Below are 72,089 nucleotides of genomic sequence, written 5' to 3' on the forward strand. Positions count from 1 at the left end.
TGAGCAGTTCTTATTACATTCTTTCTGTAATGTGGGCATCCTTCACATTATTATGTTAATTTGTTTTTCAGTCTTCTTCATCTGTTCCAATAATCTATTTTTTTCCCTAATTTTTATCTAGTACCAAGTAAAATAGTTTGAGACCTGGTAATTCTTAGTCTTTAACATTATTTTCCATAAAATTCTTGACCACTTTTATTTTTTGAAATGAATTTATTATTTTCCTAGCTCTACAAAATAAGTTTTAGAAGTTTGATTGATAAGACTCAAAATGTATACATAAGTTTAGGTAATAACATCACTTTTATTATGTCATTTTGATCCTCTTCGACACTGAAGCACAACAACCACAGTCCAACCATAATCATTGAATGTGTCTCCAGTTATTTTTCTGGATTTATAAAATACAAATTTAAAAAATAGTTACATGTAAATTACATGTAAAAATAGTTTTCAATATTTTTTTTTTTTTTTTTTTTTTTGGTAAGGCAATTGGAGGCAAGTGATCTGCCTAGGATCATACAGCTAGGAAGTTTTAAGTATCTGAGACTAAATTTGAACTCAAGTCCTCCTGACTTCAGGGTCAGTGTTCTATCCACTGAACCTTGTAGCTTCTTCTTGGAGATATATATATATATATATATATATATATATATATATATATATATATATATATATATATATATAGGAATAATTTTTGCATCTCTGCTATGTTTTTTTTTTTTTTGAAGCTATTAGTTATCTTGATTCATTTCTTCACTCATTTTCTGCCGTGTTTAAGCAAACCATCATAAAAGTCTGCAAATAATACTTTGGACACTTGTCACTTTTGTTATTTCTTACATTTATTTTTCTTATCACTATGATTTGTATTTCTGGTATTATGTTAAATAATAGTGATGAAAAGATTTTTATTACTCTTTAAATATTTAATTTAATCCATTTGTAAATCCATCTGCCCTTTACCTTTGGATTTCCTAGCTCCTTTATGAGAAGCAGTGTAGTAAAGTGAGTAAAGATCTGAATTCTAGTATACTATTGACACATCTAGACTGTGTAATCCTGGGCAAGTCAATTAGCCTTTTAATACACAAAGCAACTTTCTAAGACTATAAACTGCAGGTTTACCTTAGAGGAATTTTCTTCACTGATAATTCCTGATCCAATAAAAATCTTGTTCCCTCCCCCAATAATTAAATGATATCTTACTTCTCTTTCAAAAATCTGATTTTTAAATACAGATACACAAATGCACACATAAATTTCTTGTTATCTTAATCCATATTTTATTTTTGTAGTTAATTGTCCATGTAATTTAATCTGTCAGTTTTGCTGCAATGTAATGGAAATGTAAATGCTGCAATGTAAAGGAAAATGGGTTCAGATTCTGCACTGCTAATTCCTGTGTTCACAAATCACTTAAGTTTTTTTGGTCCTCACTTATAAAGTCTGGGGATTGGATTAGAAGTCTCTTCCAGCCTTACATTTATTATCTAAGGACTATATCATTTGCTCCTGATTCCTTTATTTATTGACATCTGTATCATTTGCTCCTGAATCTTTTAGTTATTGTCATTTTATGGTTTAATGGAAAAGTAAAGACTATTTGTCTTTTTACATTTTTTTACTACAAAAGTGATATTTTGCAAATGGATCAGATAATGCTGAGAAATATGCATGTTCTTGAATATTCCAATTTAGAAATGCCCAATTTTTCAAAATTATTGTAATGTTTGAAATCATGATGGCAAATTCTAATTTTTCTGGAATCCCTTAGAGCATAATACATTTTATGTCACCTCTTCAGTTTTATCCTTTGTCTTTGAGATGTGTATCTCATGCATATGCAGTAAATTATTGGGTTTTCTTTTCTTGTCCATTTTACCATTCTCTTTCACTTCATTTAGGAGTTTGATAGTTTCATATTTCATGTTGTAAAGTAGCAATATATCTAAATATATCATCAAAAATTCTTCATATAGATGCTTGTCTTTGTCTTGCTTATTTTGCATCTAGATTTATATAGCTTTGAAATTAAATTCCTTTATAATTATTATAATTATAATGATTCCTTTATAATATATTACTGTCAGATTTTTTTTTTTTTTTTGTATTTTTTTCTATTCAGTTTTCTTTTTCCTTTAAGAATTTAGGTACTACTTCTTGAGGGAGAAATGATAAACTCAGAATGCTGAATGAGAGAGCTATTTTTGAATATGGTAAACAGAGGAATTATTTTGTTTAATTATGCATATTTACTATGAGACTTGATTTTTTTTTCTTTTTCAATGTGAGGGGTAAGTAGGAAGTAATGAAAACATCTTTTTATCAATCAAAAAATAAATTAAAAAAGAAATTAGGAGCTATACTATTTGACACATACATATTTATGATTTCGCTTCATAGTTCACGGTGCCTTTAAACATGATTCTCTATGTCTGTCTGTCTGTCCAAGTCTTTCTCACCCTTTGTAGTGTTCTCTTCTTTTTCTATAATATGATCGTTCTCTCTGGAAGCAGGTTTCTTGGGGAAGTTTTCTGGAGGCAGACTTAGTTTTGGTTCCAAGTAATAATCACTTCAAATACAGCCAGGAGTTAAAATGCAATCTTTTATTGTCTCTTCCAAAATATCCCAGTTAATTTTCTTAGAGGCCTCTCTCCTTCCTTAGTTCCAAGAGCTCTTGCAGCTTGTCTTTTTGCTCTTCAAGCTTCTGCCTCTAGCTCAACTCCAACTCCTGACAGTCTTCTGAACTGACTCATTGACTCACTGACTGACTGATTGAAGCTCTTTTTATGCTCTTTTAGAGGTGTAAACTGAAAGGTTGACTCCTTCTCTGAGAGTGGGATTATGGGAGGTATGAATTCACAAAGTTACAAAGTTAACTTTGTGAATCTCCCGTACTTGTGAACCCCAATGTGTGAGCTCTAATGTGTAAACTCTCTTAAAGGTGTGAGCTCTAATATGTAACTTTTAATGTGTGTAAACTTTTGAAGGTGCAAACACAAGCATTGCTTCCATCAATTCCATTGAGTTATTACCTTGTATCAAATTCTGGCTCATAACAACCCTTGTTTGAAATCATGATGGCAAATTCTAATTTTTCTGGAATCCCTTAGAGCATAATACATTTTATGTCACCTCCTCAGTTTTATTCTTTGTCTTTGAGATGTGTATCTCATGCATATGCAATAAATTATTGGGTTTTCTTTTCTTGTCCATTTTACCATTCTCTTTCACTTCATTTAGGAGTTTGATAGATTCATATTTCATGTTGTAAATGCTAAGATTGTATTTTTCTCATTAAACTGTACCTTTCCCCCTCTCCTCTTTTAAAGTAGCACTTAATCCTTGCACTTTGTTTCTTTACTTTAATGTGGTCCTGGTCTCCCACAGGTTCTCCCTTGAAACAATCTATCCCATTCAGCTCCAGCTAATTCTATCCAATTCAAAATTTCTCATATTTACTTGTTATTCTTTTTTTATTATTCTTTTTTATTTTCTCAATCCAGATAAGAATGTGGTACAAAATCTTCCTTTACCTAATTTGATATAAGGAATCTCTTTAGAAGTCTAGTCCACTCATCTCATGATGTTTTGGGATCAAGATGATATATTCCTACCCATATAATTCTGTGTCTTGGTAGGCTTGGGCCATATTTCCCAAAAGTTTTTGAGGGCAAAGAGTGAGTTTGTAGGAAAATGATCTTGAATGAAATTTTCCAGGCCTGAGAAAGGTATACATGTACATGGGGCATGAAAACTAATGGCATATCTTTTTAGGCAGAAGTTTTAAAAAGAGGAAGTAAGACTAAACTGAAATAGAAAATGAAAGTGGGGAGAAAAAAGAATGGTTACTAGGCAGGGGTGCTCCATAAGTCACATCTATCTATAAAAGGCATTGGGCTTTTACTTATGGTTACTAAGAAAAGATTCTGTGTTTCAGGCAGAAATGTTGTGTGGGAGACCTAACCCTTTCTGTGGGCAAGGGGATTTGAGGCAGTACTGAAATCTGGCCATCTTCATGTCATGCTGCTGGGATACCCTCCACCTATAGGTCTGATTTCCATAGCTCCTCCTCTGGGGCTATCTCCTCCTCATTGAGAAAGTTTACTATATATCAGTGATCAGTATTGCTACACTGTATTCTAGTCATCTTTCTGCATTCTATCATGCATGTAACATTGTTCCTGACTTTCTTCTCCACCTCTTTCTTTCCATCTCTTGCTTTGGGAACAGTACTCATATAAATACTATTGTTCCTAGAAAGATCTTGACATTTGACAATCCCTCTGTGACTACACTCACCAGCCCTGTTACTTCCCAAAACAAAACTCTTGACCTTGCCTAGAATTCCACTACATGTATTGTCTTCCTCTATTAGAATCTAAGTTCCTCAAAGACAAGAAATGTTTTACTTTTTATATTTATATTCTCAAGATTTAAGCACAATGCCTAGGACAAGGTAACTGCTTAACACATTTTCATTCATTCATTCACTCACTTGGTGATTGAATTTGATATATTTTATGTTAGCATGTGATTTGGTGGGTTTTTAAAAATTATACATATATATATGTATATATATATATATATATAATATATATATATATATATATATATATATATATATACACATATATATGCCCCTATGTGTGTGTGTGTGTATATATATATATATCAGTGTATATCAGTGTATAGAAGCTCTGAAACATTACCAAGTAGTTTTGAATTTGGACCTGGGAAGATTCTCAGAGTAATAGTTTGATGAGATTCAGCACAGGGCATAGAGTTGTGGGAACCCCTTGGGGTCAGTGCAAGTCCTTCATAAAAGAATTTATGAACCCAAAAAAGTAGACTGGCAAAAAGAAGTTTAATTTTGGAACTGAGAAGTCAGCCTTTGCTAGGAATACTGACTTTGTCAGTGGCAAGGTAAAGTTCCTAGCTGAGAAATCCCGACAGAGGGGTAAAGAGGGATATAATCCTGTTAGGGAAATAGGTTAAAGAGATAAAGAGGGGTTAATCCAAAGAGAGTATCTTCTCAGCGGGCAGGGGGTCCTCGCAGGCAGCTATGCCAAGGGGAAAGAGGGGTTCCTTGGCAAGGCATTGTTCTGCTTTGGCCCTCTGCAAAGAAGTACCCCAAGTTGCCCCTTTTTATAAGGAATTTGAAACTTATAATATCTTTGCTAGGGGTTGGAGGCAGTTTGAATTCAAATCAGACTGAGATCTTCCAATTGAATAGAAGTTTCAATTGAATGAGATTACTGCTCCTAGTCCTAGATTTTCAGTAGAATAGGACAGCTTACTGGGAGTGGTTAAGCCAATTTTCAGCTCAATAGAGGTCAATAGAAATCTACATCTCCAGTCCAGCAAAGTTGAAGGGGTCTTGGACACAACTAGTGACACCAAGATAACAGAATGAAACCACTTTATCTTGATTCCCTGGAGCAGGTCTTTCTCAGAGGAGAGCTTCTCTGAGGGTTCAAGGAGAATTTCTCAAGCATTCCCCCCAAAGTCAGAGTGATAAGGTTTAGATTTAGGGAACAAAATGAGATTAGGGTTTCTGGTGGTCAGGGAGTTAAATGATAAAGTCTAGTGGCAGGTTTGGGGTTTAGGGAACCAAAATGGAGAGGTTTGGCTCCCCTACAACTCCTTGGAATTTGGCACAAGGGTAGGGAGTTTTGGGGACTCCCTTCTGGTGGCACAGAGGTTTTCTGTAAAGAAATTTACAGACCCGAAAATCTAGATTGATAAAAGGTTTATTATAGGAATTGGAAGTAAGGTTAGAAATCCTGATAGAGAGGCATAAAGTCGGGTTAGGAAATAAGTGAGGGTAAAGAGAGGATGGTACTGGAAGAATATTACAGTGGACAGAGGCTCTTGCATGCCATGCATAGGGCTGGCATATTTGGAACCTGTGCAAAGAGAGGGTTTTAGTTTGGCTCTTTTATATTGAATCTCTTAGTGGGGGCTGGGACAGCTCAAGTTGGCTACAAGCTGGGTTGCTCTTGATGGGGCTGGGTACAGCTTGAGTTGAATTGAATGGAAGATCTACATTTGAATAGGGTTGGAATTCTCTAGCTCAAGACTCAACCAGCCACACATAGGTAAACCACTTTATCTAATTCCCTGGAACCCTCTCTCACTGAGGCAGGGTTGAAGGAAATTTTCTCCTTCAAGGATTTTTAGAATTTCAGGGTCTCCTCTTCAAGAGGGCAGCTTCAGGGTCCCCCCCCCATCAAGTTTGGAACCCTAAATTCCCTTTATTTTTACATGTATTCATTTATAGTAGATATTTTGAGTTTAGATCAAGCCTAATCTAATTGCATAAAGTTTTACTAGAACCCAAGGAAGATTTTGTTATTTTTATTTTTCTCTCCAGGTTATAACTGAGAAAGGACATTTTGGGTTTTCTTTTTCCCATTCAGTCATCCTACCCATTATTTTTTGTAATAATGTCTATTTTTCATCTCTGTTGTTCTCTTTTTCAGAGAAGCCATTGTTTTGAAGAGATTGCTATTTCCTCAAAATTCTCCACTCTATTATTTTAAAAAAAATTTCTTAAGAGCCCTAATTTCTAACCTCATGTTTTTCATCTTTTCAATTTTTTTTGGCTTTTCTGCACCATTTGGGAAGTGTTTTTTTTTTTATTTTGTTTTGTTTTTACAATTCTGCTGTTATTATTTTTGAGAGTGTAAATGGTAATTTCTGTAGTATTTTTTCCTCAAGAAATTTTCCTCAATTTTCTTTTCTCATTGTTTTTGCTCATTTTTCTTATTGTCAGTTTGCTGAATTTTTGCTGAAGATTTTGTTGTTGTTACTCTTTTATTCTCATGCATTCTTATTTATTTATTTATTTTTTTAGATAATGGAGGAATAGTAGTCATGCTTTCTCATTCAGCCATAATGTTCAAATACCCTTCCTTTACCCTCTTATAATTATAATTAGTATTTTTTCCCTTTTAATTTTTTGGCTTGATTTTTAGCTTTGGAGGGATGACAGAGTCCATAAAAAATGTTGATCACTATGTTGTATGATATATATTTGTAATTAGCTGAAGCTCAAGTTGATGCACTGAGGTCCCAAGCACGTGAGGCTAAATAGCAATTGGACAACACACTATTAATATATGCTTGGAGAAAGAATGGCCCCGCCCACTCTCTGCAAGTTTTGATGTGTTGTATAGGAAATCATGTAAAGATGATTTTAGCGGGTGGAGTGAAAGAGGCAGAGAGAGAAGAGAAAGACTGCTGGTTAGCTTCCTGTGGCAACTGCTCTCACTTCCTATCATCATCCCCCTTCACCTCCATAAAGAATAAAGATTGAGGATTTTCCCTTAACCTGAATTCCTGACTCCTGCTGATTTTAAAATACATGGTCATCACATATATTTGTGATTCAGATTAAGTTAAAACTACCTAAGTTTTTGGTAGTGACAGAGCAGATAAATTTAAACAGAAGCTCTCACTCATTATTCTATTGGCTTTCTGCTCTAGATAGCATTAGTGTTAGTCCCTTTGATGAAGTGTAGCTCCTAAGGAGGATGTAGCAATAACCCTAAGGCAACTGGCCTTGGGAGTATCACAGTTTTGGCTGTCAGATAACCATCTTTTTGCTGGTAATAACAAAGTTTCTGAGAATTCAATAGGTACAACTCTACCTCTATACCATAGAATTCAATACTCCTCAATTCTATTTCTAAGCCATAGAATTTAGTAAAGGGTGCAATTCCACTTCTACCACTCCTCAATTTTATCTCTAAGTCATAAAATTAGCATATCAGTGACTTGAAGAAACTAATTTTTCTTTCTTTGTCCAATAAAATTATCTTCTTGCTCCTGATTCTTTGCTACATAGCCCACAGTCAGCATTGTAACAAATATTTGCACCTTAGTTTGGAGACAAACTGAATTTACAAATTCTTTTGCTATACCTGTGACACCAACCTGGGGGACCCTAATATTGTTGGGGTGTCTTCCACCTCAATACTTTCCCCCATATTATGTTGCCTATTTTCTCTTGTCAAGATCACTAGGACTGGGAAAATTCTCAACTCTTTCTTTTCTCAAAGTTGGGGAAAACTACCTGAATCACTGCTGAGAGGAGAATTGAGGTGTGTGGTAATGGTCACTACACCTTTTCAATTGATCAATCAGAAACTTGTCTTAGGAGAGGCAAAAAGGAATTTATTGTTTTTTTCATGAGAAAGGACATACCCAGTGCTGACCAAAGTGGCATCAGAAAGGAGGTACAAAAGTGAGCAGTTCTCAGCAAATTTATTTAGACTCTAACAACGGGTCCCCAATTCCCCCTGGTTCTTTCTCTCAGTGTCTGGGCTTCAGAGCTTTGGAGGGAACTTAAAGGTATTTGATCAACACCAAGGGATGGGGTCTAAAGAGGGAGCAAGGTCTGGTCAAACAGGATCTTTGTAGTTATGGCACCTCACCCTTCTATTATCTCATTTGTCATGGGAGTAATTATTTAGACAAGTGGTCACTAGAAATGTGAATGTTTTGCAAAAATGTTCTGCATGCTTCCTGACTTGATCACCATTTAGATGTTCCACTCAATCCCTCCTCTTATTTGTAATCCTTTAAAGACCCCCTCACATCATTCTTAATAAACTTCATTAATCAGACTCACATCCCCTTATAAAACAATATATTTCTCTCTACTCTTGTTGATTTCTCCTGATTTTCTTTCCTCCAAAACTCTGGAGTTCATTAACTTTTGAGACTGTCTTGTTGGAATAATCATTCTTATTTGAATCTGTTTTATTGTCCTTTGTATCAGTCTGATCAAACAGGGGAGTAAGTGGGATAACATAAGGAATCCTCCAGAAATGCAAATGATCACATAAATAACTTTGGATCACCAAGTACCATTAAACCATGAATTGAACCAATTTGAAAGTGTCCACCTCAGAATTTTTGTTAACTCTTATAATGATGATAATCCTTCCAGGGCTTTAGTCACTGATTCATCAGAAGCAGTTTTATTTGAAATGAAGATGCAACAAGCACTACCAATCAGTTACATTCCAGACTCAGGCACATGTCACTATAATTCCTATATTTGGGAATCTTTCACCTCTAATGCCAAAGAAACTGAGGCAAGATAGAGATTAGAGAGTTTTTAATATTTTATTTGAGAGGGAGAGATTGTGCTGGGGGCATGGAGCTGATGTCCAAAGCATCCAGCAGCTAATGTGTATTTCCCATGAAATATATATGCACATGGCTCCAAGCACAAGGTTCGGTAGACCAAGATGGGGCAAGTCAGAGCACTGAGAGTGGGAATGGATTATCAATCCAGTTCTGACAGGGTAGAGGAAGGCACCAGACATTCTGATAAGTAGGGAAGGTCTGGGGTCATGATGTCTAAGATAGAAGGTCTTTCTCCTTATCTGGATTAAACATTTATAGTTTATAATCTTAGTGTAACCAGCCCTAAATTATATCAGTTCTAATGATCAGGAGGGAAGGGTGGTATTGCAATCAGGGGGATTGAGACAGAACAATAAAAGGGAACTGTGACACAACCCAGCCATGAGAGACGAGCTGAATGATCTCCAGAGCTATGAAAAAGAGTTAGTATAACCTGGTTTATTCCCAGACAGAAAAGAATAGGTAGAATAAAGTACTGCAATTAACCTAATAGTATTTTGGGAATTCACTCTCATGTTTTTCCATACCCAAAGGGAGTAGTAATATCTGGGCATGGGGCAACCCATAACACAGACATAAAAATTGCTTTTTGTCCAGACTCTTTGCACTGTACTTCAGCAATTCTACTTAAGGAATCGATGTCTATTGCTTGCCTTAAGTCCTTAACTTGATTCCAAATCTTCCTAAGAGAGCTATACCTATTATATCTATTCCCAACTTAATCTTTGATTTGTGTTTTCTAAATATCCACCCATTGTAGCAAATCAAACATTATTCCAAAATAGGCAATTGTATAAAATTCTTTCTCTATCAGGACACAAATATTTATTTAAGCCTCTATAATTCTACAATTTGACAAGTATCAAACTGAATTGTTTGTGAGGTATCTTTCTCAGTAATATTAACCCAAATCTTAACCCAATGTCCCCATCCTAAATGTTAAACTAGGTCACCTATCCCTTTGGGAGGGGTTTAAGCTGATTGAAGATGTGGATTGAGAAAGATTCTTAAAGCTGGTCAATACAGCTATCTAGTGCTAGTCATTTGAAGATGAATTGTTTAAAGCCTAGAGGAAAACAAACTTAAGAGAACTAGAGAGAGCAAGAGAGCACTTAGAGAAGAACCATGCTTCTTGGTGATGTAATATACTTTCTAGGGGAGACAGCAATGATTTTGAAGTCCCCTGTCATTAAGGAGCTTCTGTTCTAACAATCTGTAAATGATTCTAAAGTTTTCTGGCTTTAGAATCTGTGATCCCAAAGTTCCCTCCCACCCCCAACCTTGGAGTGCTATAGTTCTGACAATCTGTCTGTCAATAATTGTAAAAGTCCTCTGGCCTAGGAATATAATAATATTTCTTTCCTTAGATTTTAGGGAAGATATATTAGTGATCCTGAGTCCCTCTGACCTAACAATGCTATTGTTCTAACAATCTGTCTGTCAATGATTTCAAAGTTTTCTGCCTTAGAATAGTCCTACAAACATTACTGTCAGACTTTCAGATAGTTAATCTGTTGGTCAGTGATAATGAAATTTATGAGACAGTAGTGAATAGACCATCCTTCAGATCTATTTGTAAGCCATAAAACTAGCAAATTAGTAAGGTGAAGCTCTGATCAATTTTGTTTTATAAATCTATCTCATTTCTCTTGGGTCCTTTGCTAATCCTTTCTGGAACCTAACCCACTGTTGTCAGCATGATAAATTTTTTAAAGCCCCTTAACTTGGAGATTGGGTCTGTGAATTCTTTCTCCATAACTGTGACACTGACCTGGGGACCCCCAAATGTTGTTGGGGTCATTTATCCCTCAACATTGGGAAGTGTGCTCATATCTTTCTTGAAGTTTCTGTAAATAGCTAATTAAGCCTAACTAGCTTATTTATTTTATTTTATCTTTTATTATAGCTTTTTATATACAAAACATATGCATGGGTAATTTTTCAACACTGCCCTTGCAAAAACTTCTGTCCAACTTTCCTTCTTTCCTCCCCCCCCACTCCCTCTCCTAGATGGCAAGTAGTCCCATACATGTTAAATAAGTTAAAGTATATGTTAAATACAATATATGTATACATATCCATACAGTTATCTTGTTGCACAGGAAAAATTGGATTAGAAAGAAGGTAAAAATAACCTGAGAAGGAAAAAAACAAAAATGCAAGCAAACATAACAGAAAGAGTGGAATTGTTATGTTGTGGTCCATACTTGTTTCCCAGTGTTCTTTCTCTGGGGTAGCTGATTCTGTTCATTACAGATCAATTGGAATTGATTTGGATCCTCTCATTGCTGAAGATGGCCATATCCATCAGAATTGATCCTCATATAGTATTGTTGTTGAAATGCATAATGATCTCCTGGTTCTGGCTCATTTCACTTAGCATCAGCTCATGTAAGTCTCTCCAAGCCTCTCTGTATTCATCCTGATGGTCATTTCTTATAGAACAATAATATTCCATAACATTCATATACCACAGTTTATTCAGCCATTCTTCAATTGATGAGCATACATAATTGTATACCATTTCAGAGTCCGATTCTTTTTATATAGCAAAATAACTGTTTGGACATATATACTTATTTTGTATTTAATTTATATTTTAACATATTTAACATGTATTGGTCAACCTGCCATCTGGGGGAGGGGGTGGGGGGAAGAAGGGGGAAAATTAGAACAAAAGGTTTGGCAATTGTCAATGCGTAAAAATACCCATGCATTGTAAATAAAAAGATATATATGTATGAAAGAAAATAGCAAGTTAGTACTTACTTGAATTGTGCTTATGGCTTTTACTGATCACTTACTCTGATAGTAGAAATTTACCATAAGAGGAAAAAGCAGGAGCATGAGTATAATAGCTAACAATCTCATTGTATAGACAACTCAGGAATCTGTTTGAATAACTTTATGGTATTTTCTCAGAAAAAATAATAGATGCAATTAATGTTTTTTTTTTATTTTAATAGTTGTTTTATTTACAAGTTATATGCATGTGTAATTTTACAGCATTAACAATTGCCAAACCTTTTGTTCCAATTTTTCCCCTCCTTCCCTCCACCCCTTCCCCTAGATGGCAGGTAGTCCCATACATGTTAAATATGTTAGAGCATAAATTAAATACAAAATAAGTATACATAACCAAACCATTATTTTGCTGTACAAAAAGAATTGGACTCTGAAATATTATATAGTTAGGCTGTGAAAGAAATCCAAAATGCAGGCAGGCAAAAATATAGGGATTGGGAATTCTATGTAATGGTTCTTAGTCATCTCCCAGAGTTCTTTTGCTGGGTGTAGCTGGTTCAGTTCATTACTGCTCCATTAGAACTGATTTGGTTCATCTTATTGCTGAAGATGGCCACGTCCATCAGAATTGATCATCATATAGTATTGTTGTTGAAGTATATAATGATCTCCTGGTTCTGCTCATTTCACTCAGCATCAGTTCATGTAAGTCTCTCCAGGCCTTTCTGAAATCATCCTGTTGGTTGTTTCTTACTCCCCTTACTTAGGGGGAACAGTTCAGAGACCACAGCCACACCCAGTGGAGAAGGGTGATCTGTGCCCTCACCTTCCCTAGCCAACAGATCTGAAAGAAAAAATATGAAATCATGCAAAAAACTAGTATAGTCTTCAATTGTTAACTACCAAAAATTCCAATCAAGGATTTTCAGAAATTTAAAGGTAAAGACAAGCTTTCTCCAAACTTGTCAAGTTTACAAATTAGGGGAAGGAATCCCACAGCAGGGGCTGAGTCTTGTTCCCCTACTTGTCTAACCCCACCTTTTTTACACTTAGAGCTGCTTAGAGCCACACAGAGTAATTATTAACTTTAGTTTTCAATATTATGACAATAACCCCAAATAACAATCTCACAATTTTCATAAGTGATAGCTAAACAGATATAACATAATCTGTCACAAAAATAGATAGGAATTTCATATAATTTATATTCAAGTTTCTGGTTTTAACACACACGCCAATTGAAAAAGTTATTTTAAAAATCAATACTTTAGTTTGTGAGATTCTAACTAGATATTCCATTCAAACTCAATTACCTCTTATTGTTTCCAAATTCACACAAGCCAGGAAAGGGTCAAGTGCCTGTTTCTACCTCAAGAATGCATGCAGGTCTCCAGCAAAGCCCCACAAACCTGATTCCTGGTAATACCAACAGGCGCTTCCAATTGCCCTTTTATTTTTATCAGTCTTTCTTGCCCCTTTAAAAAAAAACTACCCTTTTCTTTCTTTTTAAAATACTTTCTATAAATGTTATAAATTCTACTTTTTTTTTTCTTTTTCTTTTTCTTTTTTTAGTAACTTTTTATTGATAGAACCCACGCCAGGCTAATTTTTTACAACATTATCCCTTGCACTCACTTCTGTTCCGATTTTTCCCCTCCCTCCCTTCACCCCCTCCCCCATATGGCAAGCAGTCCTATACATGTTAAATAGGTTACAGTATATCCTAGATACAATATATGTGTGCAGAACCGAACAGTTCTCTTGTTGCACAGGGAGAATTGGATTCAGAAGGTATAAATAACCTGGGAAGAAAAACAAAAATGCAAGCAGTTTACATTCATTTCCCAGTGTTCTTCTTTTGGGTGTAGCTGCTTCTGTCCATCCTTGGTCAAGTGAAACTGAGTTAGATCTCTTTGTGGAAGAAATCCACTTCCATCAGAATACATCCTCATACAGTATCGTTGTTGAGGTATATAATGATCTCCTGGTTCTGCTCATTTCACTTAGCATCAGTTCATATAAGTCTCTCCAGGCCTTTCTGAAATCGTCCTGTTGGTCATTTCTTACAGAACAATAATATTCTATAACGTTCATATATCACAATTTACCCAACCATTCTCCAATTGATGGGTATCCATTCATTTTCCAGCTTCTAGCCACTACAAACAGGGCTGCCACAAACATTTTGGCACATACAGGTCCCTTTCCCTTCTTTAGTATCTCTTTGGGGTATAAGCCCAGTAAAAACACTGCTGGATCAAAGGGTATGCACAGTTTGATAACTTTTTGAGCATAGTTCCAAATTGCTCTCCAGAATGGCTGGATGTGTTCACAATTCCACCAACAATGCATCAGTGTCTCTGTTTTCCCACATCCCCTCCAACATTCCGCATTATCTTTCCCTGTCATTCTAGCCAATCTGACAGGTATGTAGTGGTATTTCAGAGTTGCCTTAATAGGCATTTCTCTGATTAATAATGATTTGGAGCATATTTTCATATGGCTAGAAATATAAACTCTACTCTAAATACATTTCTTTGTTAAATGGAAAAAGCAAACAAAACCTTAAGATTCAGAATATAGGTAATATCTAAATAATATCAGTGTTCTTCCTCTAATGAAACCAACTTTTGAAGATCAAATCCAGGCAATCTAGACAACAGGACTAAATGATGTTTCCAGAATGAGTTAGTTAATCATTTACTAGATATGAAGGGATTAACTGAGTCCATACCTTTGGTCCATAATCTTCATTATTAGCTAATACGAAAATCTGGATTTTATCTTAAACTTTGCTCTTATCAGCTGCTAAATGAAATTTGGGCTTCAAGGTGGTGGCATGGATAGACTACCAGATATGGAATCAGGAAGACCTGATCAAATCCAGCCTAAAATATTCATTTTCTATGGGTTACTCTGGGCAAGTCACTTAACTCCATTGGATTCAATTTCCTCATCTGTAAAATAAACTGACATGATTAAAACTTAATTAAGTTTCATTTTTAATGCCAAAACCCTATATTGATGTGATTAGAATTGACTTATTAAGTGCTAAGAATATGTAATTTACATTGCCAATGTGCAGTGATGGGGAAAGTGGGGAGTGAGAGACAAAAAAAAGAAACAAGTTTGTAGAAGAAAGTTTCTGGGAATAGGATGCCACTAGAGACTTGTTCCTTAGAGATCCGGGAAACTAAGTCAAGAATACAGTTCAACTTGAGCTAAGAGTTAAAACTAAGAATAGATAATAATAACAATAACAATAGCTAGCATTTATGTAGCATCTTAAAGTTTACAAAATGCCTTGCAAATATTAGCTCATTTGATTCTCACAACAATCCTGGGAGGTCAGGACTATTATTATCCCTATTTTATCAATGAGAAAACTGAAACAGACTGGTTAAGTGAATTACCCAGGGTCACTTAGCTAGTAAGGTTCTGAGGCTGTTTTCTGATTTCAAGTCCAGAGCTTTAGGGTTAGGAAATGAAATTGGAGCTACAACTTTGTCAGTGGCCAGGGGAACACAGGGAAAGATTTTCTTGGGTCAGAATTTGAAGTAAGATGGAATAGTCATTTTTTAAAAAAATAACTTTTTATTGACAGAATCCATGCCAGGGTAATTTTGGAATAGTCATTTTTCTACCCAACTAATCTCTCTGGCTCTCAATTCCTCCTTCCATCTTCAGTTAGTACATCATACCAATGATGTCTTTGTCCTTTGTTCTCCAAAGAGATACACAAAGATCATTATGTGTCATCCAATGAGATGACAAATGCTATCTTCCCTTGCAAGCAAATTGGATTTAAATGAGGCAGGGCTATGCAAAGTCATCAACCTTACTCTTTCTTCTAGTCATCTGGGTCCAGTTGCAAAATCTACATCAGGATGATTGAAGATGGTCTTCATACAAATGTGCTTCATATCTATACCCAATATGCATATTCCTAATGCATAAGATTTGTCTGGTTCCTTTCCTTCCTAAAAAAGCAAAGCACAACAAGGAAAAATACCCTTTCTTGGTTCTTCATTGTTTAACAAAGAAAATGTAGGTTCCTAAGTCTGATATTTAAGGACTTCCACAATTTAACTTCAACTTGCCTTTCCAAAAATCATTTCTTTAAGTGTGACTTTTAGCCATGCTCATCATTAGCCAAATGAATTGCATATTATTTCTCTAGTTCATCAGACCTCTGTGACTTTGTCTTCCCTATGTGTAGAACATAGAACTTATGTAGAATATAGTGTAGAAAGACGGGAGGTCTTTCTGTTGATATCTCTCTTCAAGATACCCTTCAAGTTCCACTCTTTCCATGAAAGTTGCCCAGATCCTGTCAATTACAAGCAATTCCTACTTTCATGAATCCTTCAGGCCACTCAGGTACTCTTTTTTTTTTTTTTTTTTCATTTTCATTTTCATTTTCTAATTCATTTTAGCTTTAATAGCTTACAGCATTCATTGAAAAGATGTGGCAAAACTTTAGACTTTTTTATTTGATTGCTATCAAGTACAGAGAAAAACAGGCAAATTGAAACTATATTCTAAGAAACAAATATACAGAGGAAATAATTTCAAAGTTGTGTAGTTGTAATAGATTACTATTATATTATAAGAAACGATGGGGAAAAAAAACCACAAGAAAGAAACAAACAAAAAAAGGTGAAAATACTATGCATCAACTCACATTCAGGCTCCATAGTTCTCTCTCTGGATGTGATTGGCATTTTCCATCCCAAGTTTATTGGAATTGCCTTGAATCACCATATTGCTGAGAAGAGTGAAGTCCATCACAGCTGATTATCACATAATCTTCTTGTTATTGTGTACAATGTTCTCCTGGTTTGCTCTTTTCATTTAGCAACAATTCATGTAGGTCTTTCCAGACTTTTTTGAAATCAGTCTATTCATTGTTTCTTATAAAACAATAATATTCCATTACCTTCATATACCCTGACCTACTCAGCCATTCTCCAAATGATGGACATGCAGTCAATTTCCAGTTCCTTGCCACTACAAAAAGAACTATTACAAACATATTTGCATATATGGGTCCTTTTCCCTTTTTTATGATCTTTTTTTGGGATACAGACTCAATAGTGAGACTGCTTGGATCAAAGAGTTTGCACAGTTTGATAGCCCTCTGGTCCCAGTTTCAGATTGCCCTCCAGAATGGTTGGATCAATTCACAACACCACCAATTATGCATTAGTGTTCCAGTTTTCCCACATCTCCTCTAACATTTACCATTATCTTTTCCTGTCATCTTAGTAAATTGGAGAGGTATTAGGTGGTACCTCAGAGTTGTCTTAATTCGATTTTTTTTTTTTTTTTAGCACTTACCTTTCATTGTTTTCAGGAAGATGATATAATGTATTTAAAGTGCTTGGAAAACTTTAAAGTGCTATGTAAGCTTATTTATTATGAGGATTATTTTATTGTTTTAGCTTTCATCTCTGAGCAGGTGTTTCTTTTGTACTGAAGCAGACAGCTCTTCATGGATTTCTATTGGATGAAAAAGTTCTTCATTTGGTCTGAACCTAGTTAAATTGATTCTTGGATAAGCAACATGGGGTAAGTCTCCTTTCTGTACTTTTCTGATCTTTTCAGTTTGGTAGGACCCTCCAGCAATTGTGCTTGGTTGACAGAACCTTTAAATACCCCAAATCACCTCCATGCAACAATGAGGTATCAGAAGAGTACTTTATTAAAACAACATAATAACAATGATAAAAGAGAGATAAAGTAATGGTATCTCTGATACAACTTATCTGTAAGACCATGAACAAGGCATTTGAATTCTTAAGTATTCTAAACAACTCTTAAGTTATAAATAAGCTACCAATCTGTACGGTTGGAGGAAGTTTCCATACTGAATTATCTAAATTGATAAAAAAAAACAGATTAAGGTATTCCCACAATCCCCAATCATTATCATTATAGACTAACAGACTGATTTTAGTATTGGCAAAGACTCAAAACTAGTGGACTTGGCTGGTATTGAACATGAACTCCCTCAATAACATCACTGAAAAAACTGTCATCTTCTGTTCTTTTATCTCTCTTTTATCATTGTTATTAAGTGTTTATTTATTAGTTTTGAATCAGCAGCGTTTCTACTGGGTTTATATCCCAAAGAGATCTTAAAGTAGGGAAAGGAACCCACATATGCAAAAATGTTTGTGGCATCCCTTTTTGTAGTGACAAAAAACTGGAAACTGAGTGGATGCCCATCAGTTGGAGAATGGCTGGATAAGTTATGGTATATGAATGTTATGGAGTATTATTGTTCTGTAAGAAATGATCAACAGTATGATTTCAGAGAGGCTTGGAGAGACTTACATGAATTGATGCTAAGTGAAATGAGCAGAACCAGGAGATCAGAACCACGGCAACAACAAGATTATATGATGATCAGTTCTGATGGATGTGGCTCTCTTCAACAATGAGATGATTCAAACTACTTCCAATGATCTTGTGATGAAGCTAGCCATATCTGTACCCAGAAAGAAGAGTATCGGAACTGAATGTAGTTTGCAACATAGCATTTTCACTCTATTTATTGTTGTTTGCTTGCATTTTATTTTATTTTTTTCTTTTGATCTGATTTTTTTTTTAGCAATGAGCCTTGCAAAACCTTCTGTTCCAACTTTTCCCCTCCTCCCCACCCCCTCCCCTAGATGGCAGGTAGACCAATATATGTTAAATATGTTAGTATATGTTAAATACATTATATGTATACATATCCATACAGTTATTTTGCTGCACAAGAAAAATTGGACTTTTTTCTTAGGGAGTTGATTAATAGCTTGTTCTATTTCTTTTTCTAAAATCGTACTATTTAAGCAATTTACTTCCTCCTCTGTTAATCTGAGCAGCCTATCTTTTTTGAAGGTAGTCATCCATTTCAGTTAGGTTATCAAGTTTATTGGCATAAAGTTGGGCAAAGTAACTCCTAATTATTGCTCTAATTTCCTCTTCACTGGTGGAAAGTTCTCCCTTTTCATTTTTAAGACTAACAATTTGATTTTCCTCTTTCTTTTTTTCTAATCAAATTTACCAAAGGTTTATCTATTTTTTTTTCATAAAACCAATTCTTAGTTTTATTTATTAATTCAATAGTTTTTTATTTTTAATTTTATTAATTTTCCCTTTTAATTTTAGAATTTCAAGTTTAGTATTTGATTGGGGGTTTTTAATTTGCTCTTTTTCTAGCTTTTTAAGTTGCAAGCCCAATTCATTGATCTTCTCTTTCTCTATTTTATTCAAGTAAGCCTAAATAAAAAGATTTAATAGTGATGGGAAGTATATACTCCCAAAAGTACTACTAAAATGGCTATGAGTTTATAATGCTCTCTTTGGCCTTTACTTAGTTCAGTCAAGTGAACTCAATAAGAACCAAATGAGCAGGTCTAATTTTTAATTATTTTCTTTCTTTTTTATTTATTTAAAACTAAATACAAAAGAAGAAAAGACAAAATAGAAAAAGAAAGACAGAAAAAGGGGGTAAATATTGTCATGTGTCCATTAGAACAACACCAGGGAAAAGTCAAAATATATAACAATAAATTTCCATATTCAAGAAAGTATAGTAAAGATTATATATTCATGACTGTCCATCTTTCCTTTTCTCCAAGCACCCTTTTTTCATTTTTTAAACATAGATAAAGACTCAATGTTTAATTTTTGATTGATTTTCATTTTTCCTTTCTCTAATGACAGTACTATGGGCTGTGAAAACATTTTGCTGATGATGTTCATGCTTTCAGATATGCTTTCAGGTAAGAACATGCTAACATTCTAAATTTTTTGCCACCATTTCACTGACTCCTTCAAATCTGGGTATTATAAACCTCTCACTTCTTGCCAAGACATAGACACTGAATTGATGCCTTATTCATCTGAGATTGCTTTTGATAGCCCTAATGTAGTATCATATGCAAATAGTTGTTTTTCAAATTTTTTTCTTTTTTTTAATTTGTTTTTTTTTCAATGAACAAAAATGGATTTTTCTTTCTCTCCACTTCCCTCCCTATACTGAAAAAAAATCTGAACCCTTATAATAATATATATATATATATAAGTAAACAAAACAAATTCCTTCCTTGGCTGTGTCTAAAACATATATTCTCTAGCCTAAATGTGGAAGTAGGCAAATGGATATTAACCAAGGGGATTATGATGATGACAGTGGTGGCGATGATGATGATAATGATGATTGATGATGTTGATAATGATATTTATTGATTTGGTCCAGGTATTTCATCCTATGACACATCTAAGTTTGCAGATATAAGTTTAAACATTCCTCAAAATTTCTCTACAATTTTTACTTCTTTCTCCCTAATTAGATTAGTCAGTCAACAGTCAGTCAGCAAGCATTAATTGAACACTTACTATGTGCCAAACACTGGGACTATAACAAAACAGTCCCTGCCCTCAAGAAACTTAAAATCTTCACCTTTCCCCCAATAGCATTATTATATGTAAGGATAATTTCCAACATTCATTTCTGTAAGATTTTGAGTCCTAATTTTTTCTCCTACATCTCTTCCCTCCTCTCTTCCCAAGACAATAAGCAATCCAATATGGTTGATTGGTTGGTTGGTTGTTGTCCTTTGTTCTCAAAGAAAACCAAAATGACATCACTGTTAGAGCTGAATTGCAGTCTGATTATGGCTGATTAGACCAATACGAGGTCAGAATGCTCTGCCACAGGCCAGACACATATATAAACAGTCTCTATGAACAATTGTGATGGCTTCTTTAATTTTGCTCATCACATGTTTTTCTACTTTGCTTGTAAAACACAGTCCCTTTTCTGATGAGGGCACATCACACTGATGAGTGACCCTATGCCAGTGTCTCCCATGTCATATAATTAATTCTAAAGTTGTTAAGAGAGACCTCGAAAGCATCCTTGTTTCACTTTTTCTGACCACCTTGCAAAAATGTGAGTTTATATTCATTGGTGAACATATGGAAATGTGTTCAACATGATTATACATGCACCATGCTGGGAAACTGAACTGCTCCCATTTTAATTATCTCATCAGAATCCTGAAGATTCTGAAGGATAAGATACCAGACACTGAGGTGCTTTCTCTCTCTCTCTTTTTTAAAATAGCCTTTTATTTACAAGTTATATGCATGGGTAATTTTTCAGCATTGACAATTGCCAAACCTTTTGTTCCAACTTTTCCCCTCCTTCCCCCCACTTCCTCCCCTAGATGGCAGGATGACCAGTAGATGTTAAATATATTAAAGTATAAATTAGATACACAATAAGTATACATGACCAAACCGTTATTTTGCTGTACAAAAAGAATTGGACTCTGAAATATTGTACAATTAGCCTGTGTAGGAAATCCAAAATGTCGGCAGGCAAAAATATCGGGATTGGGAATTCAACGTAATAGTTCATAGTCATCTTCTAGAGTTCTTTCACTGGGTGTAGCTGGTTCAGTTCATTATTGCTCCATTAGAACTGATTTGGTTCATCTCATTGTTGAAGAGGGCCACGTCCATTAGAATTGATCATCATATAGTATTGTTGTTGAAGTATATAATGATCTCCTGGTCCTGCTCATTTCACTCAGCATCAGTTCGTCTAAGTCTCTCCAGGCCTTTCTGAAATCCTCCTGCTGGTCATTTCTTATCGAACAATAATATTCCATAATATTCATATACCACAATTTATTCAGCCATTCTCTAATTGATGGGCAAACACTCAGGTTCCAGTTTCTGGCCACTACAAAGAGACCTGCCACAAACATTTTTTTTTTAATAACTTTTTATTGATAGAATGCATGCCAGGGTAATTTTTTACAGCATTATCCCTTGCTTTCACTTTTGTTCCAATTTTTCCCCTCCCTCTCTCTACCCCTTCCCCCAGATGGCAAGAGTCCTTTACATGTTGAATGGGTTACAGTATATACTAGATACAATATATGTGTTCAGAACCGAACAGTTTTCTTGTTGCACAGGGAGAATTGAATTCAGAAGGTATAAATAACCCGGGAAGAAAAACAAAAATGCAAGCAGTTTATATTCATTTCCCAGTGTTCTTTCTTTGGGTATAGCTGCTTCTGTCCATCTTTGATCAATTAAGGTTCTCTTTATCAAAGAGGTCCACTTCCATCAGAATACATCCTCAAACAGTATCGTTGTTGAGGTATATAATGATCTCCTGGTTCTGCTCATTTCACTCAGCATCAGTTCATGTAAGTCTCGCCAGTCCTCTCTGTATTCATCCTGCTGGTCATTCCTTACAGAACAATAATATTCCATAACATTCATATACCACAATTTACTCAACCATTCTCCAATTGATAGACATCCTTTCATTTTCCAGCTTCTAGCCACTACAAACAGGGCTGCCACAAACAATTTTGCACATACAGGTCCCTTTCCCTAAGGAAGGATTTTTTTTTTTTTTTTTTTAAAGCAGAGGTGTTTCTGGATTGTGGACAGGTAAAAGCTTTTAGTTTTCCCAAATTCAGAGAACACAGCTATTCTCTCTGGAAGAATACTGCTCTAACAGTTCAAGACCCAATGTGGTTCTGAGTGTTGAGAGTCTTGGGGTTCCATTTGATCACCAATGAAGATGTCCAGTTTTTTTGGGTTCCATTTGATCAGGGAACCAAATGATAAAGTCTAGATTTCGGGGACCAAAATGAGATTAGGGTTTCTGGTTGTCAGGGAGTTAAACAGTAAGGTTTAGTGGCAGGTTCAGGGTTCAGGGAACCAAATGGAGAGGTTTGGCTCCCCTGCAACCCCCTTGGGATTTGGCACAAGAATAAGAAAGTTTTGGGGATGCAGAGGTTCTCTGCAAAAGAATTTATAAACCCAAAAACCTAGATTGATAAAAGAGGTTTAATTATAGGAATTGGGAAGTAAGGTTAGAAATCCTAACATAGAGGCACAAAGTCTGGCTAGGAAATAGGTGAGGGTAAAGAGAGGATGGCACTGGAAAAAGTATTCCAGTGGACAAGAGGCCCTTGGCATAGCAAGCATGGCATAGCTGGCATGTTTAGAACCTCTGCAAAGAGGGGGTTTTAGATTGGCTCTTTTATGAGCCTTGGCTACAAGCTGGGAGTTGCTCTTGATAGGGCTGAGTACAGCTTGAATTGAATTAAATGGAAGATCTTCATTTGAATAGGGTTAGAATTCTTTACAACCAGTCCCACCTAGATAAACCATTTTATCTGATTCCCCGGGAAGGTCTCTCATTGAGGCAGAGTTGAAGATTTTCTCTTTCTAGGATTTTTAGAGTTTCAGGGTCCCCTCTTCAAGCTCAAGCCTTGGGTATCTGTATTTGGATGCTAGGTGGACTGGCGGCACAATCCTGCCTGCAAGCCTGACCCCAAGGTCCCAATGACTTGAATTCTGAGGTGAGCACCACAGACACACCTGAAACTGAGATGGATAAATGAGACCGAACAGAAATCAATAATCCTAGACCAAGAGAAACTTTAGGAGTCACAAGGACCAACTGGGGAAGAAAGGCCTTCCTCTTCAATCACTTTAGGTCAAGATGCCCACATTATAAATGAACTATGATTGTCATCTCTGGACTGAACTGTGAGCTAGAAAGAGAGGGCCTGCATCCTTTTAGTCAGTTTTAAAATTTTGGCTTCTCTAAATAGAGCCAGTCAGGTTACCCCCACCCACATAGTCACATAGTAAGGGACATAGTTCCTCCAAATTACAGGATTTGGGCAAGCCCTGTTACATGCAAAACAGATGCATATTGATTTAGGGGAGGGAAGCATTCTAAAAAGGCCTGTTGAAAGAGACAGCCCTTGAGCTCAGGTGTTTCCAAGAGGCAGGGGTGAAGGAGAATATTCCAAGTTTTGGGTGGGGTGGGATTGGGACAGCCCATACAAATGCAAAGCGATGGAAGGTTAGATGTTGTATTTAGGAAATAGCAAATAGGTCAATTTATTTGGATTTTAGAGTATTTAGGTAGTAGTAGTAGGGGGGTAAGTAATGCACAATAAATGTAGAAAAGAAAAGGTGAAGGCAAATTGTGAAGGGCTTCCCATGTTGACTAACATAGTTACTTAGTCAACTTAACATAGGTTACTAGTCAACTAACATGCAAACTCTCCCCAGTAATCTCAAACTCATACAATATGCTAGTGAATTAGAACTCTGGTTTAATACTCTCTTCAATACTTTCTTCATCCTTAGTAGTTTCTAAAAAAAAAAAACAAAAACAAACCAGACTGTAGGAACAGACTCTATTTGCTTCAGCAAGATTGAGCAGCCTATTATCAGTGACTTGTTGGAACACTTTTGTCAACTTTCATAAAACAAAAATCTTAGGGATCTTTTGGAGGGATTTCTACTTCTCTTTGTTAACATCCCCCACTTAGCAAATTTAAGAAAAATTCTAAATGGCATCCAATATAACTAGACTGACTATTTATATAGCTGCCATTTTTAGAGAACAAATAAAAGAACCTTTAGTTTCTGTTTAGGACAATATTGACTTCAAAACAATCAGAGACTCAGGGTAAGAAAAAGCAAAAAGGGGGTTATTATGATCTCCTAAGAAAGAGCATCTACCATATGATAAGTATTTGTCAGTAAAAGTAGTACAACATTAAAACTACAAAACATAAGATTAAATAGCCTGAATAAAAAGCCACCCCTTTCCCCCAACCCTGGCCTGGCCGTTTCTTCTATTATATGGGAGAGTCCTGTATTACATTCTAATAGTGGAAATCTATCCCAGAATTAAAAGAATAAATTGCCTCTAAAAAAAAGGTATTTAAGTGCTAATTAAGAGGTGGTAGGAAACAGGAGAGGAGGAACACCTGCAACGTTTTTAGCTATAACTCTAATTGTTATTGTAAAGTCTCAAGTCACAATTATGGCATAGTTTAAGGCTCTATTCCCATAAGAGTGTCTTCACTCAATTTATTCCATGTAGTCCTATTAGTCTCACAGATTTCCCAATATAACTCCTGATTCAATTCAAAAGTTGTTTCTAAGTGCCTATAGTGTTCCAGGCACTGAGTTTACAGACAAAACAAAGGAACCATCTTTTTGCTGAAGGTTCTTGTGTTATGGAGAGATTGAACATGTATTTAAATAAGCCAAGCTTAACAACAAGTTAAATTTAAAATAATTTAATGGGGAAAGAGTGCTAATAACTTGGGAGTTGAGGATGGGGTAAGAGTGGGGATTAGGAAGTCTCATTTAGAAAGTGGAAATTGAGCTATGCTTTGAAGGAAGCCAGGGATTCCACAAAAGGAAACTGAGGTGGGAGAGGGTCTTTCAAATATGGCTGACAACTTGTACATGCAAAAGCTCAGAGTAAAAAAGTCAACTTTTATAGTTAGAGGGAACATGATTTTCCCATTGCTCTGTCTTTCAAAGATTTGGCTTTACATTGATGCTCCATGGAATTGGTGAAAAAAGCATAGTTTTTTGTAGCTTCCATCTTTTGTAACTCCCATCTTCCCTGGGGTCAGGGACAGAAGTTACTCTTCTCAGAGGGGAGCTCCAGATGTGGAGTATCCAATGTCTCCATCATTCTCTCTCTCTCTCTCTCTCTCTCTCTCTCTCTCTCTCTCTCTCTCTCTCTCTCTCTCTCTCTCTTTCTTTCTCTCTTTCTCTCTCTCTCCTCTCTCTCTCTCCCTCTCTCCTCTCCTTTTCTCTCTCCCTCTCTCTCTCTCTCCTTACCTCCCTCTCTTCTTTCCCCTTCCTCCTTCTTCCTTTTCTCCCTCCCTCTCTCCCTCTCTCCTTCCCTCTCGCTGTCTCTATTTTTCTTTCTAGCTCTCTCTTTTCTCCTCCCCCTTCTCTCCCCTTCCCTCCCTCTCTCTGTCTCTTCCTCTAATTGTGTTTCCCTCTCCCTCCTTTCTCCTTTTTTCTCCTTCCCTCTATCCCTGCTTCCTTCCCTCCTTTTCTCCCTCTCCTTTTCTCCCTCTCCCTCTCCCTCCCTCCTCTCTCTCCCCCTCTCTTTCTCTCTCTCGGTCTGTCTGTCTCTGTCTCTGTCTCTGTCTGTCTCTGTCTCTGTCTGTCTCTCTGTCTCTGTCTGTCTGTCTGTCTGTCTCTTTCTTTCTCTCTCCCTACTCTCCACAGCATTTAGCTGTTCCATGACTTGTTGGTAAAACAATTGTTCTGGTTCACTGGTAGTGCCTTCTTGCCCCATCTCATTTTGATATTTAAGTCTTTGACTTTGAGCTCTACTCTTAGTTTTGGCTTTTCTGTATTTTGTCATTGTTCTTTCTCCCCATGCCTTTTTCTTCCCCAGTAGAGCTGGTAGTAAGTCATTTCCTGGTTTAAGCTTGGATTTGCACTTCTTTCCACTTTCCCCCTTTAAAAAAAAGTTTTAAATAATTATGTGATAATTGTAAACTATGGGGTTTTTTTGTTTGTTTTGTTTGTTTATTATAAAAACAGGACAACAATTTGCAGTAATTTAGGCTAAGTGGTCTTAATGCCCATAAAGCACTGGGGTAAAGATAGACAAGGTTGTTCTTTTCTACTGTTCTGGTATTTGTTAACCCAGATGATTAATGATCAATGATTGGGTAAAACACTTGACTATCTGCTATGATATGTGAATCATTCCCCTGTACTTGCCTCAGATTGTTAACCCAAATCCTCTGTCCAGTTGCAATAAAGAAATTCCTCCTACACAAAACTCACCCAAACCTGGTGGTTATAAATGACCCCAGAAATTTCACTATCATATTTGGATCTTGATTAGGAATGTTACTCCTCTCCCCTCCCTCTATCAGGCATCCATAACCTGTTCTCAGCCAAACTCATTTTAGGATGTATAATTTTGATACTCAAATCCCAATTTCTAATAGGTTTCCTTTCTAACACAACTCCCTCCTCTTTGTGCTGGCTGAGTTTCTTGCATTTGTAAGAATGAACCTCTTATCTGTTTATATTGCCATGTAGTGTATGTGGAGATTTTTTTTGGACTTCAAAAAATAATAAAATTCTTGTTTGTATCAGCTTTCCAAGGGCCAATTTCTTATAAATTCCCCAAACCTAGCTCTTTGCTTTAACCAGACCTTTGAAGCCAAATAAAGCAAACTACTAATTAAGAGTTTCTGATTGCAGTTCATAGCCCTCCCTCCTCCTCCTCTCTTCTTAGCTCCTAAGGCCTTTTTAGCAAGAACTATGCTCAGGGTTGATCTTAGCATCCCCTGCAAAGGCAGCTGAAATGAGTACCATATTAAGCAGCTCCACACATTTTCCCGCTCTCTGCTGACCCCACATGGGCATTTTGTTTCAGCACAACTTTACCTATACAGCCATTTAAACCCTGTTGTACAGGTATCATTTATTTATACTGACACTGGTAAGGCAGGATTATATATTTATTGTGGATAAATGAAAGTGAATTTTCTTTTTCCTTTTTTGTCTCTTCCAATTTAGTAGTGTCTGCCACAGAAATAAAAATCGAGGCATTTTTCAATAAGACCGCAAAGCTGCCGTGTAATTTCAAGAATCCTCAAAACAGCAGCCCGGAAGAATTGGTTATATTTTGGCAAGGTCACAAAGACGATGTTCTGTATGAATTCTATCGTGGAAAAGAGAACCTGATGTATGTTCATTCCAACTACATTAATCGAACCAAGTTAAACCCAAATACTTGGATTTTACAGCTCCAGAATGTTCAGATTATGGATCAGGGCATGTATACATGCTTTGTCCAACATTATGGGTCCAAAGGACCAGTTGTCATCCATCAATTTTCTTTTCAGCTGTCTGTCCTTGGTAAGTAGTCACTTATGGTTCTTGAGTACTACCTGGTAAGCCTTATAAAAGCAAAGCAGAGCAATCTCTGAAAAGTCCACTGCAGGTGTATTCAAAGATTCAATTAAATAAAAAATCCATGGTGCTTTTTACTACTTGATGTGCAAAATCACTGAGAACAATCAAAGAAACAAAAGCAATCATGGATAAATATAATACACAGATAGTTTTTAAAATCCTCACTTTGGTCAATAGGACAGTTCATGACAACTTAGCTTGGGGTGATCCTTTATGGTCTTTGAACCCCTTTTGGAGCATAAAGGACATTACAAACATTTCTAAGGATCTCCAGGAAATGACAGATATTATAAGTTCCTAGGACTTAAGGACTGTAAGAGTAAGCATTTAGAACTGGAAGGGGGCAGCTATGTGACAAAGTATATAGAGAACAATGGATCTGGAGTCAGGAAGACATTTTCTGAGTTCAAATTTCCATTCCTGAAAAAAAGGACTGAGCAAAGAGAGGTTATTGGAAATCTGATGATCACAGTTTGGAAGCTGGAAAGGATCTTAGAGATAATTTTTCCAAATGACATAACTGAAGCCTGGGTCACATAGGTAATAAATACTAGAGCTAGAATTTGAACCCATGTCTTCTGCCATTTAATCCATAACTTTGGTCATGGCAACATCAGTTACATTCCAAGTTATCCTAAGAATATCTATCCTCCTTTCTCTGTGGCCAAGGACCATTCCCTCACCCCATTCCCCACCCTTAATTCTAGCTGAATCTAGGTTTGAAATGAAAGGAAAAGAAGATGTTAATATCTCAATTCTGTTTTCTAGCCCCTTTCAGTAAACCCGAAATAATACAACTGGACAACAAAACTGCAGAAATTGGAGATGTATTGAACTTTTCCTGTTCTGCTAACCAAGGCTATCCAAAGCCTCAGAAGATGTATTGGAAAATAGAAACTAAAAATTCAACCAAGTATCTTGGAGATATGTATGTGTTCCAAGATAATACCAACCAACTCTACAATGTTACCACTATCTTGTCTTTGCTCATTAATGATACTTCTCCCTGGATAAATATCACCTGCTTGATACAGACACAGGAGTCAATGGAACCCCTTGCCTCTGAGACTATGCACTTAAGTAAGATTCCTTATACAGTTCATATTATAAATGGGTAGTAAACACACATTTAAATTAAGATTATGGGTCTCAAGTCCTGAAATAAATCAAAGTCATGGGTTGAAGGATAAAATGTCTTTAATTGAGATTATTGGGCAACAAACCTGCCACCTTGGGGATATCCCATGAGTGAAGAGCATAATTGATTGCCCAACCAAGAGATCATGAAAGATGTTTTATATTTTTAGGAGGGGAGAGAAGAGGAGGAGGTATGAGGTAGCAAGGTCTGGTCCTGGAACCCCAATGGTTCTTGGCAATCTAGGCAAGGGAAATTACTTTATTCTGCCTGTTTTGCCCTTCGTGCCATAAATCCCAATAGAAGGGGGCAAAGTCATTAGAAACTGAAGTCCAGCTTAAGCTACATTCCTTTACAAGGTTAAGTTTCTGGGGAACTTAGGACATAATTCAGCTTTAAGCATAGGAACATAAAGACATAACTGAAATTCTGACAATACTAGAAATTGTTAAAGGAGTTAGTGGCGAGTAACATTTGGTATTAACAATTTTCTGTTATTATATTAACAATTACATTAACAATTTTCTCTCATGAGTAAAAAGCCAGGCATATCAGTGCAAACAATTCAACTCAGCTTATCTTAATAAATATTTATTAAGTACTTGTGATATGCTGGGTATTGGAGGCTACAAAACTGAAACAACAAATAGTCCCAGATCTACACAAGCTTACAATTGAATAAGAGAAACAGGTTGAACTTAAGATGGAAATCCAGATGGAGATATCTATTCATGGGCATTTGGAAATAGAACTTTGGATCTCTGGATATAAATTTTGGGTGAAGATATAACTTGGGAGTCATCTGAAGAGAAATGATCATTGAAGCCATAGGAATAAATAGGATTTCCAATAGAGAATACCAAGAAAAAAGAAAAGAGTAACAATGGGTACCTTGAGAAGTCCCCATGCTTAGGCTAAAAAAAAAAAAAAGGAACAGTTAGATAAGAAAGAAAATCAGTGGAGAATAGTTTCACAAAAACCAAGAAAAGAATGAGTGTTGTCTCAGAAAGGAGGGCGTAATCAACAATGTCAAATTTTCAAAAAAGTAAAAGAGGACTCAAAACAAGATCAGATTTTCTTTTTTTTTCTTTTCAATTTTTATTTTTTTATTAATTTCTCTTTTGATTTATTATTTTTTCTATAATTTTCTACTTTAATTTTTAATTTCTCCTTTGATTTTGAAAATTTTTAATTTGGTATTTAATTAATTTTTAATTTGTTCTTTTTCTAACTTTTAAAGTTTTTTTTTATACTAATAGCCTTTTATTTTTCAAAATACATGAAAAGATAGTTTTCAGCATTCACCCTTGCAAAACCTTGTGTTCCAAAATTTTCTCCTTTCCTATCCTTCTCCTCTCTCCTCTAGATACCAAGTAATCCAATATAGGTTAAACATGTGCAATTCTTCTAAATATAATTCCATAATATGTGGGTTCTTTTCTTTTTTTTTTTTTTTTTAATGATCTCTTTAGGATATAGATCCTCTAGAGACACTGATGAATCAAAGGGGATGCACAGGTTGATATCCTTTTGGGCATAGTCCCAAATTACTCTCCACATTGGTTGGATCAGTGGAATTTTCCATAAATGAAGAGGAAATTAGAGCAATGCTTAGGAGTTCTTATGCCAAATTGTATGCCAATAAATTTGGTAATCTAGGTGAAATGGATGAATATTTACAAAATTGCCCAGATTAACAAAGGGAGAAAAAATTACTTAAATAAACCCATTTTACTTTATTTATCTATTTGTCTATTCATTTATCTACTTATTTATTTATCTATTCATCTATTTATTTATCTGCTTATTTATTTATTTATCTATTCATCTATTCATTCATTTATTTATTTTTGCTGAGGCAATTGGGGTTAAGTAACTTGCCCAGGGTCACATAGCTAGGAAGTATTAAGTGTCTGAACCAAGATTTGAACTCAGGCCCTATCTAGTGTGCCACTTAGGTGCCCCAAATAATCCCATTTTAGAATTAGAATTAGAATTTGAACAAGCTATTAATCAACTTCCTGAGAAAAAATCTCCAGGGCCAAATGGATTTACATGTGAATTCTACCAACATTTAAACAACAATTAATTCCAATACTGTACAAAATATTTGGAAGAATAGGGAAAGAAGGAGTTCTACCAAAGTCCTTTTATGACATAGATATGGTACCGATCTGTAAACCAGGTAGAGTTAAAACAGAGAAAGAAAATTATAGACTAATTTCCCTAATGAATATTGATGCAAAATTTTAAATAACATATTAGCAAAGATATTACAGCAAGTTATCCTCAGGATAATATACCATAATCAAGTAGGATTTATATCAGGAATGCAGAGCTGGTTCAATATCAGGAAAACTATTAGCATAATTGATAGTATCAATAACCAAACTAACAATCACAATTAGTTCTTACCAAGTTATTTGGTTAGATAACATGGTAAAGATAGCTAATATAAAATATTCTCCTAAGAAACCTGGTTCACTTCCCACAAAAACATACAGAATTCATAGGAAGAGGAGGTTTAAATTTACCATGACTGAGGCATATGTGGAAGAAATATGTGTGACAAAATTAACTCACATCACCTGCTTTGGAAGTTCTTCTCTCTGTGTAGAGACCTCATATAGCACTCTTATTCTCAATAATCCTTATTCTCAAAGAGAACCAAGGACATCACAGGTGATATCTTAACTTTCTGTGAATTGGATTTAAGTGAGACAGAGCTGCACAAATTTATCCAGCCTTATGGATGAGATAGGCTTGAATCAAATCTTGAAAAATTATAGGATTTATATGGAGAGTACAAATGGGATAAAGGAGGGGAAATGATGAATGGAATAGTGTTTTAAAAAATGGTGCAGTTCCAATGATCTCATGATGAAGAGAGCCATCTACATCTAGAAAGAGGACTGTGGGAACTGAGTATGGTTCACAACATAGCATTTTCACTCTTTTTGTTGTTGTTTGCTTGCATCTTATTTTCTTTCTCATTTTTTTTCCTGGTTTGATTTGATTTTTCTTATGCAGAAAGATAATTGTATAAATATGTATGCATATATTGGATTTAACATATACTTTTACCATGTTTAACTAATATTGGACTACTTGCTATCTAAGGGAGAAGGTGGGGGAAGTGGGGGTATTGGAACACAAGGTTTTGCAAGGATTAATGTCAAAGAATTATCCATGCATATGTTTTGAAAAATCAAAAGTTTTAATAAAAAAAATTTAAAATGGCATCAGATGAGAAGGCTTAGATTTATTTAGTAGTGAGTATACCAACCTGGTTGGAGATAAAAATTCATGTCAAAAAAAAAAAAAAAAAGGAATAGGATAAGGGTCAGACTGTGATGATCTTACCTCCCAAGGCAAGAAGTTTAAAATTTAATTTATAAACGAAAGAGAGCTGTTAGAGTTTGAGGAGCAGATATGTAACATTTAAGAGGATAAATCATTTGGTGGCATATAGAATGAGACGGTACTAGAAGCTGAGAGAACAGATCGAAGACTGTTGAGGTTATAAGGTATGGAAAAAGATGGTGGCAGAGGGAATGAATATAGGGAGATGAATTTGGGGAATTTTTAGGACTTAGTGACTGAATATGGGGACTGGAAGAGGTAGGAGAAGGAGAGAAAAAAATCCAAAATGACTTACGACTCTTGCAATTATGTGGTATGCAATTATGATACAAGAATTCTATTCTTAGATGAATGTCTTCATGATCTCTTCAAGTCTTAGGAATTTACTTGTGCCCACACTTTCATGTATGGCTAAAAATGATCAAGTTTCAAAGAAAGTGAGGCAAGAGTTACTGCTGCTGCTGCTGGGATGATATACCATGACCCCTGGGACTTTACATGTCGGTGTTACTGTTTCTGGCCCTGAGGGTATCGGCAGTAAAGGGGAGATGAATACAATAAGAAGCAAACTACAGAAGTTTTAGGAATTACTTGCTTGACTGAATCCCTGTGATGATTTCCTTACAGAGACACAACCAAAAGAAAACCCAGATAGCAGTTTCCTGATTCCTGGACTAGTAATAGCAGGTGCCATAAGTGCGGTTCTGTGTATCTTCATATTAATTGGGAGAAATGCCTGCTGTGCTACAAGAGGTAAATGATTCAAACCTATTCAACCCACCGCTTGCCTATTTGCTTTTTTCCTGCAATGTGGTACACTTTATGCATACTCGTTCAGTCATATCTAACTCTTCATAACTCCATTTGGGAGTTTTCTTGGTAAAAATACTGCAGTGGTTTGCCTTTTCCTTTTCCAACTCATTTTTACAGATAAGGAAACTGAGGCAAACAGGACTAAGTGACTTGCCCAGGGTCACAATAACTAGTGTCAAAATTCCCTCAAGGAGCAACTTCAATACAGAAGAAGTCTATGGGACTGGATAACATTCATAGCTACTCAAGCCCTCATGCTCCAAAACAAAATGAGGTTTTTTTGGTTTGTTTTTTATGCCTGGTATTTTCAAGCAATACAAGGACACTTTCAAGGTCTCTCTTAAGAACTTTAGAATTGATTGTATGACTTGAGACACACTGTCACAAGACCACCCAGCATGGCGTGCCCTCATCAGAGAAGGCACTATTCTCCATGAGCAAAGCAGAATTGAATTAGTCCAGAAATGTGAGATACACAGTTAGAGAAGCACCCGAAAAGTTCATAGGGTCTATTTGTGTCCAACCTGTGGCAGAGAATTTCAAGATTGTATTGATCTGATCAGCCACAGTAAGACACACTGTACCTCAATTCTAACATAGTGAGGTCATTTTGGTCCTCTTGGAGAATAAAGGACAACCGTTAAATCCAAGGCTCAAGGAAGATCCCCAAGGAGAAGGCCAAGACTTCTTTAAATTGATTTTCCTTTTTTTCCCCATTAAATAGTATTTTATTTTTCTAATTACATGGAAAGATAGCTTTCAACATTCATTTTTGTAAGATTTTGACTTCCAAATTTTCTTTCCTGCCTCCCTCCCTTACTTCTTCTCTCCCAAAACAGCAAGCAATCTGACATAGCTAATACACATACAATCATTTTAAACGTATTTCAAGTAAATTGATTTTCCTAAAGTATAGCTTTGATCATGTCACCACTATCTCCATTCAGTACATTACAGTGGCTTTCTGTTGCCTCCAGGATCAAACACAAAATCCTCTTTTTATCTTTTAAAGTCCTTCATAGCCTGTTCCTTTCTATACTCATTTTTTAAAGCCATGTCTGACTCTTTATGACCCCATTTAGTGTCTTCTTCAGTACTGGAATGATTTGCCATTTCCTTTTCCAACACATTTTACAGAAGAGGAGGCAGAGGCAAATTGGGTTAAATGACTCGTCCAGGATCACATAGTTATTTAGTGACTGAGGCAGGATTTGAATTCAGGAAGAGGAGTTTTCTTGATTTTAGGTTCAGAGCTCTATCCACTTCTCTATGTAGCTTCCCTTTGGTTCCTCCCTACCTTTCCTTTTTATACCTTACTCCCTCACCTCTGCAATCCAGTTACATTGCCCTCCTTGACACAGCATTCTACCTCCTTGGGCATTTTTTTTCTGGCTGGAATCCTCTCTTCCTCATTTCCACCATCTGTATCCCATGGCTTCCTTCAAATTCCAGTTAAAATCCTATCTTCTGGAGCAAAACATCTTAAATTGTTTGTGGCAGCCCTATATGGGGTCACATAACTGATGTGGGGATTGTGAAAAATTTGGCAACAGTAAAAGGTATCAAAAATTCCACCATGATGTCAATATAAATATAGTCTAGCTTCCTGTAATGATGTTTATAAAAGGCCCTAATAGACAACCTGTTTCGTGAGGAATCCCAGGCTATGGGAGTATGGGGGAAGAAAAGACACAGAGAGATTCTCTTGTCCAACCCTTGCATTTTTGTAGTGGAAAAACTCGGGATCAGAGAGAATAGATGGTAGAGCCAGGGAACCCAGATGTCTAAAATCTTTACCATGAGGCCATCCTGCTTCCTAGGAGGCTGGACTCTTCAACCTGATGCCCATAGATCAAAGGTTATGACTGATATGTAAAGACATTCATGAAGGTCAAAGTTGAAAGGACTTACTTAAACTCGGACAGTAGGATCATTTACTTCACATGGCATTCTAAACCAACTAGCTCCAAATCACCCTACATTTCTCCTTTTACTTCTGAAGTATTATTTTATCCTATTCCTCTCCTACTCTACACCCCCACCATTTTTCCTATTACCTGCAAGTATATTAGATTTTCCACAGACTTCTCTTAAGGTTTATTCCAGCATCTTTGAAATAGGCAGAGAGAGCAGGAATTTAAAAACAAAAAAGTTCCCCCCCACATACATCTCCTAGGCAGGGAGTTACCTGGAAACCTAAAAATATCTAATAATAGTTTAAAAATTAGTCTTTTTTTCTTGTCATAAGCCTTCTGTTCCCAGTCACATGTGTATTTATTTAACTAATGGATGGTGTCTTCATTAATGGCTATAGGTCATCAAAGCAGGATGCTATCAAATAGGGAAAGTTCTGATGTTGCTGGCCATTTAGGGGAATGTAGGTCAATCACACAATAAGATCCAGATACTCTAATCCTTAGCAACAGAAAGAACAAGATGGTGTCATACAACATTTAAATTCTCTGAGTTGGGAAATATTGTTTCTTAGAGTGCTCTGGGGACTTAATTGATGAATCCTTTAAACATGGGATTCTAGTAAGTGAAAGATAATTCTGTATGCAGATAAACACATACAAGCAAGCAAACACCCACTGACCAAGAAATATCCTAGCATTGTAGAAGTATACTTAGTTTGGAGCCAAAAGGTCTAAGTTCACATCATCATCATCTATGCTTATTATTTGCTTCAATTATAAAATGAGGACGTTGGATGAGTTTATTCTCTGATATTCTTTCCAGCAGTAAATCTCTGATCTCATGTTCTGTGACACTCTTCTCCTAACAGGAAGGAGCCTTAAAGGTCATCCTGTCTCAGCCAGTTTTTACCACTCCTGACAGGTGGTCATTCATTCAATCACTGCTGGATTCCTCACATTCTGTACTGCCTCTTGAAGCAGGTCTTCTCCAGATTTGACTATTCTCATTGTTAAAAGGGTCTTTCTTCTATTGAATTGAAATTGGTCTTCAAGACCCTTATTTCCAAATTTCTCCTGTTAACCTGAGTTTTATCTTCTGGAACAATGGAGGAAAATTATGGGGTCATACATTTGGAGTTGGAAGGGTTTCAGGAGCCATCTTGTCCTATTTATAGATGAGAAAATACAGTCTAGTGCATTAAATCCATGGATGTAACAATTATGTCTTTCCTAAGTCTTCTTGTCTCTAAGCTAAATTCATCTAGTCTCTCATAGTCAGACCCCTATTCAAATTTTTTGAATTGAGGACCAAAGTCTAAACATGTTCTTACTAGTGGAGACAACAAGCCCATTTGTTTGTTGTGCTCCAGTAGTCTCCACAGTGGGATCAGTTCCCTCCTAGGGAGTCACAATCTCATCCAAAAGAGTATGTGATCGACTAAGCAGAGAACGAAAAGGGCTTGTCTTCAACCCAAACATATACTACCTTTATTCCTCATTACTCCCCCCAACACGCTGCTGTGCAAGCTCCCAGCTTCCTCCCTTCTTAGATAGCTGTCAATCTCCTAACCACCATTCGGACATTCATGGCAGTAATACCACAGGCTTCATTTTGAAAATATACTTGCCTCCCCCATCATATTTATTTTCCTCTTCCTCTTCCTCCTCTTCCTCCTCCTCCTCCTCTTCCTTTCCCCCTTCCTCTTCCTCCTCCTTTTCCTTTCTCCCCTTCCTCCTCCTTCCTCCTCTTCCTCCTCCTCCTCTTCCTTTCCCCCCCTTCCTCTTTTTCTTCCTCCTCCTTTTTCTTTCTCTCCTTCCTCTTCCTCTTCCTCCTCCTCCTGCTCCTCTTTCTCCTCCTCAGAGGATGGTACTCTTTAGGTACTTTGGGTGAGACAGAGTGAGTCCAACAAGATGAGATGGTTTGTGATCTTCGCTGCAGATGTCATTCCATTATCCACAGACACCCCCACCTCATTCCTGCCAAATACACCCCTCTTCCAGACTTCCTAATTACTTTTGAAGACACCAGTCCCTCCAGTCGCACAGGCTCACAACCTCAGTGTGATCCTTAGCTGCTCACTCTCCTCATTCCACATACCCAAATTTTAAGTTAAATCTTGTTCATTCTATTTCTACATCACTAGCGTATTCCTTATATTTTATTGTTGGAGCAGCTAAGTGGTGCAATGGATAGAGTGTCCTTCCTGGAGTCAGGGAGCCTCATCTTCCTAAATTCAAATCTAGTATCAGGTACTAGTGAGATGGCTTTGGGCACATCAATCCTATTTCCCTCAGTTTCCTCATCTGTAAAATGAGCTGGAGAAGGAAATTAAAAAAAAAAAAACACTCAAGTGTATTTGCTGAGAAAACACCAAATAGGGTCACAAAAAGTCACACACAGTTGAAAATGACTGAACAATGAGAAACTGAATTATTCTTGCTGCTCTGTTTCTCTACTCTCTAATCCCTCCTTCACATAATTGCCAAAGTGACTTTTCCTAAAGCACAATTATGACTAGTTCACTCTCCTACTCAATAAACTCCAGTGACTCCTCTTAACTTTAGGCTCAAATATTATTTCATTTTTATCTCATCTTTTAAAATGTTCATTTAATGTTGTTTTTATAATACACAAAATGGTGGAAAATATTAGTAAATATGTATAACTTATGAATAAGTAAATATACAGATTTTTGAGAACACGTGATCAAAATGTTTTACTGATAAAGATGTATAATCAAAAAAATTCTGGAGACCAATGCTTCATTTGTCAAATACCTTAGTTAAATCATTAACAAGTTAAAATGCAGAGAGAGTTTTCTCTTCAGGGACCTCAGGAGAGGTCATTGATTCACCTAAGTGGTTGTAATGGTAGGATAATAGAATTAGAAACATAGAGCTAGAAAAGGTAGATCCTTCAGAGTTAGCCCAAAGGTCCATGGGCAGATCCCTTTGCAGGAATTTTTCACTAGTCGGGGTTCAGTATAGTTATGGGATATAGAAAAGTCTCACCTCCCAATTCTCCCCACTGAAAGAACAGGGAGGTTCTTTCTGTGGCCTGGGGACAAAGTGCCCCATTTCTCAGTAGGGTTATTGCCAAGGTTAGTGTTAGTGATTTGACCTGTTTTAAAAATTTGTTTAGAGAGCTACTTTCAACCACTTGCCTAGTCAACTAATTGTAAAAGGTAAGGCTGTTTCTATTTAATTAATTCAGTTAAAGCTAAAGGGAATTTCTTAATGTTAAATGAGTTACTTAGCTGAAACTAACACCTCTATCTCCTGGAAATCATATTTCTCCTAAAGCTCACCTATATTATTTTATACCTGGGCAAATAACTGAAACTTTCTGATCCTCACTTTCATTAGCTATAAAATGAGGGGATTGAACTAGATGGCTCCTAAGGTCCCCTTCTAGCTCCAAATCTATGATCCAGAGGTTTTGTTAGACTCAGCAGTCATACAGACCTCTTGACTATTAATGTGGCCAACTAAGACACCCAGATCTTATTTGCATAAACTGCTTCCAAACTATCTTTTCCTCAATCTAGAGTTGTTACTTAATTAGTCAAAAGGCATTTATTAAGCAACTGCAGTGTGTCAGGCACTGTGCTAAGGGCTGGTTGGGGCACTGGATTAAGAAAAAGGCAAACTGTAAATATAAGACTTGTGATTCTATCAGAGGCAGTTAGGTGGTACGGTAGCAGGAGTCAAGAAGGCTTGAGTTTAAATTTAACTTCAGACATTTAATTAATTGTGTGACTCTAGACAAATCATTTAACCTACCTGCCTTAGTTTCCTCAACTATGTAATGGGGATAATAGTAATTTCCCAGGATTTTTGTGAGGCTCAAATGAAACAATGCTTGTAAAACACTAAGCATAGTGTCTAGAACATACTAAGTATTTAATAAATGGTTCCTTCCTTCCTTCCTTCCTTCCTTCCTTCCTTCCTTCCTTCCTTCCTTCCTTCCTTCCTTCCTTCCTTCCTTCCTTCCTTCCTTTCTTCCTCTCTCCCTCCCTCCCTCCTTTCAGTATTAACTATTTCTCAAGGATTCATCACTTAGTATCTACCTCAGCACAACACCTGGCTATCTTACTTTTTTTTTTTCATTTTTGCTACATTGACAACTCACTTTTCCCACTCACATGTGTCCATAGTGATGCCTTTTATGCCACTGCATGTGTTAATTTTATTTCCTCCCTTCACCACCTCACTTAATTTCATTGTGTTGGTTTTGGCTTAGCATTCTAGCCTGTGAAGGTTGTTTTAAATCATAATTTTGTCATTCATCACATTCATTTTGTATAATTTGCTCATTGGATAAGCATCCCCTCTATGACTCATTCATGTGATTGATTTAAAAGAATGTCCAACAGACACAGCTGTTATGTTAGAAAATTAAAAGCAAATTGAAGATAATGGCTTGAGCATGATCAATTTATTGGTTAGGCTAGCAATATCCAATAAATGGGTTCACTGACCTCTCGATGACCAAAGACCACAAGACAGGGTTTACCATCGTTTTGGGAAGTACTAAAAGAGATTTACAAAAGTGAGGAAAACAATGCAATTGGTTACAGAGAAGACAGCATTATGGGAATGAGGACAACACGATTTGTTGGAAATCGGGAATGAAGGCTAGTAATAACTCCTTTCTTCCCTTCTGTGATTAAGAAATGTTCAAGATTAGAGATGGTGGACCAGACATTTGGAATAACAGATCTGACATCCTTGAAAGACAGTTTAGCTAAGTGAAGTGAGCAGAGGCAGGAGATCATTGTACATGGCAACAGAAAGATTATAAGATGATCAATTCAGCAATGAGATGATTCAGGCCAGTTCCAATAATCTTGTGATGAAGAGAGCCATCTACACCCAGAGAGAGGACTATAGGAATAATATTTTCACTTTTTTTGTTGTTTGCTTGCATTTAATTTTTTCTCATCTTTTTCCTTTTTGATTGGATTCTTCTTGTTCAGCAAGATAATTATGGAAATATATATGTATATATGTAGAAGAATTGCACACGTTTAATATACTTGCAGTGTAGGGGAGGGAGTGTAGAAGGAAGGGAAAAATTTGGAACACAAGGTTTTGCAAGGGTGATTGTTGAAAATTGCCTGCGCATATATTTTGAAAATAAAAAGGTTTAATTAAAAAAAAAAAGAAAAAAGAAAAAAAGATAGTATCATAGGATCATAAAACTAAAACTGGTAGGGACCTTGCAGAAGAGGAAATGAGACTCGGGAAAGTTAAATAATTACTTACTTGTCCAAGATCACACAGGTAAGTAAATATAAAAGAAGGTCCAGTTTTCTTTCCATTGTACCACACCTTTCTTATCCTGTCCTTTCTCCCCACCCTCCTATACGAAATCCTACAGCACATATATTCCAAATACTGAGACTGACCTGGCTCCTCATTCCTGCTATAGGCCATAAGATTTAAATCTGGAAGGAATCTTAGAAATCATTTAATACAACTACCTAAGTTTACAGCTGAGGAAAATAAGCCCTAGAGAAAGGGAACATGCCTTTCCCAAGATGCCACAGGTAGTAGGGAGCAGAACCAGGATTTAAATCCAGTCTCTTTGCCTACAAATCAGGGTGTCAAAGATTTAGAACTCCTGGGAGGGACCATCTGATCTAACCCTTTCATTTTATAGAGGAGAACATCAGGTCAAGAAAAATCAGTGATTGGTCCAGGGTCATACAATGATCCCTGTTCTTATACTCTGGCCATACAGCTTCTACAGGTCTTGGAAGTTATGTTTCTCTCCTGTTTTCCTATAGCAAGTTTCTTCTCTAAAGTTCTGATTTGTATCTTATTCCAGAAGCTCCCAATGTGAAAGCAGAAAATACTGAACATCCTAAAGAAAGGTGAGTGCTCTGACCACATAGCAAGTGTCATAAAACACAAAATAGCTTTAGAAAAAGAAATAGAAGTTTGAAGGACAGAGGGGCCTAAGGAATGATCTATTTCCATCCTGTCCTTGCTCCTTCTTTAAAATTTTTTTTTTTTTTTTTTTTTTTTGGTGAGGTGATTGGGGTTAAGTGACTTGCTAGGGTCACACAGGTAGTAAGTGTTAAATGTAACTCCAGAGCAGGTGCTTTATCTACTGCACCATCTAGCTGCCCTCCTGCCTCCTTTTTTTTTTTTTTAAACCACCTCTAGCAATACCCATTTCTCCATTCACCTTTACTATTTCCCCATGCACCTCTGGCCCCATCCCTGAGGACTTGAAAGAAGGTAGTTTAGGTATGATCTTCATCATTTTCTTACTTTCATTTTCCCAGAGATGAAGCTTTGGAACCAATGAACCATGGATCATGTGAAAAGACAGAAGACAGATGATATCTACTTTTATATTCTTTTTAAAATGTTATTTTAAACATAAATATAAAATAAATGAAAAAAATCACTATATAACAAAACATAAAAAATTCAAACAATAATAACGAATTCTCATTTTAGGAAAGCCTATATAATAAATATAATATATTATGCTAAAAACTATATCTTTTCTTTGCTTCCTTGTAGGTATTCTTTTTTTCTCTGCTATGTACTTTTTGCTTTATTTTTCTCTTTTCCTCTCTCTACCCTCCATTCCAAGAAAATTGCAATTAAGCATAGATGTATATTTCTATGTATAGATAAATATATGTACATATACACATATATACACATACATACATAACACATAGTCATTCATAATCATACATCTATTTGCACATATACATTCATATACTACCTGTATAAAACTATATTGTATTGTTTGGCTTCTGTTTCTCCAAAGGTGGATAACATCTTTCATAAATCCAAATTTTTCCATATTTTGTAACTCTACCAACTCATCATTTCCTACATTACAGTACTATTCCAACTTTTTTCTATTTAGTTATTTTTAAATATTCTAAAATAAATTTTATTAATATAGCTTACCCTTAATGATTTCCCTATTTTTCTTTTCTTATTAAACCTGATTTGGTTTTAAGTTTATCTGATATCATGATTTCTATCTCCACTTTTTTTACTTAAGAAATTCAACTCCTATATTTATTTTATGTTTGTGTGTATCTCACATTTTTTAACATTTCCTGAAAGCAACATATTGTTGAGTTCATATTTTTAATCTGTTTCCATTTTATGGGTGAAGCTATAATTACTTGTTTATTTTCTTCTTTCCTATTTTCTTTACTATCCTTCCCATTCTATTTCTATCACTCTGGACTCCTCTATTTTACATCTACCTGCTAGCTTGCCCTTCTTCTCCCTCTTTTATGCCCTCCTCCTATTCTATCCTCTTCTTATTTCTTTTTGAAGTTAGGAGACTTTCCTACACTTTTGGATTTATATGCTGTTCTTTCTTTAAGCCATTCCTAATGAAAGTAAGGTTTTAGTTCTGTACACGCTTGCTCCTACTAGCTTCTTTTGTAGCTATTTTTCCTTTTTTTTGGTCTAATTTGTATGAGATAGTTGCTCATGTTTATCTATCCCCACAGATGTATATATCTATGCATACATATTTTTTAAACTACCCACATAAAAATAATAGTCCTAAAAAACTGGTAATGTTTTCATATATAAGAAGTAAATGATTTGACCTTATTGAGTTGCTTTCATTTATATGTTTATCTTAAATTTCTCTTGCTTGTTCTATGTCAAAATTTCCCTTTAGATCGGCTGTTTTTGTCACAAATATCTGAAAGTCTGTTTGCCAAGTATCCGTTTTTTATACTTACCTTTGCTGGGTAAATTACAACTCTTTTGGTTTATGAAATATAATATTCCAATGTTCACAACATATGAAAACCAAGAAGCCAAAAGTTTTGTTCAGAGTAGAGTTAGAAGAACTAGTTTGTCTGGGACTCTTGATTAAAAGGTGTTACCATTCATTACATTTCCAAACAATAATCCATTTTTTAAAAAAAAAATTTAATTATAAATTTTTATTTACAAGATATATACATGGGTAATTTTTCAGCATTGATAATTGCAAAACCCCTTGTACCTACTTTTCCCCTCATTCCCCCCACCTCTTCCCCCAGATGGCAGGTTGACCAATACATGTTAAATATGTTAAAGTATAAGTTAAATACAATATAAGTATACATTTCCAAACAGTTATTTTGCTGTATAAAAAGAATCGGACTTTGAAATATTGTACAATTAGCCTGTGAAGGAAATAAAAAATGCAGGTGGACAAAAATAGAGGGATTGGGAATTCTATGTAGTGGTTTATAGTCATCTCCCAGAGTTCTTTCCCTGGGTGTAGCTGGTTCAGGTCATTACTGCTCTATTGGAACTGATTTGGTTCATCTCATTGTTGAAGAGGGCCAGGTCCATCAGAATTGATCATCGTACGGTATTGTTGTTGATATATAATGATCTCCTGGTCCTACTCATTTCACTCAGCATCAGGTCATGTAAGTCTCTCCAGGCCTTTCTGAAATCCTCCTGCTGGTCATTTCTTACCGAACAATAATATTCCATAACATTCATATACCACAATTTATTCAGCCATTCTCCAGTTGATGGGCATCCACTCAGTTTCCAGTTTCTGGCCACTACAAACAGGGCTGCCACAAACATTCTTGCACATACAGGTCCCTTTCCCTTCTTTAGTATCTCTTTGGGGTAAATGAATGTATCTGAGTCCAAGGGCTTGTGCTTCAGCCTCCAGTCTGCTTGTCTTCTCTAGCTCTAATTCCACTTCTAAACAACTGGGGGAGTCATGGCTACATCTAAGTTTTTTCAAAGCCCTCTCTTTCATGAGGTGATTGGTGGATTCTTTCAATTTGTATTTTACCTTCTAGTTCTAGAATATCAGGACAATTTTCCTTGATAATTTCTTGAAAGATGATGTCCAGAGTCTTTTTTTTTTTTTTATGACTTTCAGGTAAATCAATAACTTTCTTTTTTTATGGTTTATTTTTATTTTATTTTATTTATTATAGCTTTTTATTTACAAATTATTTGCATGGGTAATTTTACAGCATTGACAATTGCCAAATCTTTTGTTCCAATTTTCCCCCTTCTTCCCCTCACCTCCTCCCCCAGATGGCAGGTTGATCAATACATGTTAAATATGTTAAAGTATAAATTAAATACAATATTAGTATACATGTCCAAACAGTTATTTTGCTGTTCAAAAAGAATCGGACTTTGGCATAGTATATCATTAGTCTGTGAAGGAAATCAAAAATGCAGGCAGACAAGGATAGAGGGATTGGGAATTCTATGTAGTGGTTCATAGTCGTCTCCCAGAGTTCTTTTGCTGGGTGTAACTGTTTCAATTCATTACTGCTTTTTTGGAGCTGGTTTGGTTCATCTCATTGTTGAATTGTGGAATTCTGTCCATCAGAATTCTAGATCAATAATTTTCAAATTATCTCTCCTGGATCAATTTTCCATGTCAGTTGTTTTTCCAATGAGATATTTTTTTTCTTTTTTTGGTTTTGCTTTATTGTATCTTGATTTCTTATAAAGTCATTAGCTTCCATTTACTCAATTTTATTTTTTAAGGAATTAATTTCCTCAGTGAGCTTTTGTACCTCCTTTCCCAATAGACCAGTTTTGCTTTTTAAGGCATTCTTCTCCTTATTAGGTTTTTGCATTTCCTTTTGCACCACTCTCAACTCTTTTTATCATTTGTCTTCTCTCTCTCTCTTACTTGATTTTCAAAGTCCCTTTTGAGGTCTTCCATGACCTAAGCCCAATTCTTGTTTTTCTTTCTTTTTTTAAAAAAATTTCATTGTTTATATTATCATTAATTGTAAAATAGTTTTGACAGCCTTTCAAAGAGGTTCAATAATTGTGAAAAATTATGGAAAAATTTACATACAATCTTTAGCATCTGAAATCTTTTGTGCACTTACTCATAGCAATAATATATTCGATCAAAAGGATCAGCCTAAAGATGCATATAACAAAGGAAATACATGACATTTTCAAATCTTGTTTAAACATATGCCTTTGTTTTTCTTTCTTTTTTTTTAATTAAAGCTTTTTCTTTTTCAAAACATATGCATGGACAATTCTTCAACATTAGCCCTTGCAAAATCTTGTGTTCCAATCCGCTCCCCACCTTCCTCCACACCCTCCTCTAGATGGCAAGCAGTCCAATACATGTTAAACATGGTAGAAATATATGTTAAATCCAACATATGCATATTCATTTACACAATTATCATACTGCACAAGAAAAATCACATCAAACCAGTAAAAAAAAAAAAAAGCAAAATAAAATGCAAGCAAACAAAAACAAAAAGAATGAGAATGCTATGTTGTGAACCACACTCAGTTCCCACAGTCCTCTCTTTGGGTTTAGGTGGCTCTCTTCATTACTGAACAATTGGAACTAGTCTGAATCTTCTCATTGTTGAAGAGAGCCATCAGAATTGATCGCATAATCTTCTTGTTGTCATGAATAATGATCTCCTGGTTCTGCTCATTTCACTTAGTATCAGTTCATGTAAGTTCCAAAGGCCGCTTTGGAATCATCCTGCTGGTTATTTCTTACAGAACAATAATATTCCATAACATTCATATACCACAATTTATTCAGCCATGGGCATACACTCAATTTCTAGCTTCTGGCCACTACAAAACGAACTGCCACAAACATTCTTGCACATATGATTCCCTTTCCGTACTTTAAGATCTCTTTGGGATATAAGCCCAATAGAAACACTGCTGAATCAAAGGATATGCACAGTTTGACATTTTTGGAACTATTAGTGTCCCAATCTTCCCACATCCCCTCCAACATTGGTCATTATCTTAGCCAATCTGAGAGGTGCATTTTAGAGTTGTATCTTAGAGTTGTCTTAATTTGCATTTCTCTGATCAATAGTGATTTGGAGCACCTTTTCATATGACTAGAAATAGTTTCAATTTCTTCATCTGAAAATAGTCTGTTCATATCCTTTGACCATTTATCAATTAGAGAATGACTTACAATTCTTATTTTTCTTGGAGGCTTTGGATGTAGGATCTTTGACTTTGGTATCATCTTTTGAATGTGTGTTTTGATCTTTCTTGTTACCATAATAACTTTCTATGGCCAGAAACTTTTTTTGTTGTTGTTGTCTGCTCATTTTCCTAACCTATTACATGTTTTTTTAAGTCTTTGTTTAAGTAGGGCTCTGTTTAAAGGGGGAAGGGTATACTGTCCCAAGCTTCAGGGATTTTGTGCGGCTTGTTTTCAGAGATCAAAGAGAGAATCTGACCACAAAGATTTTTTTCTGCCTTGGAGCTGGTCGGAGTGTCCCATACCACTGTGGCTGTTCAAAGTGTTCGTCTCCATTTTAGCTATAAGATCTAGTGTGCTAAAACATCACCCCTAGGATGGGATCAGGGCTGGAACTGTGCTGGTGCACTGGGACTGCACTCCAGACTTTCACTCAGTTGTCACAGATCATCTCCACTGACCTTTTGAATTCTCCCTGGTGTCCCCAGGCTGAGAGGTCCAGAAGCCTCCAGCACAGTTGCTGATTCAGAAGTCCTACCTCCCGGCCAGGGCCAGGGCAAGATCTGGGGCTAGGGCTGGGTCTGGTACCAGAGCTGAGTTTGGGGCCAGGGCTGGGGATGGGGCCAGGGCTGGGACTGGGACTAGAGCTGGGGATGGGGCTAAGGCTGGGTCTGGGGCCAGGGCTGGGTCTGGGACCAGAGCTGGGGACGGGGCTAGGATTGGGTCTGGAGCCAAGGCTAGGGCTGGGACCAGAGCTGGGGATGGGGCCAGGACTGGGTCTGGGGCCAGGGCTGGGGATGGGGTCAGGGCTGGGTCTGGGGCCAGGGCTGGGTCTGGGGTGGGGGCTGAGGCTGTCCTAATGCAGCCTATGGTGGTAGTTCGTGCTGGGCTCCTCTCCTGGTTCCACAGACCTTTTCTGCTGACCTCGGCTCCCTTTGATGTCACTGGCTGAGTGGTCTGAAGCCATCAGTACTGCTGCTGTTAAACTGGGGCTGGAGCCTAGCCAGGGTTGGGGCTGAATCCAGAGGTATGCTGGGACCACATGCTGGACTCCCACCCTGGTATCACAGAACCATTCTGCTGACCTGCCTTTGGCTGGAAAATGTTCTATTCCATCTTTTAGGGTGTTCTGATGCTCTAAAATTTGTTTAGAGCTATTATTTAAAGGAATTTGGAGCGGTTTGGGGAAGAGATTGGGCAAGTTCCTGCTTTTACTCTGCCATCTTGGCTTCATCTACTCCTTTTATTTTCAAAATACATACAAAGATAGTTTACAACATTCATCCTTGCAAAATCTTGTGTTCCAGATTTTTCTCCCTAAACATGTACAATTATTTAAAACATATTTCCACAATTATCATGCTACACAAGAAAAATCAGATCAAAAAGGAAAAAATATAGGAAAGAAAACAAAAGTAAGCAAACAACAATAAAAAAGGTGCAAAAACTATATTGTTATCTACATTCAGTCCCCATAATCCTCTTGCTGAAGGCAGATGGCTCTTTTCATCACAATTTCAATTAATTTTGTCTTCTATCCAATTAGTAAAAGTAAATACTTCAGTGGGGGCTCATGAGATAGTTTTGTGTAACTGAATCCACAGACTATCTTGAATTCGGGGTAGCTTTGAGTAATCTATGTGAATTTAAGAAAGTGCCTTAAATTCTATATAAGATTAAGTTCTAGGAGAGATTGAGGATCCCATCAAAAGGCTGTAGTTCCAATCTATATCTAACTGAGATTATTGTTGTAATAGAACAAGGAGTAGTGATAAGGGCAGGTAGTATAAAAAGAGAAAAGATGTAAACAAGAGAGGTTGTGGAGATAAGATTGATGAGATTTGACAACTGATCAGATATTAGGGTGAAGAAAAGGAAAGTTAGACACCTGAGTTAGTATCCAAACAAGTTCAGAAACTTGGCAAAGCTGTTACTCATTGTGCTGCTACTGATTTTCAAGAAGTGTTTCCATGCCTTCATTTATTTTGTTTTGTTCTGTTTTGTTGGTTACTAATTGAACAGTCAACTTTCCTATTGTTTCCCAAATATGACATTCCATCACTACTACTTTTGTACAAGTTATCCCAATCCCTGGAGTGTGCTTCCTAGTTTCTTGCAGAGCAAAGCTAAAATGCCCTTTTCCATAAAAAAGGATACTTTTCTGTATCTTCTTATTAACAAGAATAATGGTGACCTCATTCTATGACCTTTCTTTTGTGTTTGTTCACATTCATTTGAATGGAATGCAATTTATTTTGGGGTTACTAAAAAAAAAACAAACCTCCCTCTCAAAATAGCTTTGTACTTATCTGTATTATATGTTGTGTTCTCCTCCAGCCATCTCTCCCATCCACCAAGTCCAATAGAAGACTTTTATGGTAGCTATTTTTTCCATTTTTGCTCATTTTGTCTACCACAAGGGGCACATACATAGTAAATGCTTAATAAACCTCGATTGAATGAATTTTGACTTGATTGTTTCAGATTAAAAATAAAATGATCACTTTTGTGTCTTCAATTCTTTACATATTCATTAGAGGAAGAAGAAGATGATTCCACATTTCAATTAGTGTAAGCTGAGAGAAGACTACTTTCCCTACAGCTGGAGATAGTGATGATATTCCTATCCCCCAGAGAAGGGGGAAGCTAAGACTAGGAGCATCTGCAAGGAAGGGAGTTAGGGCCAAATAGGGAAGTTGGAGTTTCTTCCTTCCAGGGCCATCCCTTTCCAAGTTGTGGCACTGATAGGATTAGAGATATTTGATAAGACAGCAGTAAGATTTTTAATATGAACTGCAAACTGAGCAAAGAAACAAGTGCTATGGCTTCAGTTCCTCATCATACAACAAAGGGAATAATTGGCAGAAATTATCAAGTAACACAAAAGGTAGGTGATAGTGTGATGTATAATATACTGGTCCTGGAGTCAAGAAGACTTGAATTCAAATTCAACCTCAGATACCTACTAATTTAACATCTTCTGCTTCAGTTTTCTCAACTATAAAAAGAACAGGGTTGTGTGAAGATCGAATTAGGGAATATTTGTAAAAGTACTTAGCCCAATTCCTGACACATAGTAGATGTTTTCCCCTTTATTCTTTTTCACAAAACATCAAGATTATCAATTAGCAGAGATGCTGACAAAATGCCAAGTCATTTGATGACTAAGGGATCAAGAAACAGAAGTACAGATTGGCATAAGGAACTAAGGGATCAAAGTTGACAATGTTCAATTAACCAATTGATTGCCTGGTGTTGAGCTACACATTTTGGGAGGTACCAGGGGACTGACTAGAATTCTGATTGCCTTACTAGCTAGTAGGCAATGGGAAGGATCTACTAATCTGCTGTGAGACTAGGGAATCTCATTTCCCAACTAACACTGATTGAATTCTGGACTGACCATGGGTCCATCAGGCCTGGAAACCAAGACAATCAGAGGCTTTGCTAGTAGGAAGTCCCAGTAGGGTAGGGAGTAGCTAGCTGAGAAGAAAACTGGTCACAATTCCTCTCTCTTTCTGAGAAGGATTTTTGTCCCAAAGTGAAGGAAATTAAACCAGAAGAGAGGTTCAGATTCTGAAGACTTTCCTAGTGGAAGATTAGCTAACTGGAAGAACTAACAGAGTACTTGTAACTCAGGTTTGAACCCAAATGAAGCCTGGCTAGTGAAATTAATTCAGAAGAGCCAGGACAACCCGTAGGACAATACAATACTAAAGGTCTTTGGGAAAGCAGAAGAAATCTGACTATATAAGAGAAATCCCATAAATGTTTCAGAACAGCTGTGGAACCTAAACATTTCAGGAGAGTAGTTCTCTGGGAGATCATACTCTTTCTCTAAGATAAAACACAGAGAGACTTCCTTTTCTTCTTTTATTTTAAAGTTTTTATTTATTTTTTAAAAATGTCATCTACATTTACCAATGTAAATTCTCTTTCTCTCACTCCCAGGGAGTCATGACTTCTAACAAAGAGTGCAAAAGAAGAGGAAAATTTTTAGCAAAATGAACCTGGCATATGGGAAAACTATAACATTATACGCAGTATTCCACAGTCTGGGTCACCTACCTTTGAAAAGAAGCATGGGAAGATGTCTTTTAACTTGTCTCTAAGGACATGCTCTTTCATTGTATGTTTTTATCATTCATTCTTTATTATTTTTCTTGATTTTTCTTCCATTTAAGCCATTGTAATCATTTTATAGGGCAGGTAAGTGGTACATTGAATAAAATGCTGAGCTTAGAGTCAGGAAAACTCATCTTTCTGAGTTCAAATCTGACTTCAGGCACTTACCAGCTGTGTGAAACTGGGTAAGTCACTTAACTCTGTCTGCCTCAACTTTCTCATCTATAAACTGACCTGGAGAAGGAAATGGCAAACCACTCCAGTATCTTTGCTAGGAAAACCCCAAATAGGGTCACAAAGAGTTGGATACAACTGATCAACTATAAGAAGAACAAAACAAAAGTCACTGTATATTTCCTGCTTCTGCTTACTTCATTCTCTCATTTGTCTTCTCATGCTATTCTGTTTTCATCCAACTCATCATTTCTCACAGCACAGAAATATTCCATCTTGTATCCATGTACTACATACAAATAGTTTAAACATTCCCTACTCAAGATATTTCTATTTTGTTTCCAATTCTTAGAGATTATTGTTGTCATATTTTTGTGTATATGAAGCCTTTTATATTTATCACTGATTTCCTTGGGACATAAGCTTAACAGTGGGATCTCTGATTCAAAGTACAGGCCATTTTATTGACTTCCTTTGCATAATTTTAAATCATTTTCCAGAATGACTGGAACAATTCACAGCTCTACCAATAGTACATTACTTTGCCTGACTTCCTACAATTCCTCCAATACTCCCTGACATCTTTTATCATCTTTGCCAATTTGGATTTCTTTTATTATTAGTGTATAATATGTGTGTGTGTGTGTGTGTGTGTGTGTGTGTGTGTGTGTGTGTGTGTTTATAAGTTATGTGTGTCCACATGTTTGGCTTTAAGGGAGGCATTCATAATTATCTCTAGGATCTTCTCTGTCTACCCTTCTCCAAAAGAAACTTTGAGTCCTGTCTGGAGAAAAATAGGACATTGGGGTCATGAAGCTTGCCTTTCTCTGCCTATCCTTCATGTCTGGTATGCTCTCCCCCCTCATCTCTTCCTCTTGGCTTTCCTGGCTTCCTTCAAGTCCCAACTGAAAAAATCTCTTCTATCAGAAGCTTTTCCCAACTCCTCTTTAATATTAGTGTCTTCCTTCTATTAATTATTCCCTATTTATCCAGTATATAGCTTGTTTGTATATATTTGCTTGCATACTGTCTCCGTTGCTGAGTTGTAAGCTATTCAAAGTTAGGAACTGTCTTCTGCCTGTCTTTATAGATCATGTATAGGAAAGAGGAAACCCTAAATAAACACATGAGAAAAGATTCAATTAAAAGTTTGAAACAGAATGAGCTGGTTGAAATGTTTCCAGACAGATAAATCCTTAAATGAGATATCAGAAAAACTGGATTTTGTACCAGTATCTAAGAACTAGATCAGGAAGGCATCTTAGAAGCAGAGTACTATGATGGTAATAGTGTAAGATCTAGAGCTAGAAAACCTGAGTTCATTTATGAAATGTAAAATAGATAATTTTAATTATCATTAAATTAAAAAGGGTTTGCACAAACAAATCCAATGCAGCAAGATTAGAAGGAAAGCAGAAAGCTGGGGGAAAATTTTATATCTGGTATTTTTGATAAAGGCCTCATTTCTAAAAAATATAGAGAATTGACTTAAGTTTATAAGAACACAAGCCATTCACTATTTAACAAATGATTAAAGGATATGAACAGACAATTTTCAAATGAAGAAATTCAAGCCATTTCTAGTCATATAAAAATGCTTTAAATCACTATTGATTAGAGAAATGCCAATTAAGATAACTCTGAGGTGCCAATTTATATGTCTCAGATTGACTAAGATGACAGGGAAAGATAATGATAAATATTGGAGGGAATGTGGGAAAACTGGAATACATGCATTGTTGGTGGAGTTGTGAAATGATCCAACTATTCTGGAGGGTAATTTGAGACTAAGCCTAAAGGGCTAGCAACCTGTGCATACCCTTTGATCCAGTAATGTGTCTATTGGATCTGTAATCCAAATAGATCATAAAAAAGAAAAAGAACCCACATGTGCAAAAAAGTTCTATAAGAAATGATAGCAGACTGATTTCAGAAAAGCCTGGAAAGACTTACATAAACTGATGCTGAACGAAGTGAGGAGAATCAAAAGAACATTGTACACAGAAAAAGATTATGTGATAATCAACTATGATGGACGTGGTTCTATTCAACAATGTGGTGATTCTACACGATTTCAACAGACTAATGATGGAAAGAGCCATTTGCATCCAAAGAGAGAACTGTGGATCAAAGCATAATATTTTCACTTTTTTTGGTTGTTATTAGCTTGTTTTTCTTTCTCATGTTTTTTTTTTCCTCTTTTGATCTGATTTTTCTTGTGCAGCATGATGAATATGGAAATATGTTTAGAAGAATTGCACATGTTTAACCTATATTGGATTACTTGTTGTCTAGGGGAGAGGGAGGGAGAAAAAATTTGGAACACAAGGTTTTGCAAGGGTGAATGTTGAAAAGTATCTTTGCATATATTTGGAAAAAATAAAATATTATTCATTAAAAGACAATTAAAAAAAATCTAGGCTCAAATATGTTAGCTATCTAATCTAATATAAATCACTGAATTCCTCTGAGCTTTTTCCTTTCTCCCTCTCCCCTAAGGAAACAGGTTAACTAATTTCACACAGATATTAAAAGTTAAGTGTCTGACATCATATTTGAACTCAGATCCTCCAGATTTCAGGTTGGTATGCTATCCACTGCATCATCTAGTTGCCCCCTAGTCTCCTGCTTTCTGAAGAAGTTGTACTAGGGGAAGTGACTGAGATCCCTTCCAGCTCTAATTCCATGAATATAATACAAACTCTCTTTGTTCAATAGGAAAAAAAAATAACTGAGCCTTACACCATATGATGTGTATAGTGAATGAGAAAGCTGTTGTTCAAACTCAAATTTTCTAATCCAAATACAGAATTCCTTGTATCATATAATGTATATATGATAAACTTGGCTTATTTGGGAAGCACAAATGTATTTCAGGAGATTGGAGGAGACAAATATATTTATTATTCTATTCATGGTTAAACTACTACTTCTGGAATATTGGGTGGAAGAGATTTGAACTACCCAAAGTAGTATATTTCCATCCTCATTTTGCAAATCCAGAGGGAAGTCTCTGTGTAGGCCAGAGAATAATACTTCCTCACACATTCAACCAGTTAAAAGCTGTTTCTGCCAGTCCACTGGTCTCTTTGTAAAGATCCATGTCAAGAGTTTGCCCTGAGGCTTTCACCCTGCATTACCTCACTAAAAACCCAATTCAGAATTAATTAAGTCAAAAGGAAGTCTAATACCAGAGCCATCTAGCTCCTGGTTTGGCATCATGTAGGTAAAAAATATTTTTTTTGATAATAAATTTTATTCATATATTTTGTTTGACATCATCTAGATTTCCCCTTGTATCCCTCTTCTTCACAGAAGACTTTCTATTGAATGACTATTTGATAGAACAAAGACAATTTCTTTAAAAAAAAAAAAAAGGAAAGAGAAAATCAACAAAATCACTCAATACAATTGAAAAAATACAATATTCCACATCCAAAGCTTCCACCTCCCTCCACTTGTAAAGAAAGAGGTGATATCTTCTTATATCTCTTCTTTTGAGCCACATTTGTTCTTTATAATTTCATTTTTGAGTGTTTTTCAGCACAACACTTTCTTTATTAACTATCAGTGTTAGAGAGTTGGGCATAGACTTGTGTTTGAGATATCTTTTGTCAGTCAGTGAAAAGAGAAAAAACAAAGGAAAATTTTTTTCTTTAAATATGAGAAGAAAAAAATACAATACCTTGCTTCCTGACTCTAAATCTTTTGTGTATGTTAACCTGAGTTCATATAATTGAGTCATAAAAGAAATCCTAACCCAAAAAAGGAAATACATAAATACAGGGGAATTGCTGAGACCAGCAATGTGGTGCTTGAGAGTGTTGGATTTGGTTTGAGTGTACCAGGGTCCAAATCTTGCTTCTGATACTTAGTACCTTTGTGATCCTGGGCAAGCTAAATAACCTCTATGGGCCTTAGTCTCTCCATCTGTAAAATGAGAAGTTTAAAATTAATGTATTTTAAGGTCTTGAAACTATGATCTTAATGAAAGAAATAATGGAGTAGACCACTAAAGATTCTGGGAAAAAAATCTCTAATCACAAAGGCAGAATTTGACTCCAACTCCACAAATGATAATAATAATAGTAATAGTAATGATGATAATAATTATATTTGGTAGCACAACCTATAAAGAACATCTTGGTTCAACAAGGAAAAAGCCTATCTACTCATACTAATTTCCAATTTTCCTAGTACTTTTTAATCAAATAGTGAGTTCTTTTCCCAAGATCTGGGGTCTTTGGGTTTGTCAAACATTAAATTACTATAGTCATTGCCTATTGTACTGTAAACCTAACTTATTCCACTGATCAACTACTCTATTTATTAGAGAGTATCAAATGGTTTTGATGACCACTGCTTTATAATATAGTTTTAGGTCTGTTATGCAAGGCCACCTTCATTTGCATTTTTTCATTAATTCCCTTGAAATTCTTGACCTTTTGTTCTTCCAGATGAACTTTACTATTATTTTTTCTAGCTCTGTAAAATAATTTCTTGGGAGTTTGATTGGTATGGCACTGAATAAGTAGAATAATTTAGGTAGTATTGTCATTTTTATTATATTGGCTCAGTTTACCCATGAGCACTTGATATTTTTCTAAGAGATTAGATCTGACATTATTTGTATGGAAAGTGTTTTGTAATTGTGTTAATATTGTTCCTGACTTTGCTTTAAGCTTATTCTCTCTAGACATAATTGTTTTATCCATGTGGGTGGGTGATTCATGGGAGAGGGAAAGAGAAAGGGGAACCTTGTCATGATTCTCATAGAAGTTCAAAGACCTACTTGAGGGGGAAAGAAGGGATTAGAGGAAAGCAGGAAGTCTCTTTCCTCTTCAGAGAGAGGAGATATTGGGCTAGAATTATATCTACCAGCTCCCTTAAATATTGTTAAGCTAGGGGATGTGATCTTTAAGTTCAAGCAATCTTCTGATTACTATTTCATTAATTGAAGTTTTATATCCAAGGCTTGACACTTGACAGTTTCACAATGAACACTCATATAGCAATTAGACAAGCAACCTATTTACCCAAATTGGTGATATCAGAGAAAGTATAAATAGGAGAATATATGCCAGATAACACAGAATGAAGGAGCTCTCACACTGGTAGTGAGGTAACTCAGTTCAACCAAGAGATAATGTCCTAGATTTTACCCAAGGGAAATTCCCCCAAACAAGCTGGGGATAGGGACATGATGAAGAAGACTAGCTCTTTTCATGTCAGTTTCTGACCAGAGTTTTGTCCTTCAGTTACCTGAAGTGGGGTTGACATCATCCATTTTCTATTTTTAAGAGAGAAGTCAGAAGCACCTGAAATCCAAAGAGAGCTTGAAGAGAAGCTGAGAAAGCTCTCTTCTCTCCTACTCTTGCCTAGTCCTTACACAACGCAAATTATTCCTCTCCATAAAAAAGAAGAGAATCTCAAAGCAATAGGCTTTGGGACTGGTTACATATGCTATTGGGTATACAACAAATACAACAGATATGAGCACATATGGTATGAAGACAAGATAAATACAAAGGAATTAAATACAAAATAGTTAGAGTGCCCACAATGAGAAGAATCAGGTAAGATTTTCCACAAAAGGTCATGCTAGGTCTTGAAGGAAGAAGAGAATTCTATGGGGTTAAATCAGTTTGACTCAATCATAGAGTATAAAAAGAAGAATGATAGATAATGAGGCTGAAAAGATATGCTGGATCTAGTTATGTTGGGTTTTAAAATCTAAATGTCATCTTAGAAATAATTGGGACATCTTTAATGGCATAGACCTGCACTTGAGGGAAAAAATCACTTTGCAGATGCTTGGAAATTGGATGGGAGAAGGGAGAAAATTGAAACAGGGGGTCAATTAGGAAATTCAAATGAGAGCTGATGAAGACTTGAAATAAGATGATGGCTTCATGAATAGATAAAAAAGGTTTGGATTTAAGCAGGGGAATGTTGGAGCCAACTTGAATCTGCTTGAGTCAGTTATTAAATTTTCAGTGTGGACATTCACATCTCAGAAATCAGCAAGAGCTACAGATTGGTGCTTGATTTATTGTTTTGTTGGTTGTCTAGACTTAAGAAAAAGGTAGAGAAGATGGTACCAATGCATATTTAACTTAAAAGTATGGTGTATTTATTTTTTTCAAAGAGTTAATGATCCGACATTTACCAACACAATCTTGCATGTAATAGATGTTGTAGAGGTTCCAATTGCAAGATTTGGCAACTGATAGAATATATGGGGTGAGGGAATTATGTTAAGAATTATGCCAAGGTTACAGACTAAAGGGACTCAAGAATGTGGTAACTTCAATAGATACATGGGAAGTTTCAAAGAGACATGGGCTTGGGGGAAGGATGAGGAGACAATGAATTCTATTTTGGACATAATTGAATTTGATATATGTCTCTGGAACACCCAAGCTGCAATGTTCACTAGGCAGTTAGTAAAGTAGAACTGAAGCTCAGGGGAGAATAAGATCTGAATACAGGGATTTGGAAGTGATTTGTATAGAAGTAAAAATTAAACCCATGGGAGCTGATGAGGGGTCCAAGGGACATAACATAGAGAAGAGAAGAGAACCTAGGACAGATCCTTGGGGAACAGCCACCATTTTGGATGAATGACCTAGAAAAGAAGACCAAGAAAGAGTGGTCAGAAAAATAGGAAGAGGCACAGGAGAGTATAATGTTACAAAACCCAGAGTGTTTGGAAAAGAGTGGGGCAACAATGTTAAATGTTGCAAAGAGGTGAGGAAGGATTAGGACTGAGAAAAGACCATCAGAGTTGGTCACCAAGAGATCTCGGTAACTTTGGACAGAGCAGTTTCAGTTAAGTGGTGAGGTCAGAAATCACTTTGCAAAGACTTGTAGAGCAGAGAGAAGAGAAAGTGAAGGCAATGAAGACATAACTTTTTCTGGGTCTTTGACAAAAAAAGGGAGAGGAGAGAAATAAGTTCATTCATTCTTTCGTTCCATAATTTTTGAGCCTCATACTACAAAATGCTAGTTAAAGTCACTGTCAGTCATTGAGAGACAAGCTTATTTTTCTCCAATAATCTGATGAATAAACAAATGAATAAAAATGCATTTACTAAGCTTTTCCTAAACACTGTTTTGAGTTCTGAGGAAACAAAAAAGAAAACAAAGATAAAATTCTGCTCTTAAGGAGCTTATATTCTAATAGGTAGAGACAATATCTACTTGGGACTTGATGGTAAGGAAAGGGAATCTGTGTCTGGAGGAGAGAGGTAGAGTCACAGCCCAAAGTGTGTAAGCTCATAGGGAAGTAGATTTGTTGAGGTTAGGAAAGGGGGACTCCAGGAGTCTGGAGTCCCAGATCAATGTCACAAGATATCTCAAAAGAATTTACAGGCTTGAATTCATTTCAAAAGCAAGGGGCGAGGTTTATTGTAATTGTAACACCACTACAAGTGGACTAAATTCCAAGAGAATTAGCAAGAGATCTGAGAGAAGGGAATAGATTTATACAGAATTGGATCAGAACTTCATGTTACTTATTTGCTAATTTTATGGCTTTCAGGTAGGTTTGAGGGATAGTCTTATTCACTATTGGAACTTGGTTATTATTGACAAACAGTTTATCCATCTCACAGTCAACAATGTTTCAGGACCATTCCAAGGCCAGAGGACTTTTGCAGTTATTGACAGACAAGAGCACTTTTAAGTAGAAAAGGCTTCAGAGTCATTGCTATCTCCCCTACATCAAATTGATACACCTTTTCCAGTATTAGTAACAGAATTTATGTGATTATATTTCCAAAATTAGAGAGTGGAGAAAAGAGTGGGACAAAAGGACTAGAGAAGATGGTAAGTCAAGAGAAACCATGGCTGGAGCTGGGTCTGGATAAAATGGGCAACTAAGGCAACCTCTCATCAGAACAGCAGAATCTAAGGACAAGAATTTCTAAAGGCAAAAGAATTGGATTTAATTCAATAAATATTTAAGTGCCTACTTAATTTATTTATGCCTTGTAGTGTTGTATTTGTCTCCCCAATGCCTTACACAGTGGCTGGCATGTAATAGGCACTTAATAACTTTTGATTAATCACAGGAACATAGATTTAGAGGCCAGTTAGTCCAACCCCTTATTTTTTTTTCTTTTTCATCATTTATTTATTTTTACAAGACACTTTTAAGTTTGATTTGCATTAACATTTTTCCAGTGCTAGAAAATTGACAACAATAAATCAAGTCATAATGTGCAATATTTTCTGATTTCAGAGGTGTAAATGTTCACACTGAAAAAATTTTAATAGTATTTTATTTTTCCAACTACATGCAAAGATGGTTTTCAGCATCCACCTCACCTTGTGTTCCAGATTTTTCTTGCTCTTCTCCCCTCCCCTCCCAGCCTCTTATTTTACTGAGGCTGAGAAAGGTTAAGTGATTTATCTAGACTGTGAGTAGATAGGTGAGTGAGTTACCCATGTAGTGAGTGAGATAGTTTTGAACTCAGGTCTTCCTGATTCCAAGTCCAACACTCTTTCCATTCTTTAATCCACCTAGCTGTCTTAACAAATCTCAATAATGAAGGTACTCTCCCCAACAATTCAGATCAAAACCCATTCATCCTCTCACCTAAAGCACACTTGTCCAAGTTCTTCCTTACATTCTCCATAAATGAGCCATCCCATAATCTATAGCTCTTCTTTATCCCTTGACATTGTGTGAATATCAATAGAGCAGATGGACTGGCCAAAGGGTAGATCTGGCTCCTGCTACATAACCATAAAACAAAACCATAAAAAAGCCCACCAGTCATAGGTCTCCCTTAATGATATCTTTGACTCCATTTTTCTTGAACACTTCTTTTGCAACATATTTGGCTTACCCATGCCCACTATGCAAACCTCTATTGCCCTTTGGGTAACCCTCAACTTTAATTATTTGGAGATTATGGTATTCCATGATTCAGAGTCATGCACAATTACCGGAAGAATATTGTTTTTAAAACGATGGACCTTCATTTCAAGGGGGAAGATTAAGGTCATTAAAAGCACTGCATAATTTCCCAAAGGCAGCTGCTACAGGATAGCATTAGTCAATTAGTTTAATTGAATCTTGGAATAGATAATAAAATATTACAGTGGCCATAAAATCATTCTTAATTGTGTTGAACAAAGTACTTCCTTCAAAATGTAATTGATTTTTAGATCTTTTTTAATACAATTAAATTGTGCTGGAATTAACATTGTGATTTTAAACTGCTGTTAGATATACAGATAATAGTGTTAAGAGGCACAATGCAAAGAATACTGGATTTGGAGGCAAAAGAACTGGTTTTGAATCCTGCTAGTAGTGATGTAGTGATGATTCCTAGGTTATCAGGTGGGGTTGACAGAGCCTGAAATACTGATAAAATTACTCTCTGAGGCAAATAGGGAAGGCCACTATTGAGGATCAATTCAATCTTATAGTCTCATCCTCTGGAGGTTGTGATTAGCCCCACCTTGCTATGTCCAATCAGAAATGTGACATATGTCAAACCCTTAAGTTAAAATTTCCCCTATAAATCTGCTCATGGCCCATGCCATCTTTTCTGAACTCCTCTTGAGTTAAGCCCTGTTGTGTCTTGCTTTCTAGAGCCCCCATGTTGGGGTGAAAAAATATATCGACTTAGTGGAAGAGTGATGAGGTGAGACTCCCAAGGATGGTTAAAATATGGAGTCTGTTTATTCCAAGTTCTTTCATCCTTATATATCCTAATAATCTTATATAAACAAAGCAATACTGCGCATGTACTAAGTATATACTGTGCACCTGGTATCATTCTGCTTCAATCACAACACAGGTTGTCACCATCTCCTGACTTCTCAGGAAAGCTGAGAGCCCTTAGGGGAGATGGGGAGCCAAACTAGACATTGTTAGCAGGTTCCCTCTGGGATAAAGGGTCTTATACCTCACCCAGAGTTCCCCCACTATCTGTGCACCTCTACAAAGCCCACCATGGGTTCTGTTTCATGGTGTCTTTCCCTTCCACCCTCCCCCCATGCCATGTGATTATGCCTCATGGTGTCTTTCTCCTTCTTGGATCTAACTAACTCTTTAGTATGCTAAATCTCTTTTGCTATTTAGTCTGCCAGTCAATAGTATGCTTCTACCTCATGGAGTGTTCTCTTTCTCTTGTTTAATTGTGAGTTCCACTAGGGAACTTATTTTTTCCCCTTGTTAATTGATATATGCTCTCCCAACTCTATTTTCTATTTATCATCTCCCAAAGAGAATGGCCATTGTGAATTCTTCACATGACCAAACTCCAACATTTGACAAATTTGGTATTAAACCCTGAACACATCATTTGGAACTATGAATTGTTCTCCTCAGTCACATCATTAGTAAGTCATTTGCCCTTCCTGGGATAAAAAGATTAAACTACATACATTTTGATCCTTTTCAGTTCTAGACATGGATTTAGTGGTCCCATCTTGGACTACTAAAGCCAAGACAAGGGAAGACTTGATGGGACTATCATAGATATATTTAAATGTTGGTATGTAGAAGAGAAATTAGCTTTGGTTTATGTAGATTCAGTGGACAGAACTAAGTTCAATATATGAAAATATCAGAGTAGCAGATTTCAGTCAATATAAGGGAAAACTTTCTAATAATTAGTTATATAATTTGGGTCAATTAGGTAATATAATAGATAGAACACTACACCTTAAATTAAGAAGCCCTGAATTCAAATCCATTCTCAGATACTTATTAATTGTGTGACTTTGCACAAGTTCCTTAACCTCTCTCTGCCTCAGTTTCTTCAATTATAAAAAGGGGGTTATAATAGTATCTATATTCTGGTGTTGTTGCCAGGGATCAAATGAAATAATATTGAAAACACAGTGCCTGGCTTAATAAATGTTCATTTCTCCTTTCCCCTTCCAATTCTGTAAAGCTATAATTGTGTTGTTCTAGAGGTTCTTGGTTAAGCTTTAGCCCTAAGGAAATCATGCTTTCCTGGCTAGACTTGAAGTTCCAAGTCAAAATTGTTTATTCACAGATATCAAAATTCATGATCATAACCAGAAAACCTTCTACTGGTGATAAATTCAACTTTAGGGTGGGATGGGGGAGAGGGGAGAACAATGGCAAAGGTAGTATGACCAGCGATGTAGTCAAGCTGGTAGAAGTGGTTCTCCAGCTACTAAAGAGTATGATTCTTACCCCTGTGGGGTTTGGGCATGAGGCAGGTCTGAGAGGAGAGCCATATTATGAGAACTGGACTCTGAGGGTAACAGCTTGAAGATATTTGATATTGCAGACAGATTACTAAGAAGTGAAGAAAGAGAATAGTGCTCATGGAAGGTTACACTATTGACATCAACTCCCAAGGTTATCTTGTAGAAATGGATACATTTGTATCTATTTATTTGTATTTGTTTATTTGTATCTATTGTATAAACAGGACAGCTGCAATCCCCAGTTGATTTATTAATGTACAGACTTAACATAGTTAGCACACCTTGCTCAGGATCTTTCAAAAGCTTACCTTTTCTCTTGTTAATTAAAAGTTCTTTAGGAACTTTGTGCATTTGCTAAGCATTACAATAAAGCTTTATCCTTTGATCTAGAGATGGTTTGAGTCTGTGAATTCATTCTGGACAACTCCCCACCTTCATGACTTGATGGACTTCATCATTTCTGATGCCTCAGCTGAGGACCATTCTGATAACTCAAGCCCTCTCCCAGTCAAGATAAGCCTCTTGTCTCTCTTCCCTTTGCCGTATAGTTGGGTTGTCCCTTCAAATACTCACAAAGACTTGTTGGGTCTTGGTTCTACCCTGTCATAGACTTTGGTATACTTCCCTTTTGACGAGGGACACCTGGTCTTGGGAACACTTGCAGTTTCATTTTTTCCTTCTCCAGGATGTCAGCAGAGGTGAATGACTGAGGAGTTCTGATATCTCAGACCCCTGGGGATACTGGAGGAAAAAAAAATCTTAGATTCTGGAGGTTTTGAGGTTAATAATTAAGGAATTTGGCAATTAATCATTTTAAGATTGCTGGGAAGAACTCCTGAGATTTAGGGAGTAATTCCAAGAATACACCATATTGTGAAACATCTTAGCAAGTTTTGAAGTATCACTTTGTAGAATTTATTTTAAGGAAAAATAAGGATTAAATCTTATAAATTTAAAGAGATCTTTAAAAGTGACTAACAAGATTGATAGTTTTGTTGTTTCTGGGCAGTGAAGGAAAGAGTTCTTTTTCATTTTCTCTCTTACTTAGCCCCCTTTTCCCTGACTGCAGCAGGAGTAGCTGGATAGAAGAGAGAGAAAGAAAATATACTCAGTGCAGTGAAGATTATTTGAGATACAATGGCAAAAAGCAAAGAGAAGAAAGTAAGAGAGGTATTGAATCAGAATGAGAAAGAAACATTTTTAAAGGGGCTTTAATCAAAGTCCACTAAAGGGATATGTAGATAGAAAGGAAAGTGAGAAAGTTTAAGCATGTAGAAATGAGCAGAAATAAAGTTGTAATCAATCTGTGTATTGACAGTGTGCAAAGAGGATTTGAAAGTTGGAAATGAAAGAGACAGAGAGAAAGAGAGAGACAGAGACAGAGAGAGTAGTATTGCAAACACTAAAGAGAATGCATAGCTGCCCAATGGTACATGTGCTAAAGTTTTAAAGGAGGGGTAAACATTGTAAAGAGGATGATGGGCTGACAGCCAGAGAGGGATAGAAAGAAGACAGAGAAAGACAGAGAGAGACAGAAAGACAGAGAGAGAGAGACAGAGACAGAGACAGAGAGACAGAGATGAGACAGAGAGAGAGAAGGAAGTAATGATTTTATCTGGCTTGTTTTTTTCTTTTCTTTTCTTTTTTTTTAGAGCAATCCACTTTGAAATACAAGAGTGTACAGCATCCTTCTCCCATTTCACAGAGTGGGGAGTGGTGTCAAAGAACATAGTTCCCTAAGTATAGATGAGGTGGGCAGGCAGGAGCAGCAGGCTCAGCCCCTTTTCTGGGATCACTGCTGATTCCCCTTAATTTTCAAGCTTGCCAATTTTCTTGAAACCATTGGTATTGGAAAGGTCATCTTTCCAAAGAGCTTGTTTGAGTTATGAAGTTCCCAAACAAGGAAAGTGTTTACTGAAAATTTTCAAGTTTGTCATTATATTATATAGAATTGATTTCTAATGATTGACATTTACATCAAGATAAGTTTAAACTCGAGGAGAAGAAAATAAAAACAAGTGAAAGATATTAAGTGAAATCCTGGTAAACTTTTATTGCTTATTATTATTATTTTATTACTTACTTTATGGAAGTAAAAATAACTATCTAGTACTAAGCTGTGATTAGTGAAACTTGCTATTTGAGATAGAATCTTTTGGGATTATAACTGATATTGTTTTGAGTTTTGAATTCAAGTATAATTGTCCGATGGATCATTAAGTTGTAATCTACTGTTTGAGAGAAATAACATAACCTCAGAGGAACATGTTCCTGAACTGTTACAGGTAGAATTTTGTATCTGGGCAAAAGCTGGGAGGAAAACTTTTAGCTTAAATTTAAGCTTAACCTAAGGCTTAAACTTTTAGCTCAATTTCCTATTGTGTTCCTGTGTTTTTATCTGATTACTACTGTCTGTCTATGAGATGGAATTGTTTCTGCATGATTAGTTGTCAGCTGTGACTCTTACCTGAAGTCAGATCTAAGGATACTTTATTCTGTTATTATATGTGCCTTCAGGCTTAAGCTTGAAGGACCAGTTTGATATTATTATAGTCATGTCCCTATTTTTTCCTCTTATAGAAAATTTCTCTGTAAGATCTTGCTGTTTTCATTCTGAAAATATGTAGTCATTATATAGTAAACAATAAGTAAATAAGTACTTGGTCTAGTCATCTGCCTATTGCTTAGATATATATCTATATGAAATGAGATCATTAAGAGTTTCAAAATGATGTAAGATTAATTGGGTATTGATTGTGGGACCTACTTGTTATTCTGGTGATTATTAAAACTAAAGCAGAAACATCTTCAGTGTGATGAAGAGATGAGAATTTTAGTGCAATCATTTTTCATAGAGGATGTAACTTAGAATATTTTGTGTTACCTCAATGAAAAAGTCAATTTTATTCAAGTTTATTACAAGTATGTAAATTATGTCTTTATCCTGTATGTCCTGTGGTACAAACATGTTTTCCTATAAACAATTGATATGTACTGTTCTGGAATTAAATGCTTTAGGTACTCTCCCAAATCTTTTATTATAATTGGAGTAAAGTCAGCCTTTTATAAGTAAGTTCACCTAGGGGTGGAAAGCCTCTCCCTGCAAGAGTATTGTTACTTATATTACCATGTCAACTAGAAACTCCCTCAGCCCATTTTCCTCTTTACAATGTTTACCCCTCTTTAAAAACTTTAGCACACGTACCCTTAGACACCTATGCATTCCCTTTAGTGTTTCCAATACTACTATTTCTACTCCCCTTCTTGCTAGATTTGTTTCCTCCAGGCTCCAGTTGATTCAGCTTCAAATGATGATCAGGGATATTGTCCTATATCTGAACCTGAGACTCAGCACCCATTGGACACTGCCTTGACCATCTTCCTAGCCCTTAAGCTCATCATAACTTTGAATAGGACCTGTAAGAGAGGGACAACTCTAAGCCCAATCTCAGCAAGAAGCAGCTTCAGAGATGAGATCATTTCCCATACCAGAAGACTTTCCACAATTGTGATTTGTTGAACCTCATCACAACTCTCTGTGATTACATTTGAAGTTTTCTTGACAGAGATATTTGAGTGGTTTGCTACTTCCTTCTCCAGCTCATTTTTCAGAAGAAAAAAATGAGGCAAACAGAGTAATAACTTGTCACATAGTGAGTAAGTACATGAAGCTGGATTTGAATTTACAAAGTTGAATCTTCCTGACTTTAGGGTTTGGCATTCTTTCCACTGTGACCTCTAGCTATATAATCTTCACATACTTTATAACTATAGCAATAACAACAACAAAAAGGATTTTAAAAAGAAAAGAAGGAAAAAAGAAGTTTGACAAAACTACTTGCCAGTTACTCTCAAACTTGTTTAGCCCTTCTGCACACCCATAGCCTCCACACTTGAAAAGAATAGAGGGAAGTGCCTTTTTATATTTCTTCTCTGGGCTCAAGCTTGGCCATTATAATTACCTAGCATTCAGCTTCTGTTTGTGTGTGTGTGTGTGTGTGTGTGTGTGTGTGTGTGTGTGTGTGGTTGTTTTCATTTATACTGTCATAGTTATTGGGTATATTGTTTTCTTGACTGTGCTTACTTTATTCTGCAAAAGTTCATATAAGTCTTCCCATGCTTCTTTGTATTTATCATTTTCATAATTTCTTATGGCACATTCCATTATGTTTGTATAACACAAATAGTTTAGCCATTTTCCTAATCAATATCTTCCCTGTGTTTCTTCCATTATATATCATTAAATATGTCACAGTGCCTTCCTACTTTCTGAGTCATTTATTTATTCTTTGGTGATCAGGTTGACTTCTCTTAAGAAGGAGATGCAAGGATTTGGAGCTATGCTCAAAAAGTTATCAAGCTGTGCATACCCTTTGATCCAGCAGTGTTTCTACTGGGCTTATACCCCAAAGAGATACTAAAGAAAGGAAAGGGACCTGTATGTGCCAAAATGTTTGTGGCAGCCCTGTTTGTAGTGGCTAAAAGCTGGAAAATGAAAGGATGTCCATCAATTGGAGAATGGTTGAGTAAATTGTGGTATATGAGCGTTATGGAATATTATTGTTCTGTAAGGAACGACCAGCAGGATGAATACAGAGAGGACTGGCGAGACTACATGAACTGATGCTGAGTGAAATGAGCAGAACCAGGAGATCATTATATACCTCAACAATGATACTGTTTGAGGATGTATTCTGATGGAAGTGGATCTCTTCGATAAAGAGAGCCTTAATTGATCAAAGATGGACAGAAGCAGCTACACCCAGAGAAAGAACACTGGAAATGAATATAAACTGCTTGCATTTATGTTTTTCCTCCCGGGTTATTTATACCTTCTGAATTCAATTCTCTCTGTGCAACAAGAAAACTGTTTGGTTCTGCACACATATATTGTATCTAGGATATACTGCAACCCATTCAACATGTAAAGGACTCTTGCCATCTGGGAGAAGGGGTGGAGGGAGGGAGGGGAAAAATCGGAACAGAAATGAATGCAAGGGATAATGCTGTAAAAAATTACCCTGGCATGCGTTCTATCAATAAAAAATTATTTAAAAAAAAAAAAAAAGGAGATGCAGGGGACAGCTTGGTGGCACAGTGTATAGAGCATCAGCCCTGAAGTCAGGAGGACCTGAGTTCAAATTTGACCTTAGACACTTAACATATTTTAGCTGTGTGACCCTGGAGAAGGCACAATTGCCTCAGGGAAAAAAAGAAAAGAGAGAGAGAGAGAGAGAGAAAGAGAGAGAGAGAGAGAGAGAGAGAGAGAGAGAGAGAGAGAGAGAAGAGAGAGAGAGAGAGAGAAACAGTTCTAGTCCTATAACTGTTTTAAGAGCATTCTATTGAAATATGTGATTTATTTAAATATCAGTATTATGGCAGCCAAAGAATTAAATTGACTGAAGGATATGGAATGAAGAGATAAGCATGGAAAAGAGCTGGCTTCAATCCAAATAATACCTCCTCTTTAAAGAGTCACCAACTTCGTCTTTTGTCCTTTAGATACAAGGCTGGGATTAGAGAATAGAAATAGTAGAATGGGCCTACTGCCAGGGTTTTTCCCATAAAGAGAAAAACAAATATTTTCTCCTCGTAAGTTATTTTAAAATTTTTTTGATTAATTTTATTAAATATTTCCCCATTACATTAAAAAAAAATTAACAATAGTTTTTTGTTTTTTTTTTCAAAATCTGAGTTCTGAATTCTCTACCTCCTGTCCTACCCTTTTTCTTGAGAAGGTTTGGGTTTGATATCAATTTGATAAAAATTATACATATGAGATCATATAAAACATCTAAAAATATATCTTTCTGATGGAATATTACTTCAAGTTTTCCAGACTTTGCTCTTTCAGGGAGGGATGTCAACTCAAAAGGAGATTAGTGAGCATTTTTAATCATCACCCAGTCATTCTGTGAGGCCGGCAAGGAAGACACAGCTCAGGGGTTCATCCAAAGGTGGAGTAAACTGATTATTGTCATAAATGTTCATGGAACCCAGGGGAGGAAATGAGCTTCATTAGAGTGTGAACCAGGAGACGTGTCACTTTCCCAGAATGCCTTGGGAGATGATTTGTGTTTGGAAAATGCCCCCAAATGAATAAACAGTGTAGTACTGTCCCTTACATGGTCTGGTTATCTTTAAGACTGTCTAAAATTGAGACAGAGGGCTGTGGTCACAACAGTCCCTATCTTTAGTGTTACTCAGAATGAACGTTTATTATTTTTCTATCTATACCTCAATCTAAGGGAAGAATATTTTATCTGGATCAGGTTCATCTGTTATTTTTCCACCCCTACATGCCCCAAATCCCTTACGTTAGTGTTTTTTTTTTTTTTCCATCTGTTTATTGGCTCAGTTTTCTGAGAACTTGATTTCCTTGGACCATGCTAAGTCAGCAGAGAAGCCCAATGAACAGTGCAGCCAGACTCAGGGCTTGTATTTAGTCAAGGATGAGGGTTCTTAGAGGAAAGATGTCAAGTGAGAGCTGTATGAAGTGGTGTATGAGGAAAAATATAAGAATAAAGCATCTGGGAGCAATAAGCAAGAAACACAAGAGACTGAGAGTCTTACTCTTGTTTGTTGTTGAGTCATTTTAGTCATATCCCACTCTCCATGACCCCTTTTGGGATTTTCTTGGCAAAAATACTGAAGCAGTTTGACACTTTCTTCTGCAGTTCATTTTACAAATTAGGAAACTGAGTTAATCAAGGTTAAATGATTTGTCCTGGATCACACAGTTGAACTTGAACTCAAGTCCTCCTGATTTCAGGACTGGTCCTCCATCTACTAAATCACCTGGGGTCTTGGGCTAGAGGATTAAAATTAGAAATGGAAGAAACAACACTTTTGACCTCTTAATGTATAGAGCCAAGGATTATAAATTTAAAGCTGTGAATGGATTTTAGAAGCTTCAAAGTCCAACCCCCTCTCTTTACAGATAAAGTCAATCAGCAAGCATTTTGTATTTACCATATAGTAAGTACTCTGCTAAGCACTGAAGCTACAAAGAAAAGCAAACACATGGACCCTTCCCTCAAGAAGTTCACATTCTAATGATACTGACATTATCTGGAGGTGAAGAAAAATAATGTGACATGCCAGGGTCACCCAGGTATCTAGTGATTATTTGAACCCAGAACTTCCCTGACTCTCAAGACCAATATCTTCACACAGGGAAAATAATAACATTATAAACTGAGAAACATTGATCTTTCCATATGAATCTTTCCTCCCTCTCTATAAGACTATTTTTTGGGTTATTGTTTGTCCTTCATTCTCGAAGAGGACCATGACATCAGGGAGCTGATGGCACGACATGCATGTGAATTGGATTTAAATGAGGAAGGGCTGATAAGTGTACACTTATCACAATGATACTTTAATAATAATAATAATAGAAATAGTAGCTGACATTTGTCACTTAAAGCTTTATAATTTATTGTTCAATGATCTACATACAGATGTTGCACATCATACCTTCCTCCTAAATAAGCATAGATTTCACCCATGTTGTATTTAATTCTTTTTTTCACATTTTAATAATATTTTATTTTTCCAAATACATGCAAAGATAGTTTTCAACATTCACCTTTGCAAAGTTTGTATGTCAAATTTTTCTTCCTCCCCAAGATAGCAAGCAATCTTACATAGGTTAAACATATACAATTCCTTTAAGCCTATTTCCATATTTGTCATGCTGCCCAGGAAAAATCAGATCAAAAGGGGAAAAAATGAGAAAGGAAAAAAAAAAAGCAAACAAACAATAACAAAGTAAAAAAATTCAGTCTTCATAGTTCTTGTGTTCCACTTTTTCTTTCTGTTTCTGGGCATCTAAGATATAGCTGCAGCTTTCTATTAGAAGGACCCAGAGGCAACAATCTCACACCAAATCCCCTAGTTCCAGTTCCTTCTCCTCCACCAAAAAAGCAGTGTAGCATAGTGAGTACGTCCTGGCTTTGTGATCCTGAGCCAGTTTCAGTATTCTCAGGCAACAAGCTAAGATCTTATGCTTATTGTATAATTACCAGCAGTGAATGATTTAGATTTTCTCAGTAATATAGTGATCCAAGTCAATTCTGAAGGACTCATGATGAAAACTGCTATTCGTTCCTAGAAAAAGAATTGATGGAATCTGAATGCAGATCAAAGCATACTTTCTCTTTATTTTTCTTGGGTTTTTTGTCTGTGTTATCTTTCACAACATGACTAACATAGAAATATTTTTTGCATAACCACATCTGTGTAACATATCAAATTGTTTGTCTTTTCAAGGAGGCAGAGAGAGAAAGGACAGAGGGAGAGAATTTAGAATTCAAAAAAAATTAAAAACCAATGTTAACTGAAAAATCCTCCATGAACAAAATGAAATATACTGTATACAAAGTAATAGTAATGTTCTGGGATGACCAGCTGTAAATGTCTTTGTTATTCTTAGTAGTACAATCATCTATATTTACTCTGAAGGATTTATGATGAAAAATACTATCCATATCCAGAAAAGAAACTGATTGTGTCTGAATACAGATCGAATCATTCTCTATTTCTCTCTCTCTCTCTCTCTTTCTTTTTAACTTAACTTTTCTTGAGAATTTTTTTTCATTAGGATGGTAGAAATGTGTTTTCTTTTACAACTTGACTTTTGTGGAAATATTTTGTATAACTTCATATATGTTTTTTTTAAATTGTAGGTGGGGATAAAGGAGAAAACCCCAGAGTCCAAAAATGTTAAAAAACAAACATTAAAAAACCCCAAATGTTAAAAATTGTCTTTTACATGTTATTGGGAGAAAATATTAATTAAAAAAGACTTTAAATTACTAAGCTATGTTGGGAGAGAGAGTTCCTCACTAAGAGTTTCATATTTGACTGAAATCATAGATTTTGGAAAGGGGAAAATTTCTACAATGTGCTTCTACAATGTGAATATCAGATGTGAAAGAGACTTAGAAAAATTTAGTTGCTCTGACTTCTAGATGAACTCATGCCTCAATAAGCCATAATAAAGCAATAAATATTGCTAATAAATTTAATATTATTAGATTTGCTCCAATATTCATAGATTTAGAGCTAGAAATGATCTTAGAAATATCAGTCTGCTTTCTTCATTTTATAGATGAAGAAATCAAAGTCAACAACCATTTATTAAATGCCTACTATGTGCCTAGCACTGTGCTAATATGATCATTGATATGATCCCTGTTATCAAGAAAATAACAGGCTTACAAAGAAAACAGGCTGGAAACTTATCTTTTGTTTTTTATTTGTTTATTTGTTATCTATATTTTAAAGCTTTTTATTTTCAAAACATATACATGGATACATAACCTTGTGTTTCAGATTTTTCCTTCCTTCCCCCACTCCTCCCCTAGATGGCAAGCAATTCAATATATGATATACATGTTAAAATATATGTTAAATCCAATATGTGTAAACATATTTATACAATTCTCTTGTTGCACAAGAAAAATCAAATCACAAAGAAAAAAAATGCAAGCAAACATCAAAAAGTGAGAATGTTACATTGGGATACACATTCAGTTCCCACAGTCTTCTCTCTGGGTATAGATGGTTCTCTTCATGACAAGATCATTGTGCCTAAATCATCTCATTGTTAGAAAAAGTCACATTCATCAGAATTGATCATCGTATAATCTTGCTGTTGCCGTGTACAATGATCTTCTGGTTCTATTCATCTCACTTTGCATCAATTCATGTAAGTCTCTCCAGGCCTCTGTAAAATCATCCTGCTGATTGTTTCTTAAAGGACAATAATATTCCATAACATTCATATGCTATAACTGGAAACCTGTTTTAAACAAGATGTGTACAAAATATTGTTGGGGATAATCTCAAGAACAAGCATTAAGATTAAAGAAAGATTTTTTTTGAAGAGATGGGATTTTACTGAGACTTGAAGGAAATCAGGGAAGCCAAAGAAGATGATCAGGAAGGAGAGAATTCAAGGCATAGGAGACACAAGAAAAAATGCCTAAAGTCAGAAGATGGAGTGTTGTATTTGAGGAAGCCAAGAAGTCAGTCATCAGATCACAGAATAGCTGAAAGGGAGTAAAGTATATGGACAATGGATAGATAGGAAAAAAACAAGGTTGTGAAGAGTTTTAACAACCAAATGGAAAATATTCTATTTAATCTTAGTGGTAATAGGGAGTGACAGGAGTTTATTGAATGAATGGGTGACATGGTTGGTTCTATGCTTTAGAAGCTTGGCAGTGACTAGAAAATGAGTTGGAATGAGAAAGGCCAGTTTCAAAGATATTTTAGCCACAAGGTCATACTAGTAATAAGTAGGAGAGATAGGTTTCAAACAAATATTATAACTCCAGATTCAGCATTCTTTGGAAGATCAAATTCAAATAGAAAAAAGGGCAACTTATAAGGGATCCCTTCTACCACATATTGACTTAGAAAAGCATATATTAATTTTATTTATATTCTATTGTGTTTTTATTTATTTTGTTGATATTTCCCAATTAGATTTTTATCTGGTTCAAGCCACACATGGGAATATTGGGACGTGGGGGACACCATGTGCTAACATCTCTGATCTATACTATATCAGTTAGGGCTGCCACTCCTTTGGAGTCCTTACTTCCAACTTAACAATGAACTATAAATGCTATTCTTTTAAGTCTGGTCAATTGGTCAGTTCTGA

General features: G+C 36.0%; 1 protein-coding gene across 2 annotated transcripts; it reads left to right on the top strand.

Annotated features, from left to right (window-relative positions):
- The first annotated feature begins 17,255 nt into the window (after nucleotides 1–17,255).
- Nucleotides 17,256–41,438, top strand: CD86 (CD86 molecule). 2 transcript variants are annotated; one of them, XM_051985391.1, is made up of 7 exons: nucleotides 17,256–17,481; nucleotides 19,630–19,688; nucleotides 27,319–27,657; nucleotides 28,483–28,794; nucleotides 32,840–32,965; nucleotides 40,775–40,820; nucleotides 41,238–41,438. In XM_051985391.1, exons 1-7 carry the CDS (start codon nucleotides 17,477–17,479, stop codon nucleotides 41,293–41,295), a joined length of 945 nt encoding a protein of 314 aa, XP_051841351.1. In that variant the 5' UTR covers nucleotides 17,256–17,476; the 3' UTR covers nucleotides 41,296–41,438. The 2 variants fall into 2 exon arrangements, with proteins under 2 accessions (XP_051841351.1, XP_051841350.1); XM_051985390.1 differs by having other exon boundaries at nucleotides 17,258–17,481; nucleotides 27,316–27,657.
- The last annotated feature ends 30,651 nt before the right edge of the window (nucleotides 41,439–72,089 follow it).

Source organism: Antechinus flavipes, chromosome 3, assembly GCF_016432865.1.
Source record: "Antechinus flavipes isolate AdamAnt ecotype Samford, QLD, Australia chromosome 3, AdamAnt_v2, whole genome shotgun sequence".
Lineage (NCBI taxonomy): Eukaryota > Metazoa > Chordata > Mammalia > Dasyuromorphia > Dasyuridae > Antechinus > Antechinus flavipes.

Coding starts and splice junctions, on each gene's coding strand:
- CD86 (XM_051985390.1), top strand. Junction 28,795..32,839: donor CTCTGAGACTATGCACTTAA/GTAAGATTCCTT, acceptor ATTTCCTTACAG/AGACACAACCAAAAGAAAAC. Junction 40,821..41,237: donor ACTGAACATCCTAAAGAAAG/GTGAGTGCTCTG, acceptor TCATTTTCCCAG/AGATGAAGCTTTGGAACCAA.